General features: G+C 39.7%; 1 protein-coding gene across 1 annotated transcript; it reads right to left on the bottom strand.

The window, feature by feature from the left end:
* Positions 1-12,025: 12,025 nt before the first annotated feature.
* Positions 12,026-46,311, bottom strand: LOC128554971 (deoxycytidylate deaminase-like; the record flags this gene model as incomplete). The annotated part of the gene is made up of 4 exons (XM_053536310.1): positions 12,026-12,691; positions 29,114-29,327; positions 44,431-44,566; positions 46,222-46,311. Coding segments are annotated over 4 exons (507 nt in total), but the record flags the coding sequence as incomplete, so codon positions are not given.
* Positions 46,312-56,093: the final 9,782 nt, after the last annotated feature.

Genomic DNA, 56,093 nt, shown 5'->3' with positions numbered 1-56,093 from the left:
GATCTTCATGAAAATTGGTCAGAATGTTCACCTTGATGATATCTAGGTCAAGGTCGAAACTAGGTCACTTGCCATCAAAAACTAGGTCAGTAGGTCTAAAAATAGAAAAACCTTGTGACCTCTCTAGAGGCCAAATATTTCACAAGATCTTCATGAAAATTGGTCAGAACGTTTACCTTGATGATATCTAGGCCAAGTTTGAAACTGGGTCACGTGCCGACAAAAACTAGGTCAGTAGGTCAAATAATAGAAAAACCTTGTGACCTCTCTAAAGGCCATATTTTTCATGGGATCTGTATGAAAGTTGGTCTGAATGTTCATCTTGATGTTATCTAGATCAAATCCGAAACTGGGTCACGTGAGGTCAAAAACTAGGTCAGTAGGTCTAAAAATAGAAAAACCTTGTGACCTCTCTAGAGACCATATATTTCATAAGATCTTCATAAAAATTGGTCAGAATGTTCACCTTGATGATATCTAGGTCAAGTTCAAAAGTGGGTCATATGCCTTCAAAAACTAGGTCAGTAGGTCAAATAATAGAAAAACCTTGTGGCCTCTCTAGAGGCCATATTTTTCATGGGATCTGTATGAAAGTTGGTCTGAATGTTCATCTTGATGATATCTAGGTCAAGTTCGAAAGTGGATCATGTGCCATCAAAAACTAGGTCAGTAGGTCAAATAATAGAAAAACCTTGTGACCTCTCTAAAGGCCATATTTTTCATGGGATCTGTATGAAAATTGGTCTGAATGTTCATCTTGTTGATATTTAGGTCAAGTTTGAAATAGGGTCATGTGCGGACAAAAAATAGGTCAGCAGGTCTAAAAATAGAAAAACGTTGTGACCTCTCTAGAGGCCATACTTGTGAATGGATCTCCATTAAAATTGGTCAGAATGTTCACCTTGATGATATCTATATCAGGTTTGAAACTGGGTCACATGCCTTAAAAAACTAGGTCAGTAGGTCAAATAATAAAAAAACCTTGTGACCTCTCTAGAGGCCATACTTTTCATGGGATCTGTATGAAAGTTGGTCTGAATGTTCATGATGATATCTAGGTCAAGTTTGAAACTGGGTCAACTGCGGTCAAAAACTAGGTCAGTAGGTCTAAAATTATTAAAATCTTTTGACCACTCTAGAGGCCATATTTTTCAATGGATCTTCATGAAAATTGATCTGAATATTCACCTTGATGATATCTAGGTCAGTTTCGAAACTGGTTCACGTGCGGTCAAAAACTAGGCCAGTAGGTATAAAAATAGAAAAACCTTGTGACCTCTCTAGAGGCCATATTTTTCATGAGATCTTCATGAAAGTTAGTGAGAATGTTCACCTTGATGATATCTAGGTAAAGTTCAAAACAGGGTCACGTTTCTTCGAAAACTAGGTCAATAGGTCAAATAATAGAAAACCTTGTGACCTTTGTAGAGACCATATTTTTCAATGGATCTTCATGAAAATTGGTCAGAATTTTTATCTTGATAATATCTAGGTCAAGTTCAAAACTGGGTCACATGAGCTCAAAAACTAGGTCACTATGTCAAACAATAACGTCATACTCAAAACTGGGTCATGTGGGAAGAGGTGAGCGATTCAGGACCATCATGGTCCTCTTGTATATATATATAGTCAGTTTACACAACATCCAGGACTTTAGCTATTTTCTGTTATCTTTTATTAAATTAAACCTGTCTTAGCATTCCCCTGTATTAAGCAGATACTTGCCTTAAGCAGAGTTAAGTTTCCAGATGGACTTTTTGTTCTGATTTCAACTTGTCTTAAGCAACCACCTGCCTTAAGCAGACAGATTGTGCCGCTGCCTTGGCTTACTAATAAATTCAGGCTTGACTGTACTAAGTACATGTTTTTGTTTTGTTTTTTGACAGTCATAAAAACATTGGGCAAAATCTGTTTCAGGCGCTGTTTGTCAAGATCATTGCGGAGAGAGGTTTATGTTTGTTTTCATGACTCAACACCACAAACTGTGATAGAACTGGCATTTAAGATAGCTCTTGGTTACCTCCCTTTATGAAAATTGTTCTAGAGTAAAAAACATTTTAGTGGTAGAGTATTTATATGCAAAATAAGTTTTTTCTTGTTAAAATAGCTATTGTCAGTATTTATGGAATTAATTGCAATAAATTAGAGAAAATTTGAAAGAATATCCAAACTTGAAGATTAAGTAATGACCAAAGCTACCTCAGGCATTTGTCATGTTCATTATATTCATCATTGTAAACTTTTGTGAAAACACAGCAAGTTTTGTGATAATGTGTCTCTTTTTTTTCTGTCAGAGAACAGATCATGAGTTCTGTCTAACACGTTTTTGGTCAGTCTTTCCAAACCTGGTGATAATATTGTTAGTGCAGATTCATGTTTTTCTGCAATGAAGAATTCATGAGTAATATTTTTGCAAACAAAGTGATTCACAATTCAAAACAATTGTTCATTTTGAACAGTCATCATCTCTTTAAACCATTTGCCTATACAGTAAAACATTGACAGCTCAAAGTTACAAAGAGATGAGCAAAATGCTTGTATTATCCAAGGGAGGGGAGGGGTTCAAGCGCTACAAACAGAAAATTTGAGGAAAATGGCTGGGAAATCGTTTAGTCTATGTTCCAGTCTTTCAAATGGATGAATATAGGCCCTGATCAGAAATGATCAATTATATTGGCGGAAACTGGCCTTATCTAAACTAATTTATTAGAAACAGTTGTCTTGGATATTATCAATCATCTTACAGAAATCAGAATCATTTTCATGTTAACATGGTTTTTTTTAAATGAATTAAAAAATGGCAATCAAAATCTTTTCTTAAGCAACATATTTTATACGCTCGTCTGAAAGACAGGATGTATTATGGGAACGCCCTTGGCGGGCGGACGTTGTCCACAAATTTTGTCCGAAGCATTTCTTTTTCATGCATGGAGGGATTTTGTAACTTGGCACAAATGTTCACCACCATGAGACAGAGTGTCATGTGCATGAACCAGGCCCCTAGGTCTAAGGTCAAGGTTGCACTTAGAGGTCAACAAGCTTTAGATGGGCGTATACACCCTTGTATTTTTAATTAATTACTGCATAGTTTCTGAAATAGTCGTTTTTCACAGTGTAACTAGAAGTTCTAAGATAAAAAGGTCAAGCCAAGTCTGTTTACTAGATTTATGTAACAACTTAGAAAAAAAACTATAGAATTTGTACTTCCAATTTAAGTAAAACTTTCCAATACCAGCTAAGAAAGTAAAGTCTAAATTATTTATGAAAGTAAAAGAAATAGAATCTGATGTCTGAAAATTGTGCTTACTTTAAAATATGAATGTGTCAGCTAGATACCGGTAATAGGTAATATATTACTTTCGTGCATTTATGTTCATGTATTTATAAATTACAAAATATTTAATATTGCAATGTATTTAATATGAAATATACATGGAGATGGGATCATACATGTTGTATAACTATATGAATGTTGATATTGTTTTGAAAGATTTACAAGTGTTTCTATGCAATAGATTGTTTTTTTAGATACAGATTTTACCATGCCTATGCAACTACAACAGGGTATATTTTGCAAGTTACCATTCAGATATTTTTAAACATGTTTTTAGCTCACCAGAGCACGAAGTGCTAAAGCCTAAAGGTGAGCTACTGTGACCTGTCATTGTCCAGCGTCATCCGTCAACATTTGCCTTGTTAACACTCTAGAGGCCACATTTGTGACCCAATCTTTATAAACTTGGTCAGAATGTTTGTCTTGATAATCTCTAGGTCAAGTTCGAAACTGGGTAATTTACGGGTCAAAACTAGGTCAGGCCAGATCAAAGGAAAATCTTATTAACACTAGTGTCCACAGTTTAAGTTGGAAACTCATGAGAATTGGTCAGAGTGTTTGTCTTGATGACCTCTAGGTCAAGTTGGAATCTGGGTCATGTGGGGTCAAAAACTAGGTTACCCGGTCAAATTAAAGGAAAAGGTTATTAACACTCTATAGGCCACAGTTGTAAACCAATCTTTATGAAACTTAGTCAGAATGTTTGTATAAATGATCTCTAGGTCAGGTTTGAAACTAGGTCATGTGGGGTCAAAAACTAGGTCAGTTGGCCAGATCAAAGGAAAATCTTGTTAACACTAGAGTCCACAGTTTAAGTTGGAAATTCATGAGAATTGGTCAGAGTGTTTGTCTTGATGACCTCTAGGTCAAGTTCGAATCTGGGTCATGTGGGGTCAGATAATAGGTCACCGGTCAAATCAAAAGAAAAACTTGTTAACAATCTAGAGGCCTCTTGTTTTTCTCTCTTGTTTTTTTTTTTAGCTCACCTGTCACGAAGTGACAAGGTGAGCTATTGTGACTGCTTTATGTCCATCGTCAGTCGTGCGTCGTCCGTCAACAATTTCTAAAAAAAATCTTCTTCTTGAAAACCACTGGGCAGAATTACACCAAACTTCACAGGAATGATCCTTGGGTGTCCCCCTTTCAAAATTGTTCAAAGAATTGAATTCCATGCAGAACTCTGGTTGCCATGGCAACCAAAAGGAAAAACTTTAAAAATCTTCTTGTCCAAAACCACAGGGCCTAGGGCTTTGATATCTGGTGTGTAGCATCATCTAGTGGTCCTCTACCAAGATTGTTCAAATTATCCTCCTAGGGTCAAATATGGCCCCGCCCCGGAGGTCCCAAGTTTTACATAGACTTATATAGGAAAAAAAGTTTAAAAATCTTCTTGTCTGAAACCACAACACTTAAGACCTTTGATATTTGGTTTGTAGCATTGTCTTATTGTCCTCAACCAAAATTGTTCAAATTGTACCCCTTGGGTGAAAAGAGGCCCTGGCCTGGGGGTCCCAAGTTTTATATAGACTTATATAGGAAAAAGCTTTAAAAATCTTCTTGTCAGAAACCATACAACCTAGGCTTTTGATATTTGGTATGATGCATTGTTTAGTAGTCCTCTACCAAAATTATTCAAATTATGCCCCTGGGGTTAGAAGAGGCCCCACCCTGGGGTCACATAGTTATATAGGAAAAATACTTAAAAAATCATCTGATCCTATTTCCAAGACTGTTTAATTATAATTACCTGATGACCCCGAGTAATATGATGTCACTTGACTGTGACCTTGACCTACAGACCTACTTTCTTGTTTTTTAAGATACAGCCTTGAAATTTTGATGACATACACAGTTTTGCTCACAAATCATAAAACTGAATTTCATTGACCATGAATGTGACCTACTGACTTTCTTAATATTTTATCATCATTTTGACATTTGAAACATGTAGCTCATATTACTCAGGTGAGCAATTCAGGGTCATCATGACCCTTTTGTTTTGTATAGAACAATTTGAGAAGATTCAGGTACTCTGAAACCATCAATATTTATGGGGGACCAGTCACTAATATTCATAGATTTTGTGGTTGTGTCAATCATCGAAACTGAATCTCAGCAAATAGGTATATTGTTATTAATTTCCTCTGTAAAAATTAAAAGCTACACGTGCAGTCTAATGAAATAGCCATTCTATGGAAAGTCAATTTTTTATGTCTATGAAATGAAAGATTCCAGTTTAAATTTTCCATACATACTTTTTTTAGCACACCTGAGCCAAAGGCTCGTGGTGAGCTTTTGTGACCGCTCAATGTCTTTCGTGTGTCGTCCGTCGTGCGTCCGTCAACATTTTCTAAAAAAATCTTCTTCTTGAAAACCACTTGACAGAATTACATCAAACTTAACAGGAATGATCCTTGGGTGGTCCCCTTTCAAAATTGTTCAAAGAATTGAATTCCATGCAGAACTCTGGTTGCCATGGCAACCGAAAGGAAAAACTTTAAAAATCTTCTTGTGCAAAACTGCAAGACGTAGAGTCTTGATATTTGGCATGTGACATCATCTAATGGTCCTCTATGAATGTTCAAATTGTGCCCCTTGGGTGAAAAGAGGCCCTGCCCGGGGGGGTCCCAAGTTTGACATAGACTTATATAGGAAAAAACTTTAAAAATCTTCTTGTCTAAAACCACAAGACCTAGACCTTTGATATTTGGTATGTAGCATTGCCTCGAGGTCCTCTACCAAAAGTTTTCAAATTATAACCCTGGGGTGAAAAGAGGCCCTGCCCTGGGGGGTCTCAAGTTTTACATAGACTTATATAGGAAAAAACTTTAAAAATCTTCTTGCCTGAAACTGCAAGGCCTAGGCTTTTGATATTTGGTATGTTGCATTGCCTTCTGGTCCTCTACCAAAATTGTTCAAATTATGCCCCTGGGATGACAAGAGGCCCTGCCCTGGGGGTCCCAAATTTAACATAGACATATAGGGGGAAAAAATCTTCTTGTCCGAAAGTTCAAGGCCTAGGCCTTTGATATTTGGTATGTAGCATTGCCTAGTGGATGTCTAACAAGATTGTTCAAATTATTCCCCTGTGGTGAAAACAGGCCCCACCCTGGGGGTCACTTGCTATATGAGTTATATAGGAATAAATACTTCAAAAATTATTAGATCATATTTCCTAGACTGTTTAATTATATTACCTGATGACCCCAAGTGATTAGGGGTCACCGGACTGTGACCTTGACCTACTGTCGTACTTTCTTGTTTTTTAAGATACAGCCTTGAAATTTGGATGACATGTACAGTTTTGCACACCGATCTTAAAACTGACTTTCAGTGACCATGAATATGACCTACTGACCTACTTTGTAATATTTTGGCATCAGTTTGCCATTTTAAACATGTGGCTCATATTACTCAGGTGAGTGATTCAGGGTCATCATGACTCTCTTGTTTATTAAGTGCTTTCATTTTATTGAACAGATAGAACAGAAATGATTTTACTTATTTGTTAGATTTCTTGAATATATCTTTCGAGTTTATTAAACATTATTTGCAATACCATGTATTTACAGATATCAATCATTTATATTAGCTATACATATATATTTATTGTGCATAATGTTACTTCAATTAAAAATGTGACTCCATTCATGAACAGAGCAACAGATATTGTTAATGTTGACTTTCTCCTGAAGATCTGTATTAAGTTAATGGTGAAACCGGTTGAGATTTTTAGCCCACCATCATCAGATGGTGGGCTATTCAAATCACTCTGTGTCCGTGGTCCGTCCGTTAACAATTTCTCGATATCGCATCTCCTCAGAAACTGCTGGGGGGATTTTGACCAATCTTTGTCAGAATGATGTATTGATACCCTAGTTGTGTCCCCCTGAAAATCAGACTGGTTCAACAATTTTTTAGTGAGTTATGGCCCTTTGTTTATTTTTATAATTTACATAGATTTATGTAGGGAAAAACTTTGAAAATCTTCTTGTTCAAAACCACAGAGCCTAGGGCTTTGATATTTGGTACGAAGCATCATCTAGTGATCCTGTACCAAGATGATTCAAATTATTTCCCTGGGGTCAAATATGGCCCCGCCCCGGTGGTCACATGGTTTATATAGACTTGTATAGGGAAAAACTTTGAAAAACCTCTTGTCCAAAACCACAGGGCCTAAGGCTTTGATATTTTGTATGTGACATCATCTAGTGGTCTTCTACTAAGATTGTTCAAATTATTCCCCTAGGGTCAAATATGGCCCCGCCCTAGGGGTCACATGGTTTACATTGACTTATATAGGGAAAAACTTTGAAAATCTTCTTGTCCAAACCACAAAGCTTTGATATTTGTAATGTAGCATCATCTAGTGGTTCTCTACCAAGTTTGTTCAAATTATCCCCCTAGGGTCAAATATGGCCCCACCCCGGGGGTCACATGGTCCATATAGACTTATATAGGGAAAAGCTTTTAAAATCTTCTTGTCAATAACCTACAACATTCAAATTTGGACCACATGTATAGTTTTGAGTGGCAAGATGAACCTTGACACGAGTTGACCTTGATTTTGACCTAGTGACCTACTTCCACATTTCTGTAGCTACAGCCTTCAAATTTGGACCACATGCATAGTTTTGTGCACCGGAAAAAACTTTGACCTTGAAATTGACTTAGTGACCTACTTTCACATTTTTGAAGGTACAGGCTTCAAATTTGGACCACATGCATAGTTTTGTGTTCCGAAATGAAATTTGATCTTGATTTTGACCTATTGGCCTACTTTAACATTTCTCAAGCTACAGCCTTCAAATTTGGACCACATGCATAGTTTTGTGTACCGAAAAAAACTTTGACCTTGACATTGACCTAGTGACCTACTTTCACATTTTTGAAGGTACAGGCTTCAAATTTGGACCACATGCATAGTTTTGTGTTCTGAAATGAAATTTGACCTTGATTTTGACCTAGTGACCTACTTTCACATTTCTCAAGCTACAGTCTTCAAATTTGGACCACATGCATAGTTTTGTGTACCGAAATGAACTTTGATCTTGAGATTGACCTAGTGACCTACTTTCACATTTCTGAAGCTACAGGCTTCATATTTGGACCACATGCATATTTTTGTGTTGTGAATTTAAATTTGACATTGATTTTACCTAGTACCTACTTTCACATTTCTCAAGCTGCAGCCTCCAAATTTGAAGCACATGGCAATGCATAGTTTTGTATACCGAAATGATGAACTTTGACCTTGAAATTGATCTTGTGACCGCTGCCTTACCCTTGCATGATTGTAAGAGGCGACTAATAGGGTCTTAACACTATGTTTTGCAGTTACTCTGTGATTCCAGCAAAATTTGTAGTCCTGTTTGGGGCCATATAACCTATACTGTGTTGGTGCGCCGTAAAACCCAAATAAATAAATAAATATGATCTTGTGACCTACTTTCACATTTCTCAAGCTACAGCTTTCAAATTTGGACCACATGCACAGTGTTGTGTACTGAAATGAAATTTGACCTCAATTTTGACCTTGAGCTAGTCTTGAAATTTGGAACATTCAAAGATGGCTCAGTGGTGGGCGCCAAGATCACTCTGTGATCTCTTGTTAAGTTGTAATTTTACTCAAACTATGTAATACCAAAACAGGCATTTCCTTCAATCTTTTTTCCCCAATATGTATTTTTGTACGATGGGTTCACCAGCTGTCGAAAGTATATAGAGTATGCGGGAGAGTATTCATATTATGCTACAGGTACTGGAGGATAATGACATTACGACTTACGCCCATCATTGTTATTTTCTGAGTGTATTTCTAAATGCCATGTTAAATGACCATGAAAGTCTTCTGAATTGATACAAATTATTTTCCATGTTATTCCAAATATGGGACAACCTTCGTAGATAACTAGGCCAAAATTTACCCCATTGCAGTAAAACAAAACAGCTGATAGGTTAGGTCAAAATTACCCCATAGCAGGATACCATAAATTTAGATTTACCCCATACACAACATTAGATACTGTAGGTCAACATTTACACTATAACTACAATAAGCATCAGTTAGAAATTGCTTAAAGTAGGTATGCTATACACAGAAATATTTGGTTTTAAACAGCAAAATCAGATTTTACAAATGTTCTTTGAAATGTATGTCAAATTTTGTTCAGATTGCAAGTGGTATGAATTTCGACACAACATATATTTTTAAACATATAATAAGAATTATTTCAACCATTCTAGTTATAAAAAAAAGAACAATTTCTTATGCCATAACTTTTTAGCTCATTAGCTTTTTATGCCCCCCTTCGAAGAAGGAGGGGTATATTGTTTTGCAGATGTCGGTATGTCTGTCTGTCGGTCGGTCGGTCGGTCGGTCTGTATGTAGACCAATCCGTTTCCGGATGATAACTCAAGAACGCTTGGGCCTAGGATCATGAAAGTTGATAGAAAGGTTGATCATCACCTGCAGATGACCCCTATTGATTTTGAGATCTGTATGTCAAAGTTCAAGGTCACAGTGACCCTGAACAGTTAAATGGTTTCCGGATGATAACTCAAGAACTCTTGGGCCTAGGATCATGAAAGTTGATAGGGAGATTGATCATGATCAGCAGATGGCCCCTATTGATTTTGAGGTCAGTATGTCAAAGTTCAAGGTCACAGTGACCCGGAACAGTTAAACGGTTTCCGGATGATAACTCAAGATTGCTTGGGCCTAGGATCGTGAAAGTTGATAGGGAGGTTGGTCATAACCAGCAGATGACCCCTATTGATTCTGAGGTCAAAAGGTCAAAGTTCAAGGTCATAGTGACCAGGAACAGTAAAACGGTTTCTAGGCAATAACTAAAGAACGCTTGGGCCTAGGATCAGGAAAATTGATTGGGAGATTGATCATGACCAGGAGATGACCCCTATTGATTTTGAGGTCATTTGGTCAAAGTGCAAGGTCAGATTGGCCAGGAACAGTTAAAACGGTTTCTGGACGATAACTTGAGAACGCTTGGGCCAAGGGTCATGAAAGATGATAGAGAGGTTCATCATGACCAGCAGATGACCCCTATTGATTTTAAGGTCAGTAGGTCAAAGGTCATGGTTACAGAGACCCAGAACATTTTAACCATTTCCTGACAATAACTTGAGAACGCTTTGGCCTAGGATCATGAAACTTGATAGGGAGGTTGGTCATGACCTGTGGATGACCCCTATAGATTTTGAGATCTGTAGGCTAAAGATCAAGGTCACATTGACCCAGAACAGTTAAACCCTTTCCAGACCATACCTTAAGAATGCTTGGGCCTAGGATCACTAAACTTAATAGGGAGGTTGATCATGACCAGCAGATGACCCCTTTTGATTTTGAGGTCAGTAGGTCAAAGGTCAATGTCACATTGAACCAGAACAGTAGAACTTTTGTTTACAGTGAGCAAATAATTTGTTCCTTGTGCAATTACTGAATGCATCAAGGGGGGCATTTCGTGTTCGACGAGCTCTTGTTTAGCTATTATGATCGCTCACCGTCCGCCCGGCATCCGGCCGTCCACACTTTCCATTAAACAACATCTCCTAAACCACCAGTTCAATTCTGAAGAAACTTCACAGGAATGATCCTTAGATAGCTCCTTTTCAAATTTGTTCAAAGAATTGAATTCCACACAGAACTCTGTTTGCCATGGCAACCGAAAGGAAAAACTTAAAAAATCTTCTTGTCCAAAACCACAGGTCATAGGGCTTTGATATTTGGTATGTAACATCATCTAGTGGTCCTCTACCAAGATTGTTCAAATTATCCCCCTAGAGTCAAATATGCCCCCCCCCCCCAGGGGTCACATGGTTTATAAAGACATATAGGGAAAAAACTTTGAAAATCTTCTTGTCCAAAACCACAGGGTCTAGGGCTTTGATATTTGGTATGTAGCATCATCTAGTGTCCTCTACCAAGTTTGTTCAAATTATTCCCCTAGGGTTAAATATGGCCCAGCCCTGGGGGTCACATGGTTTATATACCCATATATATATGAAAAAAACTAGATTGTTCAAATTATTCCCCTGGGGGCACATGGCTTAAATAGACTTGTACAGGGAAAACCTTTAAAAAAAATCTTGTCTTAAACCATAAGGCCCAGAGCTTAGATATTTAGTACGTGTTATGCTCTAGTGGTTCTCTACCAAGATTGTTCAAATCATGACCTGTGGGGTCAGAATAGGCCACGCCCGGGTGGTCCATTGTTTTACATAGACTTTTTTCGTTTTTGAAGCAGTGGCAAAGAAATTTGAACCACAAGCATAACGTTTGATACAGATTTCAATATTCATCTCGAATTGTCCTAGTCATGACCTACTGACCTACTTTCTTGTTTTTGAAGGTACAGCATAGAAATTTGGACCACATTTATAACTTTTGATACTGATTTCAATACTCATCTTTAATATTTTTAACCCTGAACTACTGACATACTTTCTTGTTTTTGAAGCTACAGCAAAGAAATTTGGATCACCAGTTTAAATTGTTAAACAGATTTCAGTAGTTATCTTGAATAATCTTTACCATGACCTACTCACCTAGTTTTTGTTAGTGAAGCTTAAGCAAAGAAATTTGTTTAAGCAAGCAACTAAACTCAGGTGAGTGATATAGGGCCATCATGGCCCTCTCGTTTTATTACATACAAAAAATGTATCTATATAAATTCTGTCCAAAATATGGCTTGGATTTCACAAGTAAAAGTCTAGCAGGCAGAAAAAAAATCTGTATTGTACCTTCTGTATTGTATATTGCATTCGACTCGTGTGTATTTTGCCAAGTCAGATCACACTCGGCGCTTCCACGCCTCATCTGATCTGATCTAGCTACTGTTATAATAACCCTATTACATATTTTGGTGTCCACTCATTATGCCTTCATAGTGCAAGTACCATTTGACAATTACTAGTACTGGTCATACTAGCTCCTCTGTCAATATTTTGAACTCACAGTTAGATGTAGACAAAACAATATGTTGAATAGTTAAAATTGTTCAAGCATGTATACAGACTATGTCTGACAGGCATTTTGTTGTTGTTTAACTGAGATTATCATATCATAGTTGTTTCTGTTATCATGCAAAAAGAAAATAAAAGATTTTTATTCAGTCATGCTAGTTGTTTCAAAGTATTTAGCTCTCCTGGGCACAAAGTGCTCGGGGGTGAGCTATAGCGCTATTGCGATTGCTCACCGTCCGTCAACATTTTCCTTTAAACAACATCTCCTTTGAAACCGTTTGGTGAAAGTTGATGTATGGCCTGGATGTTCATTGGGTGGTCCTCTTCCAAAATTGACAAATGGTTCTGCTTGGTTGTACATAGCAGCCGCCAGGGCTAGAAATAGAAAAATCTTTAAATGACATCTCCTCTTAAACTACTGGTCCGATTTTGAAATAGTTTCACACAAATAGTCCTTGTGTGATCCTCTCTCAAGTTTGTTCAAATTATTCTGATTCTTCAAAAAACATGGCCACCAAGGGGCTGGTCACTTTTCCCTGTGTGTATGCATATATAGTGAACACTTTAAAAATCTTCTTGTATGAAACTGCTGGCCCGATTTTGAAATAATTTCAAACAAATGGTCCTTGTGAAACCCTCTAACAAGATTGTGCAAATGTACGATTCGTCAAACAAGAGGGTCATGATGGCCCAAGATCGCTCACCTGTGTTTGCTTGAACAAATTTCTTTGCTAAAGCAAAAAAAAAACAAGAGGGTCATGATGGCCCTATATCGCTCACTGTTATCATTGCACTTGAGGACAAGAAGGTCCTCAAAAAAAATATCTAAGTCCAAAGGACAGTAACAACAAAGGGAAGAAATTTAACCAAAAAGAAAAAAAAATTCTTTCAAGGTACAGATATGTCAAAATACACATAAAAATTGGAGGTACCATCCATGTTATACCATAGAAAAGTGGTCTCAGTTTTTCCCTACGGCCAATTATAAAAAAGTTACTAAAAATAAGCTATTTATAGTAACGTAAAAGGGAAGTAATTTAAAAAAAAATTATTGTAAGTGAACAAAAGAAGGATCTGCAAAACAAATCTGTTGACATAAATGAAATTTCAGATCAGTATCTTCATTAGTTACGGAGATATACCCATTTTAATTTGAAATAAAGGGAGGTAATTTGACATAAAATCAGTCCATAGTTATCTACCCTGATTGGCTCAGTCCAACTAATGACAATAATGAAATTTCAAATAAGTCCTATATAAGTACTTACTGATATAAATCCATTTTGATTACAATCAGGGGAGGTAATCAGATATAAAATAACTCTGAACCTACGCTTGGATCTGATTTGTCATGGAATCCAAGAATTATTGTTGTTAAAGTTATTTTGGAAGTTTGTATCAAACAAGAGCTGTCCGTAAGACAGCCAAGCTCGACTATTCGAAATATTGTCACAGAAGCAGGAAATTATTACCCAAAATGTTAAATATCAAAAGAGTTTAAGTTCGAAAGGGGACATAATTTGACCAAAATACATATCAAAGTTATGGGACTTGATGCTATCAACTAGTTTTATAACCCCGAAGAAACATGTTAGGTTTAAATTCAATATCTGCATTAGTTTTGGAGATAGTAACTTGCATGTAAACTTTAACCAGAATTTTCTAAGTCCAAAAGGGGGCATAATTTGTTCAAAATACATGTTAAGAGTTATGGAACTTGACCTAGTGAGGCTGGTAATTGACCTAGAAAAGGAATAAATAAGATTCAAAGCTATATGCCTTTTGGTAATAGCTGTATGTACTTGCACGCAAAACTTTAACCAGAATTTTCTAAGTCCAAAAGGGGGCATAATTTGCCCAAAATACATGTCAGAGTTATGGGACTTGATTCTATCAACTAGTTTTATAACCCCGAAGACACATGTGAAGTTTCAATTTAATATCTATATTAGTTTTGGAGATAGTAACTTGCATGTAAAACTTTAACCAGGATTTTATAAGTCCAAAAGGGGGCATAATTTGCCCAAAATACATGTCAGAGTTATGGGACTTGTCCCAGTGAGGTAGGTAATTGATCTAGAAAAAGAAAAAATAAGTTTCAAATCTATATGCCTTTTAGTAATAGCTGTATGTACTTGCACGCAAAACTTTAACCAGAATTTTCTAAGTCCAAAAGGGGGCATAATTTGGCCAAAATGAAGGTCAGAGTTATGGGACTTGGTGCTATCAACTAGTTTTATAACCCCGAAGACACATGTAAAGTTTCAATTCAATATCTGCATTAGTTTTGGAGATAGTAACTTGCATGTAAAACTTTAACCAGGATTTTCTAAGTCCAAAAGGGGGCATAATTTGCTCAAAATACATGTCAGAGTTATGGGACTTGACCCAGTGAGGTAGGTAATTGATCTAGAAAAAGAAAAAATAAGTTTCAAATCTATATGCCTTTTAGTAATAGCTGTATGTACTTGCACGCAAAACTTTAACCAGAATTTTCTAAGTCCAAAAGGGGGCATAATTTGGCCAAAATGAAGGTCAGGGTTATGGGACTTGGTGCTATCAAATAGTTTTATAACCCCAAAGACACATGTGAAGTTTCAATTCAATATCTGCATTAGTTTTGGAGATAGTAACTTGCATGTAAAACTTTAACCAAAATTTTCTAAGTCCAAAAGGGGGCATAATTTGCTCAAAATACATGTTAGAGTTATGGAACTTGACCCAGTGAGGTTGGTAATTGTCCTAGAAAAAGAATAAATAAGTTTCAAAGCTATATGCCTTTAAATGATAGCTGTATGTACTTGCATGCAAAAACTTAACCAAGGTGTGACGCCGACGCCGACACCGACGCCGACGCCGACGCCGACGCCAGGGTGAGTAGAATAGCTAGACTATTCTTCGAATAGTCGAGCTAATAAAACCATAAATGAAGTCTCTATATGGCTGCAAAAGCCAAAATAGCCAATTTTGGACCTTTAAGGGGACATAACTCTGGAACCCATGATGAAATCTGGCCAGTTCAAGAAAGGAACCAAGATCTTGTGGTGATACAAGTGTGCAAGTTTGGTTAAAATCGAATCATAAATGAAGCTGCTATTGTGCAGACAAGGTCAAAATAGCTAATTTTGGCCCTTTCAGGGCCCATAACTCTGGAACCCGTTATGGGATCTGGCCGGTTCAACTAAGGAATCAAGATCTTATGGTGACACAAGTTTTGTGTAAGTTTGATTAAATTCAAATCATAAATGAAGCTGCTATTGTGCAGACAAGGTCAAAATAGCTAATTCTGGCCCTTTCAGGGGCCATAACTCTGGAACCCATAATGGAATCTGGCCAGTTCAAGAAAGCAACCAAGTTGTGTGCAAGTTTGGTTAAAATCAAATCATAAATGAAGCTGCTATTGTGCAGACAAGGCCAAAATAGCTAATTCTGGCCCTTTCAGGGGCCATAACTCTGGAACCCATAAGGGAATCTGGCCAGTTCAAGAAAGGAACCAAGACCTTATGGTGATACAAGTTGTGTGCCAGTTTGGTAAAAATCAAGTCCTAAATAAAGCTGCTATTGTGCAGACAAGGTCAAAATAGCTAATTTTGGCCCTTTCAGGGGCCATAACTCTGGAACCCATAATGGGACCTGGCCAGTTCAAGAAAGGAACCGAGATCTTACGGTGATACAAGTATTGTGCAAGTTTGGTTAAAATAAAATCATAAATGAAACCACTATCGTGCAGACAAGAAATTGTTGACGGACGGACAGACGGACGCACGGACTGACGACGGACGAAGGGTGATCACAAAAGCTCACCTTGTCACTATGTGACAGGTGAGCTAAAAAAAACTAGGTGAGAAGGTCATGGTAAAGATTATTCAAGATAACTACAGAAATCTGTTAAAAAATATACAGATGGTCCAAATCTCTTTCCTGTAGCTTCAGAAACAATGAAGTATGGCTGTTCTGGGTTAGAATCATTACAGACACTTTGACACTGTCATCCACGTCTATACATGTGGTCTCAAATTTCTAATCTGTTTACCTCCAAAAACGAGAAAGAAGGGTCAGTAGGTCGTGCACTCTTGAGACTATCCAAGACTAACTATTTGAAATCTGTCTAATCAAAACATTTATACTGTGGTCCAATTTCTATGCTGTAAATTTCAACAAACAACCTCAGGTCATGATCCCCACACTGGGGGAGACCTTTGTTTCAAAGTTTGCCCTACATACTTCCGTCACACTTCCATTTCTTCCGATCAATAATCTAGAACCCACTTGACCCAGAGTTAAAACCTTCATAGATGGTTGGTCATGTCATAGTAGATGATCCTTTTGATTTTTTTGTCACTCTCTCTCGTTAAAGTCCAATGACCACAGAGGCTGACACCAACATGGTAAAACCATTTCGATCAATACTTCGAGACACCACTTAAGAGCCCTGAATGTTTTGAAACTTCATAGGATGATTGGACTGCAAGTGTGTCTCCCCTATTGATTTGGGGTCCTCTGAGTTAAGAAGTCCATTGGTCAGAATCGGCAGCAACTTGGAACGACTGCCACTTTCTCTTTCAATAAACTATTGAGAACCACTTTGACCTCAGGAACCTTCCAACGTTTCATAGGTGATATGGACTGCAGAGTACCATTTAGCTTCCTATTTGTTTTTGGGTCCACTCCATGAAGCGTCAGGTCACAGAGGGCTGACTAAATAGCAAACATCCGCGTTTCCACTCATTACTTGGAGAAACTTGACCTCAGATGTGAAACTTAATAGATGATCTGGACATGCAGAGTAGATGACCTCCTATGATTCGTTTATGGCGGCTCACTCTAGTTCCACACATCCCTCGACTAGGTCCCTGACGGGAAAACTGTTCCAATTCATACTTTGAGACCACTTACCAGGCCCAGACATGTTGAACACTAGTGGAATGATGGACATGTCCCAATTTATATGATCCTTAGTCACAAACCATCATTTGTCTCTTTGACCTTCTTGTCCGCGCATGGTCCCCTATGACTTTTGCTTTTAATGCCCTATTCATTGGGGAGACATTGCTTTTCTACTAAAACAGCATCATTCCTTAGTTTCTTTAGTTTTGTTGGGTCTTATACGTCGCACGCTCCCAACACCAATTTATACGTCTATGCGACTTTCAGCTTTTGAGGTGGAGGAAGGACCAACAAGTGGGGCCCCTCCTTCAAATATTATTATCAGCAATTGAGCGCGGCACTCTGGTAAACCATCGGCACCTTTCTGTAAGCCAGCTAGAATGCCTTTCTACATGATAATTCAAACGCCCCCGAGTGAGGCTCGAACACCACATCGATAAGGGGGCATGTGATTTTGAAGTCAGGTGACTGTAACCACCTCAGTCCATCGGAGGCCCTAGCTCAGGATTAAGACTATTTCCAACTTAGTCTTGAAATCAGTATCAACATTCTACTTGTCGGCTAAATTTGTTTGGCCATTGGCTTTCACAAACAGTAATCTAATGTCCAACAAAGGACCCCCTGCGCCATGGCACTGAACTGACCACCAGGTTCTGACATCTAGTCAAACTCACATTCAAAGGAAACTTGTTCACGACTGTAGAGGTCCCAAACATTTATGAGCCTTATTACTTCATAGAAACACTTAGAATGTTTTACTTGATTTCTCTTGGTCTGGCTAGTGTAACTCCTTAACAGAACACATGGGCTTCCTACTCGGCCAACTTTTCCTTTCAGATGATCTGTCACATCTCCCCCTAATGTTTTTTTGACCCTCAAGTCAAATACTTCTTGCTGCCGTATACATTGTGGTACATCAACAACTAGTTACCTTTTAATGCAACTTTTTGACTATCAGAGAGCCCTAACTTATGCCTTTATGTCATATTTCGAATAGGCGAAGCCGGCACTGACTCTGGTCTGGCTTGAGTGTTTATATCTTCTCTAACACGAGATCACAGAGTGATCTGGCGCCCACTATTGAACCATTTTTGAATGTTCTAACATTTGCAAGACTAGCTCAGGTCACAATCAATGTCAAAGTTCAGATGGTAAAAAAACTATGCAATGTTGTCTCAAATTTGAGGCTTGCTTGAGAAATGTGAAAGTAGGTCACCGGGGTCAATCTCAAGTCACAGTTCATTTCGGTACACTCCAAACTCTGCATGTGTCCAAATTTTGAAGGCTGACTTGAGAAAGTGAACAGTAGGTTCACTTAGGCTCAAATCAAGGTCAAATTCTTATTTCGAACCGAAACCTATGCCGATGTCCCACAAATTTTGAAGAAATGTGCAAATACGTCCACTATTCAAAATCAAGGTCAAATTTCATTCGGAACACGAAACATGCGTATTTGTCCAAATTGTCGAGCGCTTCTTCAATTTTGGACACCTACTGCATTGTTTTCGTGTTCCAATGAATATTTTGCCTTGTCTTTGGACCTACGTACAACTATACTTCACATTTCTCAAGCTAACAGCCTCAAATTTGGACCAAATGCATATCTTTTTGTACCCACTACTGCACTCTGACATTGATTTGAACCTTTGTCGAGCTATCTTGAATTTAGAACTCTCAAAATTGGTTCATTGGCTGTGCGCGTCCAAAGGTCAGTTTAGTTCTGGTACACAAACTCTATGCACTTGGTCCCCTTTGACGGATGTGGAATACTAGACAATTGCCAGACTTGTCACTCATCTTGTTTTTCCCCCTATATACCCGTCCCGATAGCTAACCCATCTGACTCCCGGGGCGGGGCCATATTTGACCCTAAGAAATCATTTGAAATATCTTGGTCAGACTGGACCACTAGATATTGATCTACAATGATCAATATCAAGTCCGTAGAACCGTTGTGTAGTTTTTTGACAGAAGCATCTTACAGTTTTTCCCTCATAAAACTATCTATGTAAATTAAGCAAAAATATAACCACGTGCCTAACTCACTCCAAAATTGCTTGACAATCCAGTCTGATTTTCCAGGGTGGACACACAACTAAGGGTACTCAACCATCATTCTGTACAAAGTTGGTCAATCCCCGATAAGTTTCTGAGCAGATGCGATCAACGAGAAATGTTACGGAAGGGATGACGGACACAGAGACGCACCTTGTGTTTGAAAACCCAGGTGTGCACAACTTCACCATAGCTTGATATATTCTGAAATGTTTCATGTCAATAATCTCTTGGTCAATCTCTTTTTCAGACACCCGCCTACACCACACTTCTAACGGTGCCCCTTTTTTATGCACATTTTTGACTTAAGTCAAGCGGCCCTAACTTCTGTCTGCGGTCGATATCCCAAGCACAAACAACCAGCCGACCTTAATTTCCTGTTTTTGGGCGCTAAAAAATAATCTCGTGTAGGGTTTGTGTATTCTGACTGGTGGGTCAAACCTACTTTTTGAGATATGTACCTATACACAACGTCGGACGAACATACAGACGGGGCAACTCTAGGGGCTACCCATAAAATTTTGGGGGCACAAAATGTGTACATGTCCTGAATACACCCAGATAAACTGTTACAGTCTGAACACATCAGATAATACTAAAGGTTTGCTTCACTGTGTATTTATATGTGTATAAGTTAATGAACACATTTTTCATCAATAAATAGAAAAGCCTAATTATAAATTAACCCAAATATTATAGTATTAACTTTGACAGAACAGGGATATGTAATATGCACGATGAACCTACTGTGAATAATCTTGCGGTGACAAATCTTGTTCCCGAGAGTCGTCTTGGTTTCTCCGTAATCCTAGGAAATTATTCCAAATCAAGCAGAACTTACAAAGTCTCTCTCATTGCTATTTTATTCCTTAACCACGATTGCCACCTATGTTCACATATAACGCCCATCCATCTTTGTCCCGGTCAAATGTTTCAGATATACACAGATTCTGTATGTGTTGGTTAGACCATAAGCCACAACAATGACATCTATTCGCAATTCCTCTTTTCTAACACCCAGTATACAAAGTTCAAGAATAAGCTATTTATAGAGCACAAGGGAAGTAAGTCACAAGAAATCTTACTTTGTTTTCTAATCATAAATACCAATCTCCTTACGCACGGTCATTAGATCTAAATTGTAACAAGTACATTATGTTTTTCACCCAACAGAAGGTGGTCTTCTCCAGGGTTGTTTCCCTCTTACGGTTCCCCCCAATTTACTACACAACACCATATGCGGGCCCTGAGGCCTCTATATCAACTTTCACCAGAGTTGTCACACATGGCCTCCTGACCTAGCTTCGTTTTACTCCACATGAGCCAGTTCTCGATATTTTAACTCTCTACGCGGTCCATCCACAGCTACAACATCGTCTGATCCAAGTTTCATAAAGTGCATTGAGTATCTTTACTGTTAGCCTTTAGAGGTGTTCACTCCCCTAAGCTCTTTACTCCGTTGACCTTCTTTGTTACCTCACCCTGTTCCTCGTACCCTTCGGTTTTCTCTTTTGTTACCTTCAATGACCCCCTTGATTAAACTACCTCTGACCACTTTCGAATCTCAGACCATAACACTTTCTGTGACCGCTCAAGTTTTTCATACAAACGGTTCTGACAGTTGTCATGCAACCTGTGGTCCTATAGTGTGTTCACAACCTCTCTTCACTTTTGATCTGTGCCTGTACTGACCTAGTTTTTGTCCCCCGCCTCCTGCCTCACATACCCCAAAATCCAAACTTTGTGACCACTAGAGTTTCATCAAACAAGACCTTCTGCTACCCTCCAATTTACTACTGACGTGGCCCTCATCCACTCATTTTGGTCCCCTCCTTACTGGCTTCCCCCATACTTTTCCTTTTGATCTCTCTGGCTCCTTGCTGCACCTACTTTTTTCGACTTCCCAACAGCCCGCTGACTCGAACTTATCCATCTACATTTATATACAAGACCATCCGCTTGAACACAATATCTCACAAACAAGGCAGCTGGGTCCAACTGTATCCTCAAGAGTGGTCTCCTATCACAAGCTGTTCCTTTGTTTTGACCGGGTGACCTAGTTTTTGACCCACATGACTCCCAGATTCCGAACTCTGTATTCTTATCAGACTGCGATTTTTTTTGCGAAAATAAAGGTGCCTCTCCTGCCCCCTGCAATTCGGTGAAATAACGCGATAATCCCACCAAATTCCGTGGAAGCTCACAACATGAAATTCACTTCCGTGTGTCTTAATTTTCCATCGTACCTACACTTGAATTGCGCTATAGTCCTTGTGTTTTACGGCAACATATCCTTCAATCCTCTCCATCCCCCAACATCATACGTATAGGTCTACTTTCTTTCCTGTTGCGCCAAACCTAGCTACTTACAAATTTTTCGTGCGGCTTGTCCACTATCTCATTGACTTGAAATAAAAACACAAGCCCCTTGCGTATTGGATCAAAATTCTGCTACATACCTCTTGCTGGGCAATCACGAGTTTACCTTTTGCCACTAAATGAGCCACACTGTTTAATGTCACCCTATATTAGTCCGCCTCTTATGAATCATGCAATGGTAAGGCAGTCGGCTGCCAATCCTCTTTTCTTTCCATACACTAGATGTCCCAGAACCACACCCTGGGGCAACTTTTCCTCAACCTAAGTGCTCCTAAATATTTATCTCCCGCCTTCTCTTCCTAACTGCTGAAGGTTGTGTTTGAAAGGGCTTTACATTTTCTTTCAAGAACACCCACTTTTGGAATTAAAATTTGACACAATTTCACGGCGTGCGTAAAAGGTTAATTTGACCCAGACAATAAATACCTTCCATCCGTCTCTCGCCCCCCTAATGGGCTTAGTTTTCTATTTTCAGTCTTTCATGGCCCTTTCGATCCCAATTTGACAACAACGGCTGAAATGCTTGACTATCCGAAAATCGTGCTTACCTTCATCACGCCGATTTTGCATCTCCTTGTCAACCCTTTTTGGCACACATAACAACAGCTAGTGTGTTATTTTTCATTATTCTATAACTGATCCGAACTCCGGCCCATGCACTTGGTACCATACTCTTACAAACTCGGCCTTCACTGCTCCTATTTCTTTCTTTCAATTACTTCCGCCTAATCGTTTTGTTTTGTTGATTGCTTTGTGATATCTCAAAAAGGACCGTTCTGTGCATTCATTTTGTTGCTTGCCCAATTTCCATTGGTTAGTTACGATACTTTCGCCTGTTCTCACACGCAAGTTCAACTGTACTACTTTTTAGAAAAAATATCCTCTTATTGGAGGAGAAAAACCACCTCTTTTTTAGTGGCAAAAATAGCCTTATTTTGTGGCAAGGGAACACCTACCCACGAAGATTCTCGCGCTCCCCCCTTCGAGTCAGGTACACAAATACGGCACAAAAAAAAAACTCACTATGCCTTATAGATATACAATCCTAAGACACCACATTCTAATTCTATGAGGTGTCAACAACTGAATTTGTGCGTCTCTAGATTGCTTGACTGTACTCTCTCGTCCACACTAATGTGGGCTGTCATCATTCCAAATAGTTGCGGAGTTCCCTTAGGGAGTATAACGCCTCAACAAACAATTTTATGGCAAAGGCTTTATTATTCTAGGCCCATATCTTTTGAGCCATCAGTCCTCACAAACAAAAAATCTCCCTTTATTTTGAGCTAGTTCAGGGCCAGTAACTCTTTTAAGTGTCTAAGTATTCTCAGAAAAATAGCCAAGTTGTGCAAGGGTCACATCATATAAGACTCAGCAAGGTGTTCATGAATTTACAATCAATACTTTTTTGATCTAGGCACATAATTAGCGTTTCTAAAAAGTGTACATTTTTTTGACTATTTCAGGGCCAATACTTTACAACTAAATTACAGGGGGGTGGAGTCCCCAGCCAAAAATAAGAGGTGCCATTGTTCATGTACGCATGATAAAGACTTCTGCAAGTTTTCATCCCATTTGTATATTACAAATGTTGTGCGCAGCTACCTGTGTTTGGTCACCAAGTTGAAAATGTCATTTTTAACCTTATGCGAGGCTGCCCAGAACCTCTACAACGATGGGGCTGGTGGCAGACCAAATAGTGAGCGGCGCGTTCATATCAATCGCATAAAGACTCATGCAAGGTTTAATAAAATCCAGTTTATAAATGTAATACTTTTGTGAGTTAGGTGTGCCACAAAGGCGTGAAAATGTTGCATTTTCTGACTATTTCAGGGCCTATCTTGAAATAGGGGGCTGAGCCAGACAAAAAATAGGAGGTGGCGCACATTTCATATCATGGTAACAGACTCATGCACGGTTTCATCAATTTTATATCTAACTACTTCTTTTGAGCTAAGCGCGTCACGACTTCGGACCGGATTCAGGTGTTGACAAGACTCATCTATTATGCCCCTCCACTCACACATGGGGGGCACACAATAAAAGTCCACAAAATCTCCCTTTTTTTATCCAGTAAGCAGATTAGGTCCAATACTCCAACATTGGAATTACCCATGCATGTTGTCACCACAAAATGGTTTTTGATGTTTTCTTCGTTCTATGACCATATATTATCGGTGCTTCAATATGGCGACTTCCCATCCTTTGATGGAGAAGATACCCCAGGTCGCCCCTCTGTGCATCTCTTTCTCACGACGCCCACTTGTGGTAGAACCACCCGACTTCCGTAAGACCAGCTGGATTGGCGTCCTCACTACGAAATTCAACGCCCCAATGAGGTTCGAACCCACATCCGTGAGTTGCAAGTGATTAGCTACGCACCCATAACCACTTGGCCCATGGGGCCCCTTCCGGCCATTGAATAACAGTTTACAATATAAGCTATTTATATTAAGAACATGGAATACATTCTAAAAACAGGGTGCTTCATGGTGTGACACATTTGTGCCAATTTACAACATCCAAAATCCTCCATGCATGAAGAAATATTCCGCGGACAAATTACTGACCTTTGACCCTCCCTATGTGACCTTGACCTTGACCTAGGGACATGGTTCTTGCACATACACTCCGTCTCATGATTTTTAACAATTGTTCCAAGTTTAAATCCATGAGAAGAAATCTGAATTTCGACTGACCTCTTGGACTTGTCTTGACCTGGACACTCCCATCTCATGATGGTGAACATTTGTGCCATTAGCTTACATAAAAAATCCCTACATGCATGAAGAGGTACTGCTCCGGACAAAATCTGGACGCCCGCCCTCCTTGGGCGTTCCCCACAATAGGGTCCGCTTGTTCAAAGAACGGCGTTAAAATTCATGTCACACTTAAAAAACCTTTTGCGACACCAAATCGACAAAATCTACTATACCTGAGCTGCTTTTTTTTGGAAAAGCGAATGGTCTCCCACAACTTGCTAATCATCTAAATAGCAAGTCCGTCCGTTATACCGGGTTCATACAGACAATGCCAAGTCAAATTCAAGACTTTGCTCAGCACTATTCCCTACTAGTTTTCATTTCAGGACTTATTTATAAATAATACTTACACAGAGTTGTACGCGCACTGACGCCATTTTGTCAGGGGAAGATCCACGCTAACATAAGTACGAACTTCGTACCAAATTTCGCTTTTCGCCCGAACCACATTCGACCTTTTTTATTACGGCGTTTTCATAGCGCTGCCCTATTGCTCGAAACTTGGCCGATTTTAGTCTCAAAGATTTAACTTTTGATTTTCGGGAAGATTGTTAATTGTCTGCATACGAGAAAATAAGAAAGTCAAGTACTTTCAAGGCGTCTCTTGGGCAATTTTCAAGCACTTTTTTCAGACAGGTTTGCTTTTCAGGACTTTTTCAAAGACTGCCCTTCTATTTTCACAGTACGCTTTCCACAAGCCTGTGCGACCCTGTTCTATACTGTTTCTCACTACAATTCAGGCCATAACTCCAATGCCTGGACCGCATTTGGCTCCTTATCGAACTTTGTCCGAGGTCTTATGATCAAACACATTTTTCTTCAAATTTGGTGAAGAGTGCTACTAGAAATGCTCGACTTAGAGTGCGGACCATAGCTAACAAGAGGACCATGATGTCTGAATCGCGCACCTGTCCCACTGACCCGTTTTGAAACTGACTTATCGACGTCGTTTTTTCTATTATTAGACTAGTGACCTATTTTTGACGCTCATGTGACCCAGTTTTGAACTTTAACCTAGATTCATCAAGATAACAATTTCTGACCAATTTCTGAGATCCATTCAAAAATTGGCATCTAGACAGTCACAGGTTTTTCTATTATTTGACCTAATGAACAACCTAGTTTTTGAAGGCCTGACCCAGTTTTGAACATTTGACCTAGATATCATCAGTGAACATTGCTCACCCAATTCATGAGATCTCATGAAAAATATGGCCTCTAGACATAGAGGCGCTCACAAGTTAAGGTGTTGTTTCTATTTTTATACCTACGACCCTCCGTTTTTGATGTCACGTGACCCCCATTCATTTTCCAAACTTGACCTAGATACATCACGGAAACATTCAGGACCATTTTTTTGAAGAACCATTGAAAATATGGTCTCTAGAGAGGTCAAAGGTTTTTCCCTATTTTTAGACCTACTGCCGGCTATTTTTTTGGACCACAGTTTTGACCCAGTTTTCGAACTTGCTTAGATATCATCACGATGAACATTCTACCAACTTTTATACAATCTCCCCCCTAAAATATGGCATCTACAGAGAGGCCTCATCAAGGTTTTTTCTCGATTAATTTGCCTACTGACCTAGTTTTTGAAGGCAATTGCCCAGTCTCAAATTTTGACCTAGATTCTCCAAGACTAACAGTCTACAATTTTCATGAAGATCCCTTCAAAAGTATGGCCCTAAGAGGCGTCAACAAGATTTTTCCTCTCTATTTTTACACCCTCACTGCCCCTAGTTTTTGACTCCAGCAGTTACCCTAAGTTTCAACCTTGAACCTGATAATCATAAGCTGAACTTCTGACCACTTCATACCAGATCCCATGAATCCTATGGCCTCAGGAAGGTCACAAGGTGTTTTCTTTATCGTTGACCTCACTGACCTGTTTTGCGGATGAGCCGTGCTTGACTCCGATTAATCAAATACAATGAACTAGATCCTAACACCTCCAGGTACATTCTACTAATTTTTCATGAAATCCATTGGAAAGTTATGGCCTCTAGAGAGGGCACAAGGTTTTTCTATTTTTAGACTTCCTGACCTAGTTTTGACCGACATGCCCATTTTAAACTTGACCTAGATTCATCAAGAATGACCATGCCTGAAACACCTTTCATAAAGATCCCCATAATACAAAGCTTAGCACGCAAGAGACTTTTGATATGTTGAGCTAAACCTGCCGTTGACAAGAGTACAAACGCGTTTCATTAATTCAAGGGCCTACTTCCCCAAGTGCCTGGGCCTTTAGGTAGAATATCGAGCTGGCCGAGTTCTTTATAGTCAAACACACTTTGTTCAAGTTTGTGAGCTTGCACTCGAGCACACATAAGTGCCCAAAGGGACTCCTATACTACTATGATTAGTAGTATATGGGCCGTGTTAGCTACTACTCAGACCTGAGCTTTCGGTAATTCCAAGGGCTGTAGTTTCCGAAGGGCCTGGGCCAATTTGGGGAGATATCAGCTTGGCCGAGTTCTTTAGCAAACACATTGTTCCAGTTTGGTGAAGCTGCACTTAGAACGCACATAAAGTTCCGCCCAAAAGGATTCCCTTACTATAATATTAGTAGTTATGGGGCCGTTTTTTGCTGCTCCCAAGACCTGAGCATAATTTCGGTAATTCGAGTGCCTGACCGTTTTGCTAGTTTACGAACTTGCCGGGTCTTTGGTCAAACACACTTGTAAAGTTTGGTGAAGATCAGATGAAAATGTTCAGACTTAGAGTGTGACAATGTTTTGCAGAGACACACAGATACCCCACCACAGATAGGAGTAAATCATATGTCTCCCCCAACCCCACTGTGTGGTGGGAGACATAAACAATTGTAAGTATCAAGCCATATGTCACAGTTTAACAACAAATCTACTGGTACGAAAGCGATTATGCGTGAAATTTAAAGGTTTCATAGAATGCATAAGAAAATATTCATTCTTGCTACATTCTGCTAAATGTGGTGATTCTTGTCTGAATATTTTTGAAATTAGTGAAAGTTTCAAATGTAAAGTCTCTTTCTATATTTCCTGTTTTGATCCTAATGGTCACATTCATATCATGTCTAGATTGTAAAATGATATAATTTCAATCGCATCCAATAGCCCAATGAGAATACAGGATTAATTTTTTTGAGATCATAATAATTATCAACTGACCACATTACATCACCTATATATTATATTATAATACCAAATTTTATACAGATTACTGAACTCATACAGATTACATCATAATCAACCTCCTAATATTTCTTGGCATTACATAAGTCTTTTGTGATCAGCTTGTGGAGTCTGGTTTCTGTCATGTGAATCTCCGATTTTGGACTGAGACCTGAGGAGTCATGTCAGCTCATCACAAAACAAACCCACCATTTGACATTTCTCAATATGTTAACATTATAACAATCTGGTTTCTGGGCTGGTCTATACTGTCTGTGATTACATAATACTTACCTACAGTTTCTAAAAACAAGTGGTTTGATCCCGAGACCGCAGAATCTGTCTGCTGGTCAACTACAATTCCTCGGCTCCATATTCATCAATGTTTTAGTCTGATGTACTCTATAATAACTTAACTTAACTTTTGGCCTATCTTGTCCAACTTGTATGAAATTTTACCAATCTTGCCATAAGTAAGCATACATACAACAACGAGTTATGCCAAGTTTCAGTGCATAGCATGCAGTCCAAGTACGTTACAACTTCAAATTTCAAAATCTAAGTCTAAATTAACACTTCGACATGAATAAGTAGAGTGTCAAATTGTACAGACGACGGTCATAAGTCAAACAAGAGGTCCAGATGCCAGTACACTGTAGCACTGTTGGTGTAGTTCCCCTCCTATGCGCCCAGCAGCACTGTGAGTTCTATGTGAGTTCCTATGCCCAGTAGCACGGTGAGTTCTATCCCAGTAGCACTGTGAGTTCTATGCCCAGTACACTGTGAGTTCTTGGTGAGTTCTAGGCCCACAGCACTGTGATTCTATGGCCCAGCACACTGTGAGTTTCTATGCCGCAGCAACTGTGATTCTATGCCCAGCAAGCACGTGAGTTCTCATGTGAGTTCTATGCCCCAGCAACTTGTGAGTTCTATGCCAGTAAAGCACTGTGATTTCTATGTGAGTTCTATGCCAGCAGCACTGTGAGTTCTATGCCCAGTAGCATGTGATTCTTATGCCATTAGCACGTGAGGTCATATGCCCGTAGCACTGTGATTTTTCTATTTGAGTTTCTATTGCCAGTGCATGTGAGTTTCTCTGCCATTCGCCCTGTGAGTTCTATGCCCCGTAGCACACTGGATGTCTATTGAGTTTATGCCCAGCACACTGGAGTTCTATGCCCACAGCACTGTGAGTTCCTATGCCCCAGCAGCACTGTGAGTTCTTGCCGATAGCCCTGTGAGTTCTATTCCCAGTAGCACACTGTGAGTTCTATGTGAGTTCTATATGCCCAGTACACTGTGGAGTTTAATGCCCAGTACACTGTGATTCTATCCAGGCACACTGGAGTGTCTTGCCAGCATCACTGGTGAGTTCTATGCCCAGCGCACTGTGAGTTCTGATGCCAGCAGCACTGTGAGTTCTATTCCCAGTCAGCACTGTGAAGTCTATGCCCGATTACACTGTGAGTTCTATGCCCAGAGCACTGTGAGTTCTATGTGAGTTTATGCTTTGTGTGGGGGAAAGTTAAGCATCAACTAGAATAATTAACTCTACCTACCTGTATTTTATACCTGCCATATCAAACATTCTCTTAGATGCCATGAACTCTGGCCTGTCATGGTATTTATCCGAGTAATATATAACTTCCTTTATCCCTGATTGTATCACAACTTTAGCACATTCGTTACATGGGAACAATGCTACATATATTGTACAGTTCTTCACGTCTGCTGAATTCTTGTTCAATACAGCATTCAGCTCTGCATGACACACTGAAAACACAAGAGGTTAGTTTATGAATTGATTAAGAAATAAAATTTTCCAAACAGTGACTGATAATACCCATCTGAACAACAATGATGCTACTGAAGAGAAAATCACTGAAGATTTATTATTTTGATTCTAACACAGTATTAAGGATTATTATACAAATCCTCATCCACCAAAGACTGATACTCATTTTCAGCATGCCACTATGATGTTTGATGCTACTTACAGACAGTTATTTTGTTACATATTAACATCATACTTCTTGTCTCCTTTGTTTAAAAGAAAAAACCAAACTGGATGTGTTCAACTACCCTCATGTGCTTACACTGTTGTACGAAGAGTGCCAGAATTCCCATATATGCCGTCATAGCAACTTGCTTTACACTCACAGCACCTGTATGTGCAATGGAATTTTATTCTGTTGGTTCTGTAGTAAGTCTTGTAAATTCTTTTGTTTTTCTACATCCACACAACTCCTTACCATTAGTTATACTAAAATACACCTAACATTTGAAAAGTACCATGTATGTTGTACCCACAGAACGTGTCATTGGTTCCCTATCAGTCAATTATAAACAAAGGCCTTATGGCCTATATCGTCGCTCCATCACCCTGAGTTTTACTGGCCCACCTACATGATCTACATCCAAAGCTTAATTTATCATATACTATTACTGTTTGTATATGACTTAAACACATTTAACTAATAATAACAACAATTTTTGTGTATCTCGAGCTCACTTTTATGTTTTTGTGATGGCTTGTCATTATGTTTCTATACACATGAAGGTCTAACCATGTTGAATGTTAGTATTTTACGTATATTAGCATTGTTTTACAAAAGTTGTTATATGCATTTACTGTATGTTTCCCTACAGCATGACAAGTTTTTTATGACATTTTTTTCCCATATAAGTTCTATGTACATGTGGGACCCCCGGGGGCGGGCTCTTTTCACCCCGGGGAATAATTTGAACCATCTTGGTAGAGGACCCAGCAATGGCTACAGACCACTATCAACGGCCTAGGTTCTTGTTGTTCACCAAGAAGATTTTTTAAGTTTTTTTTCCTATTGTCTATGTAAACGTGGACCACACCCCCTGGGCAGGCCTCTTTTCAACCCCAGGGGCACCATTTGAACAATCTTCATAGAGGACCATTAGATATGCCACATGCCTAACAGATCTGGGCTCTAAGCCTTGGCGTTTTTGAAAAAGATTTTTAAGTTTTTCCTCGTTTGCCATGGCACCAGGGTCATATGAAACTCGTTCTTTGAAAAATTTTTAGAGGACTACGGACATCCCTGTGAAGTTTTCAACAAAATTGGCCTGGTGGTTTAGGAGAAGGGATGTTGTTTTAAAGGAAGTGGGTGACCGAAAACGGACGGAACTGACTGTGAGCGCTCCATAGCTCACCCCGAGCACTTTGTGCTCCGGTGAGCTAAAAAAGTTAGTTCTAGTACCAACAAGGGACTTCATCTAAAAAAAAAAAATTCTAATTCCCAAAAATCCTTACAGGTGATATACTGGTCAATCACCCAGGAATTGAATGTAATACATGTTGTACTACAGAAATTGATAGCGATTTTTGTCCTCAAGCATAACAAGAGGCTGTCAGTGGACAGCGTGCTCGACTATTCTCCGGCTTGATAGTAATAATATAAGCTATGAGTAAAACTTTAACATATCATAAGCATATTCTAAGTCGAAAAGGGACCATATTCAGTCAAAATGCTTGATGTTAGAGTTGCCTCCTCCTTTTACGACTGATGTCCCATCGAATGTAAACAAGACCGCAACATATCAAAGCAATATACTCAATGGACTTTGAAAATATTTTGGGGTGGTAACGCAAACTTAACATTTGTGTGACGCTCCACCGCCGTCGCACGGGGCGAGTAGGATGCTCCCTATTCTTTATAGTCGGGCTGATAAAATGTTGCAAATATAACTATTTATAGTATCACAAGGAAGAGTCATTCTAACAGGGACCGATTCTTGTCGCATGTACTCTGTCTCATGATGGGAACTATATTGTGCAAGTTACATCAAAATCCCTCATGCATGAGAAGAATGCTCCGGACAAAGTCATTCTGGTATCTGACCTTTGGCCTCTAAGTGTGACCTTGACCTTTGACCTAGAGACCTGGTTCTTGCGCATGACACTTCGTCTCCGGGGCGGGGCCATATTTGACCCTAAGGGGATAATTGAATAATTTTGGTATAGGACCATTAGATGATGCACACACCCAGATACAGCCCTAGCCCTGTGGTTTTGGCAAGAATAATTTTTAAAGTTTTTCCTTTTGTTTCCATGGCACGCAAGTTTTTCTGCATGGAAGAATTCAATTCTTTGAACATTTTGAAAGGGGGCCACCCAAGGATCATCCTATAGTTTGGGGTGTAATATCTGCCCCGTGGTTTTCAAGAAGAAGATTGTTTTAGAAATTGTTGCCGGACGGCATGACGCACACCGCACGACCCACGACGGACATTGAGCGGTGAGCTAAAAACAAGAAAGTAGGTCAGTAGGTCAAGGTCACAGTCAAGTGACCCCTAATTACTTGGGGTCATCAGGTAATTATATTAAACAGTCAAAGTTCAAGTGACCCCTTAATTACTTGGGTCATCCAGGTATTAGATTCACCAATCTTAGAAATAGTATATAATTTTGAAGTTTTGTTTCCTATATAACTCTATACCATGGACCCCGCAGGAGGGCCTCTTATACCCCAGGGGCATAATTTTTGAACATCTTGTTTAGAGAACCACTAGCAAGCGACATACCATTCAAGCTTAGCCCTGAACGTTCAAGACAGAGATTTTTAAATTTTTCCTATTTAGTCTATGTAAAACTTGGGGCCCCGGGGCAGGGCCCTCTTTTTCAATCACCCGGGGAATAATTTGAACATGATGGTACAGGACCATTAGCAATGCACAGCTAATAATCAAAAGTCTCCCTAGGCCTTGCAGTTTCAGGCAAAGAAGATTTTTTAAGTTTTTTTCCTATTTAAGTCTATGTAAAACTTTTGGACACCTGGGTGGGCCTCTTTTCACCTCAGGGCATAATTTGATAATCTTGTAAAGGATCACTATGAAAATGCACATACCAAATATAAAGCCAGGCCTTGGAGTTTCAGACAAAGATTTTTAAAAGTTCTTTTTTTCCTAATAAGTCTATGTCAACTTGGTACCTGTCTGGGGCGAGGCCCCTCTTTGCTTTTCACCCCGGACATAATTTGAAGCAACTTAGTAGAGGCACCACAGGCAATGCTACATACCAATATCAAGGCCAATCTTGTCGTTTCAGACAGAAATTTTTGAAGTTTTCCATATTTAAGTCCTATGTAAAACTTGGGTCCCCTCTGGGTTTGGGCTCTTTTCACCCCAAGGGTTTTAATCTGAACATTTTGGAGGGCCATAAGCAATGCCCTACTAATAGCAAGGCCTGAAGTATTGTGTTTCAGACATAAGATTTTAAAGCTTTTTTTCTATATAAAGTCTGTAGATTTTCAAAGCTTTTTCCCTATATACATCTAGTAACATGTGGACCCCCACAGGGCGGGCCATATTTGACCCAGGGGAATAATTTTAACAACCTTGGTAGAAGACATTAGATGAATGCCACTACCAAATATCAAAGTCCTAGCTCTGTAGTTTTGGACAAGAAGATTTTTTTAAGTTTTTTCCTTTCGAGCTTGCCAGGGAACCAATTCTGTATGGAATTCCATTTCAGTGACTTAAATTTCAATGAGGATCTGCAAGCCCTTCTTTCTGTGAAGTTTCATCAATTGGACTGTGTTTAGCTGGGAGTGTTTGAACGGCGCCGGACGGACAACGACCGACGCCGGCATCACTGACACAAACAGCTCACCCTTGAGCACTTCCGTGCTCAGGTGGGCTAAAAATAACGGAATATGCTTTTGCAGAAACACATGTCTCCTCCAGGCATAGTATTAATGGCAAGAAGACCACAGGGACGGGAGGGAAAGTCCAATAAACACTGATGATTGGCTTAAGTGACTGAAATGCATTCTACCTCGGCAAGTCCAATCATCCCCCCTCTATGTTCTGGTCAAATGGATTCTCAGTTATGGACGAACGGTTTTCCTTCTGCTGGCCCCGTGAGCTGACCTCTGAAAAAAACTGCCAACATATCAAAATGGGCATCTACTAGCATTCCATCATTCAATGAAGTTTTAACGTCTGGGTCTGTGGTTCTCAAGTTTATGATCAGAAACTTTTCCATGTTCTGGCCCTTCTGACGCATTTTTTCCACGTTCTGGCCCCAGTGACTTTGATCCAGCGCCCCAAACAATAGGTCATCTACCCTGTAAGGTCCTATTACCCTTGAAGTTTGAAGGTTGTGGTCTAATGATTCTCAAGTTATTGATTGGAAACGGTTTTCCCATGTTCTGGCCCCTGTGACTTTGACCTTTGATCAAGTGACCCAAAAATCAATATGCATCATCTTCTCTGCATGTCCAATCATCTTAGAAGTTTTAACATTCTGGTCAAGCGTTCTCATAGTTTATTGTTGAAAACGGTTTTCATGTCAGGCCCTGTGACTTACCTGTGATAAAAAAATCACAACAATCTCCGGGAACACGAAAAGCTCCCCCACCGCCCACTTGATCGTATTCAGTAATTGCACAAGAACAAAATGTTTCTCGTTCCTGTGATCCTTGGGGGGAAAAAACCCCGAAAAAAGACTAACTGACCTCAAATCAATAGGGTCTCGGACTGGTCATGGCCACAACTCCTTATCAAGTTTACATGATACTACGCCAAGCCTTCTTGAGTTATCATCATCTGGAACTGTTACTGTGACCTTGACCTTGACCTACTGACCTCAAAATCATAGGTCATCTACTAGTCATGACTGCCTCCCTATCCACAACTTTCATGATCCTAGGCCTAAGGTCTTTAGTTATCATCCAAAAACCTTTACTGTTCTGGTCCCTTGACTTGACCTTGACCAACTGACTCCAATCAAATAGATCATCTACTGGTCAATGACTGACCTCCCTTCAACTTTCATGAATCCTTGGCCTAAGCGTTCTTGAGTTATCACCAAAACGTTTTAACTGTTACTTGGGTCATGTGACGTTGGACGACCTTTGACCAATGACCTCAAAATCAATAGGATCATCTTACTGGTCATTGACGACCTCTCCCTATCAACATTTCATGATCCTTGGCCTAACGTTCTTTAGTTATCATCCAAAAACCGTTTAACTGTTCTGGTCACTGTACCCTGAAACTTTGACCAACTGACCTAAATCAATAGGTGCACTGCTGGTCATGACCACCTCCCTTCAACTTCCCATGATCTAGGCCCAAGTGTTCTTGGGGCGTTATCATCCGGACACCGATGGTCTACGACTGACCAACAGACCGACCGAATCTGCAAAACAATATACCCCCCTTCTTGAAGTTTGAATGTTTAAGAGTCCAAAATGGGTTCCTCCATCTCCTTTTGATCGAATGAGTGTTACGGTTTGGTGGCCAGAGAAAACAATATGTCTCTCACAGTGGGGGGAGGGGACACAATCATATCAATCTCTTTGAAGTTTGAAGGTTCTAAGTCAAATGGTTCTCCAGTTATTGATCGGAAATGAAGTGTGACGGATGGTGGCCAGAGAAACAATCTTTTTCTCACAGTGGGGGGGAGGACCATCCTATCATCTCAGACTTTTTAATATTCCTTTGTCTAAAATTTTACAGCTACCAATATCACTGCCCTGCACCTCAATTAAACATTCCCCCTTACAGGTCACAAACATGAAATGCTACTCTAACTGATTTAAATATAAAGAAAACAAGAGGCCATGATGGCCCTATATCGCTCACCTGAGTAAGTTTGTTTGTTTGAACAAATTTCTAGTCTAAACTTTACAAACAAGAAATTAGGAGAGTGGGCTGTAAAGATTATGCAGAGATTACTTTTGAAAATATGTAAAAAAATATTACAAATACTTTCTTCTGTAAGCTTAGAAAACAAGAAAGTAGGTCAGTAGGTCATACGATGATGATCCTGAAAGTCTTAAGAGCGGCCATGGAAAGTACACAGGTCATTCCACTTTCAAGCTTTATCTTAAACAAAGGGCAAGTGGCCCTAGTCGCCCCCTGAGAAACACAATCCATACCAGTGTATAACATGTGTTGGGGGACCCCCTTACGTGGGGGATTTCATGGAAACCAATATCTGACCAATTTTTCATTAAAATTGAGCAAAATCTTGAGTGTAAACACGATATTTTCTTTGATTTAACCTAGTGGACCTACTTTTTAAGCCAGTGACCCACATCCGAACTTGACTAATTCCTCAGGCTATCATTCTGACCAATTTCATGAGATCACTGAAATACAGCCTCTATCGCATACCAGGTTTTCTTTGATGTGAACTACGTACCTAGTGTTGTGACCCAGATGACCGTATTTACTTTAACCTAGACTTCATCAGGCTATCATTCCGCCAACTTTTATGAACCCATGTAAATCAGCCCCTATTGCACCCAAGTTTTTTTTATGGACCAGGTGACTAGTTTTTGACACAACAGATGACCCACATTCAAATTTACTAGATTTCATCTAGACAACTTCTGATCAAATTTCATGAATATTTGGTGTAAATGCAGTCCCCTAATTGCATACACAAGCTTTTCTTTGATATGACCTCTAGTGACCCTTGTTTTTTGATCCAAGAAGGACCCCTTTCGAACTTGACCTAGATTCATCAAGGCCCTCATTCTGACCTAAAATTCATGAGATCAATTGTAACTAACAAAATGTGTCCCATGGGACACGATGCCCCACTACAATGAACTTAGTCAGGCCAGAACTCCTACAATCCTGATGATCCGGATCGAATCCAGGTGCACAACGACAAGGCTACCAACATTCCTGTAACTTTGGGTGATTCTAGTCCAATACTTTTGGCGCTATGCGCGAGACCAACATTACATGACCAATTTTTTACATAGTCAGGGCCCATATCTCCTACATGGACGGATGAATCCCGAACGCGAAACCCAGGTTCCAATTACAACATGCTGACCAACATGCCTGTAAGTGGTGTGACTCTAAGTCCTTGACCCATCATCAGATGGTGGGCTATTAAAATCACTCTGCGTCGTGTCCCGTCCGCCCGTCATTCCGCCGTCCGTCGTCCGTTCAACATTTCTCGTTATCACATCTCCTCAGAAAACTACTGGGGGGATTTGACCAAACTTTGTCAGAATGATGTCTTGGTACCCACGAGTTGTGTCCCCCGAAATCATACTGGTTCACCATTTATGAGTGAGTTATGGCCCTTTTGGTTATTTCTATATTTACATCAGATTTATATAGGGAAAACTTTGAAAACCTCTTGTCCAAAACCACAGCCTAGGCTTTGTATATTTGTAGAAGTATTATCTAGTGTCCTCTAACCACACGATCTTTCAATTATTGCTCTTGGTCAAATGTGGCCCCGCCCTGGGGCCTGGTTTATATAGACTTGTATAGAGAAAAACTTTGAAAAACCTCTTGTCCAAACTACAGGGCCTAGGGCTTTGTACTTGTAAGGTAGCAGCCTCTGTGGTTTCTACCAAAGTTTGTTTTGAATTAAAATCACATCCCCCTAGGGTCAAATATGACCCAGCCGGGGGTCACATGTTCATATAGACTTCTAGAGGGAACAGCTTTTAAAATCTTCTTGTCATCAGCTACACATCAAATTTGGACATGTATATTTTTGAGTGGCAACATGAACCTTGACATGAGTTGACCTGATTTTGACCTAGTGACCTACTTTCACATTCTGTAGCTACACCTTCAAATTTGGACCACATCATAGTTTGTGCACTTGAAAAACTTTGACCTTGATTTTGACCTATTGACCTACTTCACTTTTTGAAGGTACAGGATCAAATTTGGACATATGCATAGTTCTTGGTTCAAAATGAAATTTGCATTGATTTTACTCTAGTGACCTACTTTACCATCAAACATTTTATGGAAGGTACAGTCTTCATTTGGGACCACATCATAGTTTTGTTTCCGAAATGAAATTTGACCTTGATTTTGACCCCGTGCCCCTACTGTTCCTCATTTCTCAAGCTCACAACCTTCAAATTTGGACACATACATGTTTTAATGTACCGAACAACTTTGAACCTTTACATTGACCATGACCTACTTTCACATTTTTGAAGGTACAACGTCAAATTGGACCACATGCAATAGTTTTGTATTCTGAAATAAAATTTGACCTTGATTTTGACCTAGTGACCTACTTTCACATTTCTCAAGCTACAGCTTCAAATTGGGACACAATGCATAGATTGTGTACCGAAAAAAACTTTGACCTGACCTTGACCGATGACCTACTTTCACATTTTTGAAGGTACAGCTTCTATTTGGACCCAATGCATATATTTGTGTTTGAGAGAAATTTGACCCGTGAATTGACCTATGGACCTACTTACCCATTTCTCAAGCTAAGCCTCTCAATTTGGACCACTTGCATAGTTTTGTGTCCAAATAAACTTTGACCTAAGATTGATCTAAGTGACCTACTTTCAACATTTCTCAGCTACGCTTTCGAATTTGACCACAGCACATGTTTGTGTACGGAAATGAAATTTGACCTTGAGCTAGTCAGTTATTCTTGAACTTTGGAACCCTCCAAATGGCACATTGGTGCGCCAAGATCACTCTGTGATCTCTTGTATCCTTTTTGGGGAGCTAGCACTACACAAACATTAAAAATGACCACTTTTTACAAAGTCAGGGGCCAATAACTTCTACGAACTGCATTAATCCGGACGTTAACCCCATGTGGCACAACTACACATGCTTTACCAACATTCCCTGTAAACCATTGTGATTCTAGGTCAAATAACTTTGGAGCTATGCGCCACATAAATTAAAATAACAATTTTACTAAGTCAAGAGGGGCCATAACTCCTACAAAAAACCACACAAACCTCCTGGACTGACTCCGGACAGCGAAACCCCAGGTGCACAACTACCATGCTGACCACAGCCTGTAAAGTTTGTGACTCTCTAGTCATATACTTTTTGGAGCAAGGCACGACACACACTTAAATGACCACTTTTAACAAAGTCAGGGGCCATAACTTCTACTGACTGATGAATCCGTACCGCGAACCCCAGGTGACAACTACACATGCTGACCAACATTCCTGTAAGTTTTGTGACTCTACGTCAAATACTTTCAGAGCTACGCGCGACGCAACATTCGGAAAGAACGACGGACGGACGCATACGGAAGACGGACGGACAAGAGCAATCTATATGCCCCCCCCCCCCCAACGTGGGGGCATAAAGAAAATCAGCTTCTATCTCACGACAAGGTTTTTCTCTTGATTTGACCTAGTTACCCTAGTTTTTGACCCCAATGACTCATTTTCCGAATGGCCTAGATTTATCAAGGTAATCATCTGACAAAATTTATGAATAGCATTGAAACTACAAAGCCTCTAGCGCATACACCCCCCCCTAAAATGTTGACAGCGACAACGCCGACATCGGGCGAATCACAAACTCAACAAAGAAATTAGGTGAGAAGGCAATTCAAGGTTTACGGAATCGTGTGCAAAACGTACAAGTCATCACAATTTCAAGGCTGTGTCTAACAAGAGGCCCGAGGCCTAGGTCGCCTCATCTGAAAACACAAACATAAAACAGTGTAAATAGTTTGACCTCATGATTTCATGGATAACATAGATATCTGCCATTTTTCTTTTTTCTTTTAGGATTGGCACCCAAATGTGGTCTCTTGAGTTTAAACAAGTATTTTCTTCTTTGATATGACCTATGATATTTTTGACCCAATGACCATATTCGAACTCGAACTAGGTTCATCAACCAATCATTCTGACCAATTTTAATGAAGATCATTGAAAAAACAGCCTCTACCTATCGTACCCCAAGGTTTTTTTCTTCGATTTACCTAAGGACCTACTTTTTGGACCCCATGACCCATTTTCATCACAAACTCGACCTAGATTTCAACAGGCATCATTCTGACCAAATTCACAAAGATCATTGAAAATACAGCCCTCTATCGCATACACAAGTTTTCTTTGATTTGACGCTAGGACATATTTTCGAACCCAGATTGACCCTTTTCGAACTTGACCTACATTTCCATAAAGGTATCATTCTGACCAACGTCATGAAGATCAGTTGAAAAATACAGCCTCTACACAACACAAGCTAAATGTTTGACAGACGACTGACGACGCCGGACTCGAGCAACTCACAGTACTTCAGGTCAAGACAGTAGTCAGGAGGTCAAGGTTATCAGTCAAGTGACCCTTAATTACTTACGTGAGGTCATAAGGTAATTATAACAAGGATCACAGAGTGATCCTTGGCGCCCCACCATGTGCATTTTGGAGGGTTCCAAATTTCAAGACTTATGACTAGCCAAGGTCACATTTCTTTCGTACACAACACTGTGCATGGTCCAACTTCGAAAGCTGTAGCTTGAGAAATGTGCCAGTAGGTCACTAGATCAAATCTTAAGTTCAAAGTTTAATTTGGGTACAACCAATATGCAGTGTCAAATTTGAAGGCTTAGCTGGAGAATGTGTAGTAGGTCATAGGCTCAAAATCAAGTGTCAAATTTCCTCAAAACACAAATCTATGCATGTGGTCCAAATCTGAAGCCTGTACCGTTCAAAAATGTGAAGTAGGTCCTAGTTAATGTCAAACGGTCAAAGTTTTGTTTCGGTATACACAAATCCTATGCAATGTGCTAATTTGAAGCCTGTAGCTCACAGAAATGGAAGTAGGTCACTAGGTCAAATCTTAAGGTCAAGTTCATTTCGGTACCAACAAACTATGCCTTGGTCGCTAATCTGAAGGCTGTAGCTTGAGAAATGTGAAGTAGGCAGGTCACTAGGTCCAAATCAAGGTCAAATTTTATTTCAGAATACAGAACTAGCATTGTCCCAAATTTGCAGCTTGTTACACTGCAAAAATGTGAACGTAGGTCCACTAGTCAATGTAAGGTTCAAGTTTGTTTCGGTACATAAAACCCATGTATGTGGGATCGCAAATTTGAAGGCTGTAGCGTGAGAAATGAGAAAGTAGGTCACTGGGTCAAAATCAAGTCAAAATTTCCTTCGAACACAAAACTTGCATGTGGTCCAATTTTGAAGACTGTACCTTCAAACATGTGAACGTAGGTCACTAGGTCAAAATCATGTCAAATTTCATTTTGAAAACCCACGGACTATGCATATGTCCCAATTTGAATACCTGTACCTTAGCAAAATGTGAAAGTAAGGATCACTAGGTCAAAATCAGGTCAACGTTTTTTTCACAGTGCACACACTCGGTCATGTGGTCCAAATTTGAAGGCTGTAGCTACAAAATGTGAAAGTAGGTCACTAGGTCAAAATCAGGTCAACTCATGTCAATGTTACTCTTGCCACTCAAAAATATCAATGTCCCCCAAATTTTGAATGTTGTGTTATTTCCAAGAAGATTTTAAAACTTGTCCCTATATAATTCTATTGAACCATGTGACCCCCGGGGCGGGCCTTTTGACCCTAGGGGGATAATTCGAACAAACTTGGTAGAGAACACTAGATGATGCCTACTTACAAGTATCAAGCCCCTAGGCTTGTGGTTTGAACAAGACATTCACAGTTTTTTTTTTCCCTATATAATCTATGTAAACCATATGACCCCCAGGGTGGGGCCATATTTCCCTAGGGGTATAAATTGAATATCTTAGTATGAGACCCTATATGTTTCACATATACAAAATATCAAAGCACCTAGGCCCGTAGTTTGGACAAGAGGTTATTTTCAATTTTTCCTATACAAGTCTATATAACCATGTGACCGACCCCCCAGGGCGGGGCCCATATTTGACCCCAGAGAAAGAGTTGAATCATCTTGGTAGAGGACCAACTAGATAATGGCTTCATATACCAAAATATCAAAGCCCTAGGCTTCTGTGGTTTTGAAAGGAGGTTTTCAAGTTTTGTCCCTATTAATCCTATGTCATTAGACCAATCCAAAGGGCCCAATAAATCACTCCTCACTCATAAAATTGTTGAACAGCACTGCTTTCAGTGGGACACAACTAGGTAACCAATACATCATTCTGACAAGTTTGGTCAAAAGCCCAATCCCCCCAGTAGTTTCTGAGATGCGATACAGAAATTGTTAACGACGGACGGATGGACGGACGGACCACGGACGCAGATGATTTTAATAGCCCCATCTGATGAATTGTGGCTAATAAACGTATAGGAAATTGATAGATAATTTTGACAGTTTTTTTCCTAGATAACGCATATAAACACTCTGTGAACCCTCCGGCCTGGCCATCTTTTCACCCCAGGGGCATAATTTGAACAATCCGGTTTAGAGAGCACCTGAGCAAGCGACATACTGAATATCAAACGCCTAGCCTTGAACTTTCGTCAAAAGGATTTTTTAAAGTTTTTTTCCTATGTAGTCTATGTAAAACTTGGGACCCCCAGGGCAGCCTCTTTTTCCCCAAGGCATAATTGGCACAATCTTGGAAGGCCACTAGGCATGCAACATCCCAAGATCAAACCTAGGCCTTGCAGTTTCAACAAGAAGATTTTTAATTTTTTTTCCTGTAAAAACTTGGACTCCCCGGTGCAGGGCCTCTTTTCACCCCAGGGGCATAATTGAACAATCTTGGTCAGAGCACCACAATGATGCTACTACTAAACATCACCGGCCTAGGCTTTGGTTCAGACAGAAGATTTTTTTTTTTCTATTTAGTCTATGTTAAACTTGAGACCCCGGGACGAGCCGCTTTTCCACCCCAGGGTCCATAATTTGATAGTTTGGTGAGGGACCAAAATGAATCCTACCTACCAAATATCAAAGGCCTACTCTTGTGGTTCAGACCAAGCCGATTTTAAAGTTTTTTTTTCTATATAAGTCCTATGTAAACCTTAGTACCCCGCAGACGAGCCTCTTTTGAACCCCCGAGGGGTAATATTTTAATAATCTTATAGAAGGACCATTAGATGATGTCACAATGCCAAATTTGAGGTTTTATGCCTTGGGTTTTGGATAAGAAAAAAAGTTTTTAAAGTTATTCCTGTTGGTTGCCTGGCCCCAGAGTTCTACATATGGAATTCATTTCTTTGAAAATACAATTTGGTTAAAGAAGACCATCCAGAGGAACATCCATGTGAAGTTCATCCCATTTCAAACTTGCCTGATGGTTTAGGGAGAGATGTGTTTTTAAAGGAAAGTGTGGACGGACGGGCGGACCGTGAGCGATCACAATAGCTAAAAATACATCTAGCATCCACAAAGGTTTCATTTCCTTTAATAACTAAAGTTGTCACAGGAGTGACGAATTATACCCCTACAATGTGGCCTTGTCACAGAACTAAGCCAATGTCAAAGCCGAACTTGCTTGACCTTTGACCTACTGACCTCAAAATCATTAAGGGTCATCTGCTGGTCATAACCAACCTCCCTATCAAATTTTCATGATCCTAGGCCCAAGCGTTCTCAAGTTATCATCCGGAAACCATTCAACTGTTCCGAGTCACTGTGACCTTGACCTTTGACCTTCTGACCTCAAAGTAAAACTTGACCTGTACTTCATGATGTTAAACCGTGCACCAAAATTTATGATCCTAGGCCCAAGCCTTCTCAAGTTATCATTCAGAAACCATTTAACTGTTCAGCGTCACTGTGACCTTGACCTTTGACCTACTAACCTCAAAGTAGAACTTGACCTGCATTTTATGATGTTACACCTGTGTACCAAAATTTATGATCCTAGGCCCAAGTGTTATCAAGTTATCATCCGGAAACCATTTAACTGTTCCGAGTCACTGTGACCTTGACCTTTGACCTAGTGACCTCAAAGTCGAATTTGACCTGCATTTCATGATGTTACATCTGTGTACCAAAATTTATTACCCTAGGCCCAAGCGTTCTCAAATTATCATCTGGAAACCGTTTAACTGTTCTGAGTCACTATGACCTTGAACTTTGACCTACTGACCTCAAAGTAAAACTTGACCTGTATTTTATGATGTTACACCTGTGTACCAAAATTTATGATCCTAGGCCCAAGCATTCACAAGTTATCATCCGGAAACCGTTTAACTGTTCCAAGTCACTGTGACCTTGACCTTTGACCTAGAGATCTCAAAGTCGAACATGACCTGCATTTCATGATGTTACACCTGTGTACCAAAATTTATGATCCTAGGCCCAAGTGTTATCAAGTTATCATCCGGAAACCATTTAACTGTTCCGAGTCACTGTGACCTTGACCTTTGACCTAGTGACCTCAAAGTCGAACTTGACCTGCATTTCATGATGTTACATACGTGTTCCAAAATTTATTACCCTAGGCCCAAGCGTTCTCAAGTTATCATCCGGAAACCGTTTAACTGTTCCAAGTCACTGTGACCTTGACCTTTGACCTATAGATCTCAAAGTCGAACTTGACCTGCATTTCATGTTACACCTGTGTACCAAAATTTATGATCCTAGGCCCAAGCGTTCTCAAGTTATCATCCGGAAACCGTTTAACTGTTCAGGGTCACTGTGACCTTGACCTTTGACCTACTGACCCCAAATTCGAACTTGACCTGTATTTTCTGATGTTACACCAGTCCTGTGTACCAAACATTATTTAAATCGGTCAAGCCTTTCATGAGTTATCATCCGGAAACCATGCAAAACCAACGGACCAACGGACCAACCGACTGACCGACCAACCGCCAAGCTCACTCCTATATACCCCTCCAAACTTCGTTTTGTGGGGGTATAATAACAAAACCCTCCCAGGAAAATGACCCTTTCTAACGAAGGGTAAAATTATGCCCCTACAAGAACCCTAACCACATCCCCTCACATGAGAGGGAGAATTCTGATAAAACTGTTTAAAACTTTTTTATTTAGCAAGATCAAAATGAGAGGGTCTGTGGTTTACATGTAAAGATTGAACAACAATGTAGAACCACAAAGCTTTATTTGAATAAAGAAGTATCTATCTTCGTGCAAATTTTCACTTACAATATTAAAAGAGATTTAAATTAAACCTCTGAGCAATACTTATTCATACCATATAACTGTTTGGTTTCTAGTATACTGTCAGCCTCCCGTCCCCACGGCATGTTGTCATCTGAACACTTGTTTGGCATTCCATTATATCCTATTCCAACAATCTTCTTTTCTTCATTCACAATACATGCACCAACCTTAATTATACAAGTTTATGTTACTCTTGGCTTAAATTAAACAAGAGGGCCATGATGGCCCTATATCGCTCACCTGTTATCATTGCACTTGAGGACAAGAAGGTCCTCAGAAAAAATATCTAAGTCCAAAGGACAGGAACAACAAAGGGAAGGAATTTAACCAAAAAGAAAAAACAAATCTTACAAGGTATAGATATGTTAAAATACACCTAAAAATTGGAGGTACCATCCATGTTGTACCACAGAAAACTGGTCTCGTATTTTCCCTACGGCCAATAATAAAAAAGTTACTAAAATTAGCTATTTATAGTAATGTAAAAGGGAAGTAATTAAAAAAAATATATATTGTAAGTGGACAAAAGAAGGATCTGCCAAATAAATCTGTTGACATAAATGAAATTTCAGATCAGTATCTTCATAAGTTATGGAGATATAACAATTTAAATTTGAAATAAAGGGAGGTAATTTGACATAAAATCAGTCCATAGTTACCTACCCTGATTGTCTCAGTCCAACTAATAACAATAATGAAATTTCAAATAAGTCCTGTAAGTACTTACTGATATAAATCCATTTTGATTACAATCAGGGGAGATAATCAGATATAAAATAACTGGAACATATGATTGGATCTGATTTGTCATGGAATCCAAGATTTATTGTTGCTGAAGATATTTTGGAAGTTTGTATCAAATAAAACCATAAATGAAGTCTCTATATGGCTGCAAAAGCCAAAATAGGCGATTTTGGACCTTTAAGGGGCCATAACTCTGGAACCCAAGAAGGAATCTGGCCAGTTGAAGAAAGGAAGCAAGATCTTGTGGTGATATAAGTTGTGTGCAAGTTTGGTTAAAATCATATCATAAATGAAGCTGCTATTGTGCAGACAAGGTCAAAATAGCTAATTTTGGCCCTTTCAGGGGCCATAACTCTGGAACCCATTATGGGCTCTGGCAGGTTCAAGTAAGGAATCGAGATCTTATGGTGACAGAAGTTTTGTGCAAGTTTGATTAAATTCAAATCATAAATGAAGCTGCTATTGTGCAGACAAGATCAAAATAGCTAATTCTGGCCCTTTCAGGGGCCATAACTCTGGAACCCACAAAGGAATCTCGCCAGTTCAAGAAAGGGACCGAGATCTTATGGTGATACAAGTTGTGTGCAAGTTTGGTTAAAAACAAATCATAAATGAAGCTGCTATTGTGCAGACAAGGTCAAAATAGCTAATTCTGGTCCTTTCAGGGGCCATAACTCTGGAACCCATAATGGAATCTGGCCAGTTCAAGAAAGGCACCAAGATCTTATGGTGATACAAGTTGTGTGCCAGTTTGGTAAAATTCAAATCATAAATAGAGCTGCTATTGTGCAGACAAGGTCAAAATAGCTAATTTTGGCCCTTTCAGGTGCCATAACTCTGGAACTCATAATGGGATCTGGCCAGTTCAAGAAAGGAACCGTGATCTTATGGTGATACAAGTTGTGTGCAAGTTTGGTTAAAATAAAATCATAAATGAAACCACTATCGTGCAGACAAGAAATTGTTGACGGACGCACGCATGGATGCACGACGGACGATCACAAAAGCTCACCTTGTCACTATGTGACAGGTGAGCTAACAAACTAATAAATACATAAATGCCAACTTTCTACAATACCACTGGAGTCTCTGGGAGCATACTGTTGAGAACAGACAGGTATCTCTGTGTAGAAACACCAAACTGAATAGCTTCTTCATATGGATAAACCTGATAATGTTTGTCTAGTATTTATTCTAAAGTCAGCCATGTTAATAACACTGCCACAGAGGCTCGAAATTATATATGTAAAGTTCTAAAAATATTAAACAATACTTTCTTCGAAATTCTGAAAAGTATTGTTTAATATTTTTAGATCTTTTATAATACATATATAATTTACAGTCTTCAACAAAAACTGATCTGTTTTCTATCAGTTTGATAGCTTGTTTTGTTGGACTTTTTAGGGATCAACTAGAGCTGTCACAGGAGTGACGAATTATACCCCCACAATACGGCCTTGTCACAGAAGTAAGCCAATGTCAAAGTCAAACCTCAAAATCAATAGGGGTCATCTGCTGGTCACAATCAACCTCCCTATTAAGTTTCTTGATCCTAGGCCGAAGCATTCTCAAGTTATCGTACGGAAACTGTATAAATGTTCTGGGTCACTGTGACCTTGACCTTTGACCAACTGACCTCAAAATCACTAGGGTCATCTGCTGGTCATGATCAACCTTCCTATCAATTTTCATGATCCTAGGCCCAAGCGTTCTCAAGTTATCATCCGGAACTGGTTTAACTATTCGGGGTCACTTTGACCTTGACCTTTGACCTACTGATCCCAAAATCAATAAGGGTCATCATGACCAACCTCCCTGTCAGCATTCGTGATCCTAGGCCCAAGCATTCTCAAGTCATCATCCGGAAACCATTGAACTGTTCCGGGTCATTGTGAGCTTGACCCTTGACCTACTGACCTCAAAGTCGAACTTGACCTGTATTTTATGATGTTACAAATGTGTACCAAAATTTATGATCCTAGGCCCAAGCATTCTCAAGTTATCAGCCAGAAACCGTTCAACTGTTCCAGGTCATTGTGGCCTTGACCTACTGACCTCAAAGTCAAACCTGACCTGTATTTTATAATGTTACACCTGTGTACCAAAAATTATTTAAATCTGTCAAGCCTTTCATGAGTTATTGTCTGGAAACCAATTTTCTTAAAGTTACTTCAAATAAAATTATTTTCAAATCAGGCCAGTAGTTTCATACATGAAGCCCAAAGGACAGGAACAACAAAGGGAAGAAATTAAAAATAAATATAAGTCCTCAGAAAAAATACCCAAGTCCAAAGGACAGGAACAACAAAGGGAAGAAATTTAACCAAAAAGAAAAAAAAAATTCTTACAAGGTACAGATATGTCAAAATACACCTAAAAATTGGAGGTACCATCCATGTTGTACCACAGAAAAGTGGTCACGGTTTTTCCCTATGGCAAATAATAAACAAGAAATTGTTGACGGACGGACGCACAGACGACGGACGAAGGGTGATCACAAAAGCTCACCTTGTCACTACGTGACAGGTGAGCTAAAAAGTTACTAAATAAGCTATTTATAGTAACATAAAAGGGAAGTAATTAAAAACAAGAGCTGTCTCCATAGGATGACACATGCCCCCGATGGCACTTTGAATGAATAGTTATGGCCAATGTTAGAGTTTAGGACCTTTGACCTATGGACCTGGGTCTTGCGCGCAACACGTCGTCTTACTGTGGTACACATTCATGCCCAATAATTTTAAAATCCATGCATGAATGACAAAGATATGGACCGGACACGCCCATCAATGCACTATCATGAAATATGACCTTTAACGTCTAAGTGTGACCTTGACCTTTGAGCTACAGACCTGGGTCTTGTGCGCGACACGTCGTCTTACTGTGGTACACCTGTGTACCAAAAATTATTTATATCTTTCAATCCTTTCATGACTTATTGTCTGGAAACCATGAAAACCAACGGACCGACCGACAGCTCACTCCTATATACCCCCCAAACTTTGTTCTGTGGGGGTTTTATGACACAATTTACAAAAGCAGACAAATATATCGTGAAACAAAAGAAACTGGACATAGTTGGAGTGTTTGAGGAGTTAGGTAGGGGGAAGAGTAGGTTTGTGGGTGTGGGTGGATTGGGGTGAGGGATGGTGAGTAGGGATACTTGACACTGACCTCAAAATCAGTAGAAATCTTCCGCAAGTGAAACTTGGTCACTGTGTTTAGTTTTCTGACTTGAAATCATGGAACAAAAACAATTCCCAGAATTAAGTCAGGACCTTCTGACCTTTGAGCCACTGACTCCAAAACAATAGAGATCTGTCTACATAGCTATTGTTTATTATCATTTAAAATAGTCTGGAAACCATTTTCAGTCTCCAGGTAACTGTGACCTTGACCTTTGACCTAGTGAACAAAACAAGAGGGCCATGTTGGCCCTAGATTGCTCACCTAAGTGAACAATTTTGGTAGGTCATGCATGGAAAATATATCATGTGAAATTATTTTGAAATTTGGCCAGTGTCTTCTGACAAGAAGATTTTTTTTGAGTATCCACTCTATGCATAATACTGTATACATATAGGTGGCCTTGTTTTCAGCAAACTGGAAGAATTTTAAAGCCACTATAAAGGTCCAGAATAAGATTTATGTTTATCCAAAACACGCGAATGTCATCAAATACGTATCTCGAAAGTTATAATGATCACACTGCGCATAATTATAATGAATAAGATCATTTTAATAGCGGATATTATTATGTCAAATAATTCAACCCGTTGAGGGTGCAGACGCTGATCTGATTTTTTTGTCTCTGTATAATAGAAATATTGTCCTACCCAAGTGTTTTTATGATATTTTCTAAGTCCAAAAGCAATGTAGAGTTACGGTACTTGCAGTGCAGAGTCAGCTTTTAATGGCGAATAACTGCTCAAAGTTTCATTTTATTTACTAGTATTTATTTTATTTTGATGGGTTTTATGTCCCACCGACACAATTATAGGTCATATGGAGATCTTCCAGCTTTGATGATGGAGGAAGACCACAGGTGTCCCTCCTTGCATTATTTCATCACGAGCAGGCACCTGGGTAGAACCACCACCCTTCCATAACCCAGCTGAATGGCTTCCTCACATTAAGAATTCAACGTCCCGAGTGAGGCTTGAACCCACATCGATGAGGAGCAAGCGATTTGAAGTCAGTGGCCTTAACCACTCAGCCACGGAGGCCCCGCCCCAAGTTTTAAAGCAATAGCTTTGACCGTTAAGGATAAAAATTTAACCTAAACGCAAAACTTAACCAAGAAATCTGAACAAGAGGGCCATGATGGCCCTATATCGCTAACCTGTTATCATTGCACTTGAGGACAAGAAGGTCCCCAGAAAAAATATCTAAGTCCAAAGGACAGTAACAACAAAGGGGAGAAATTTAACCAAAAAGAAAAAAAAAATTCTTACAAGGTACAGGTATGTCAAAAAACACCTAAAAATTAGAGGTACCATCCATGTTGTACCACAGAAAAGTGGTCTCGGTTTTTCCCTACAGCCAATAATAAAAAAGTTACTAAAAATAAGCTATTTATAGTAACGAAAAAGGGAAGTAATTAAAAAAAAAATTATTGTAAGTGAACAAAAAAAGGATCTGCCAAATAAAAACAAAAGCACTGCAATGCAACGCAAATGCAGAGCAATATACACACAAAACAAAGTCATATGACCTTTGACCCCTAAGTGTGACCTTGACCTTGAAGTGAGGCACACGAAACATGCGCTCTGCACGTCATTTCGATGAGGTGAACATTTGTGTCAGGTTTCTTTGAAATCCTTTCAGGGGTTCAAGAGTTACAGAGCGGAAGGGAAATTGCTAACCAACAGACGGACACCGAAGCGATAACATAATACGTCCCTTCGGGCGTATAAAAAGGAATCAAGATCTTATGGTGATACAAGTTGTGTGCAAGTTTGGTTAAAATCAAATCATAAATGAAGCTGCTATTGTACAGACAAGGTCAAAATAGCTATTTTTGGCCCTTTCAGGGCCCATAACTCTGGAACCCATTATGGGATCTGGCCGGTTCAAGAAAGGGATCAAGATCTTATGGTGACACAAGTTTTGTGCAAGTTTGATTAAATTCAAATCATAAATGAAGCTGCTATTGTGCAAACAAGGTCAAAATAGCTAATTCTGGCCCTATCAGGGGCCATAACTCTGGAACCCATAATGGAATCTGGCAAGTTAAAGAAAGGAACCAAGATCTTGTGGTGATACAAGTTGTGTGTAAGTTTGGTTAAAATCAAATCATAAATGAAGCTGCTATTGCGCAGACAAGGTCAAAATTGCTAATTTTGGCCCTTTCAGGTGCCATAACTGTGGAGCCCATTAAGGGATCTGGCCGGTTCAAGGAAGGAAGCGAGATCTTATGGTGATACAAGTTTTGTGCAAGTTTGATTAAATTCAATCATAAATGAAGCTGCTATTGTGCAGACAAGGTCAAAATAGCTAATTTTGGCCCTTTCAGGGGCCATAACTCTGGAACCCATTATGGGATCTGGCCAGTTCAAGGAAGGAAGCGAGATCTTATGGTGACACAAGTTTTGTGCAAGTCTGATTAAATTCAAATCATAAATGAAGCTGCTATTGTGCAGACAAGGTCAAAACAGCTAATTTTGGCCCTATCAGGGGCCATAACTCTGGAACCCATAATGGAATCTGGCCAGTTCAAGAAAAGAACCAAGACCTTGTGGCGATACAAGTTGTGTGCAAGTTTGATTAAATTCAAATCATAAATGAAGCTGCAATTGTGCAGACAAGGTTAAAATAGCTAATTCTGGCCCTATTAGGGGCCATAACTCTGGAACCTATAATGGAATCTGGCTAGTTTACGAAAGGAACCAAGACCTTGTGGTGATACAAGTTTTGTACAAGTTTGGTTAAAATCAAATCATAAATGAAGCTGCTATTGTGCAGACAAGGCCAAAATAGCTAATTCTGGCCCTATTAGGGGCCATAACTCTGGAACCCATAAAGGAATCTGGCCAGTTCAAAAAAGGAACCAAGATCTTATGGTGATACAAGTTGTGTGCAAGTTTGGAAAAAATCAAATCATAAATAAAGCTGCTATTGTGCAGACAAGGTCAAAATAGCTAATTTTGGCCCTTTCAGGGGCCATAACTCGATCTTATGGTGATACAAGTTGTGTGCAAGTTTGGTTAAAATAAACCACTATCGTGCAGACAAGAAATTGTTGACGGACGCAGGGACGCACGCACGCATAGACGACGGACGAAGGGTGATCACAAAAGCTCACCTTGTCACTATGTGTCAGGTGAGCTAAAAACAAGAATGTAGGTCAGTAGGTCAAGGCAACAGTCAAGTGACCCCTAATTACTTGGGGTCATAAGGTAATTATAATTAAACAGTATAGGAAATATCATCAGATAATTTTTGAAGTATTTTTTCCTATATTACTCATAAAACAAGAGCTGTCACTAATGGTGACAAATGCCCCCGCAGTGCCTTGACCTTTGACCTGGTGACCTTGACCTTTGACCTGGTGATCCCAAAGTAAGTAGGGGTCGTGTACTCAATAAGTACTATCAGCATGTGAAGTTTGAAGGTCCTGGGTGCAGTGGTTAGCGAGTAAAATGCCTTCATGCAAAAAGTTCACATTGGCCCCTGTGACCTTGACCTTTGACCTGGTGACCCCAAAGTCAGTAGGGGTCATGTACTCAATAAATACTATCAGCACCTGAAGTTTGAAGGTCCTGGGTGCAGTGGTTCGCCCGTAAATTGCCTTCATGCAAAAAGTTAACATTGGCCCCTGTGACCTTGACCTTTGACCTGGTGACCCCAAAATCAGAAGGGTTTGTGTACTCAGTAAGTACTATCAGCAGGTGAAGTTTGAAGGTCCTGGGTGCAGTGGTTCGCGAGTAAAGTGCCTTCATGCAAAAAGTTAACATTGGCCCCTGTGACCTTGACCTTTGACCTGGTGACCCCAAAGTCAGTAGGGGTCGTATACTCAATAAGTACTATCAGCATGTGAAGTTTGAAGGTCCTGGGTGCAGTGGTTCGCGAGTAAAGTGCCTTCATGCAAGGAGTTAACATTGGCCCCTGTGACCTTGACCTTAGACCTGGTGACCCCAAAATAAGTAGGGGTCGTGTACTCAATAAGTTCTATCAGCATGTGAAGTTTGAAGGTCCTGGGTGCAGTGGTTCGCGAGTAAAGTGCCTTCATGCAAAAAGTTAACATTGGCTCCTGTGACCTTGACCTTTGACCTGGTGACCCCAAAGTCAGTAGGGATTGTGTACTCAGTAAATACTATCAGCACGTGAAGTTTGAAGGTCCTGGGTGCAGTGGTTCGCAAGTAAAGTTCCTTCATGCAAAAAGTTAGCATTGGCCCCTGTGACCTTGACCTTTGACCTGGTGACCCCAAAGTCAGTAGGGGTCGTGTACTCAATAAGTACTATCAGCATATGAAGTTTGAAGGTCCTGGGTGCAGTGGTTCGGGAGTAAAGAGCCTTCATGCAAGAAGTTAACATTTGTCCCTGTGACCTTGACCTTTGACCCCAAAGTCAGTAGGTTCGTGTACTCAGTAAGTACTATCAGCAGGTGAAGTTTGAAGGTCCTGGGTGCAGTGGTTCGCGAGTAAAGTGCCTTCATGCAAAAAGTTAACATTGGCCCGTGACCTTGACCTTTGACCTGGTGACCCCAATGTCAGTAGGGGTCGTGTACTCAGTAAGTACTATCAGCATGTGAAGTTTGAAGGTCCTGGGTGCAGTGGTTCGCAAGTAAAGTGCCTTCATGCAAGGAGTTAACGTTGGCCCCTGTGACCTTGACCTTTGACCTGGTGACCCAAAAGTCAGTAGGGGTCTTGTACTCAATAAGAACTGTCAGCATGTGAAGTTTGAAGGTCCTGGGTGCAGCGGTTCGCGAGTCAAGTGCCTTCATGCAAAAAGTTAACGTTGGCCCCTGTGACCTTGACCTTTGACCTGGTGACCCCAAAGTCAGTATGAGTCATGTACTCAATAAGTACTATCAGCATGTGAAGTTTGAAGGTCCTGGGTGCAGTGGTTTGCGAGCAAAGTGCCTTCATGCAAGAAGTTAACATTGGCCCCTGTGACCTTGACCTTTGACCTTGTGACCCCAAAGTCAGTAGGGGTCTTGTACTCAATAAGTATTGTCAGCATGTGAAGTTTGAAGGTCCTGGGTGCAGCGTTTCGCAAGTAAAGTGCCTTCATGCAAAAGGTTAACGTTGTGACGAACGAACTTACGAACGAACGAACGGATGGACAGTTGAAAACTAATATGCCTCCCTTCGGGGGCATAAAAATGCTAAGTGGAAAAAGGGGCATAATTTTGAAAAACTAGAATGTGTCCGTAGGACACAGGGTGTGCCCCCCACTGGTACAATTGTCACAAATAAGTGGCAAAAATTCAAATGTTTGCAGTCTTAATGGGGTATAGCCTCAACAAACATTTTATGAAAAGGATTCACTATTCTAGGCGCTATACTTTTTGAGCTATGAGCATCACAAACAAACAAGAGGGCCAAGATGGCCCTTGGTCGCTCACCTAAGAAGCACTCCATAACAGTGTAAAACATGTTTGACCTAGTGATTTCATGGAAACAAATACTCTGACCAATTTTCATTAAGATTGGACCAAAAAATTGGTCTCTTGCAATAAAACAAGCATTTTCTTAGATATGACCTAGTTTTTGACCCTAGATGACCCATGTTCAAACTCGACCTAGATTTTATCAAGGCAATCATTCTGACCAAAATTCATAAAGATCAATTGAAAAATACAGCCTCTATCACATACACAAGTTTTTTCTTTGATTTGACCTAGTGACCTAGTTTTTGACCTCAGATGACCCATATTCAAACTCGTCCTAGATTTCATTAAGGCAATCATCCTGACCAAATTTCATGAAGATCAATTGAAAAATACATCCTCTATTGCATAAACAATGTTTTCCTTCGATTTGACCTAGTGACCTAGTTTTTGACCCCAGATGACCCATTTTCGAACTCGGCCTAGATTTTATCAAGGTAATCATTCTGGCTAACTTTCATGAAGGTAAGTTGAAAAATACAGCCTCTATTGCATACACAAGGTTTTTCTTTGATTTGACCTAGTGACCTAGTTTTTGACCCCAGATGACCCATTTTCGAACTTGGTCTATACTTCATCAAGGTAATCATTCTGACCAAAATTCATGAAGATCAATTGAAAAATACATTCTCTATCGCATACACAAGGTTTTTCTTTGATTTGACCTAGTGACCTAGTTTTTGAGCCCAGATGACCCATTTTCGAACTCGGCCTAGATTTCATCAAGGTAATCATTCTGACCAAAATTCATGAAGTTCAATTGAAAAATACCGCCTCTATCGCATACACAAGGTTTTTCTTTGATTTGACCTAGTGACCTAGTTTTTGACCCGAGATGACCCATTTTCAAACTCGGCCTAGATATCATCAAGGCAATCATTCTGACCAAAACTCATGAAGATCAATTGAAAAATACAGCCTCTATCGCATACACAAGTTTTTTCTTTGATTTGACCTAGTGACCTAGTTTTTGACTCGAGATGACCCATTTTCGAACTCGGCCTAGATTTCATCAAGGTTATCATTCTGACTAATATTCATGAAGAAGAATTGAAAAATACAGCCTCTATCGCATACACAAGGTTTTTCTTTGATTTGATCTAGTGACCTGGTTTTTGACCCGAGATGACCCATTTTCGAACTTGGCCTAGATTTCATCAAGGTTATCATTCTGACCAATATTCATGAAGATCAATTGAAAAATACTGCCTCTAACGCATACACAAGGTTTTTCTTTGATTCGACCTAGTGACCTAGTTTTTGACCCGAGACGACCCATTTTCGAACTCGGCCTAGATTTCATCAAGGCAATCATTCTGACCAATATTCATAAAGATCAATTGAAAAATACAGCCTCTATCGCATACACAAGGTTTTTCCCAGATTTGACCTAGTGACCTAGTTTTTGATCCCGGGTGACCCATTTTCGAACTTGGCCTAGATTTCATCAAGGTTATCATTCCGACAAAATTTCATGAAGATCAATTGAAAAATACAGCCTCTATCGCATACACAAGGTTTTTCTTTGATTTGACCTAGTGACCTAGTTTTTGATCCCAGATGACCCATTTTCGAACTCGGCCTAGATTTCATCAAGGTAATCATTCTGACCAAAATTCATGAAGATCAGTTGAAAAATACAGCCTCTATCGCATACACAAGCTAAATGTTGACGGACGACAGACAGACGACAGACAGACAGACGACAGACGCCGGACATCGAGCGATCAGAAAAACTCACCTGAGCTAAAAATCCACTATTTTGGCTATTTCAAGGGCCATAACTCTGTAATAAAAGCTAAGATTCTCAAGAAGAATGCCAAGTGTGCAAGGTCACATCAAGATAAAGACTCCAGCAAGGTTTTCTGAATTTACATCAAATACTTTTTGGGCTAGGTATATAATTAGGTGAAAAAGTGCATTTTTTTACTATTTCCGGGGCCATAACTTTAAAAAAAAGGGGTGGAGCCAGCCAAAAAATTAGAGGTGTGCAAGTTTATATCATGATAAAGACTTATGCGAGTTTTCAATCATTTATATTTAATATTTTTTGAGCTAGGTGTGTCACAAGGTGAAAATGTACATTTTTGACTATTTCAGGGGCCATAACTCTAAAAATAGGGGGCGGACCCAAATGAAAAATAGGAGGTGCACAAGTTCATATCATGATTAAGACTCATGCAAGGTTTCATGAATCTATATCAAATACTTTTTAAGCTAGGCATGTCAGGAGGTGAAAATGTGCATTTTTGACTACTTCAGGGGCCATAACTCTGAAAATTGGGGGCAGACCCAAATGAAAAATAGAAGGTGCCCAAGTTCATATCATGATTAAG

This window comes from Mercenaria mercenaria, unplaced genomic scaffold (assembly GCF_021730395.1).
Source record: "Mercenaria mercenaria strain notata unplaced genomic scaffold, MADL_Memer_1 contig_912, whole genome shotgun sequence".
In the NCBI taxonomy this organism is placed as follows: domain Eukaryota; kingdom Metazoa; phylum Mollusca; class Bivalvia; order Venerida; family Veneridae; genus Mercenaria; species Mercenaria mercenaria.
The sequence above is the reverse complement of the archived record's forward strand: the minus strand, read 5'-3'. Positions and strand labels throughout refer to the sequence as shown.